The 72089-nt window shown below is 44.5% G+C and overlaps 2 protein-coding genes across 2 annotated transcripts in view; one reads left to right on the top strand and one right to left on the bottom strand.

Annotated features, from left to right (window-relative positions):
- The window catches only part of smox (spermine oxidase), a 25198-nt gene extending 9964 nt beyond the window's left edge, over positions 1-15234 (top strand). The window contains exons 2-7 of the mRNA XM_007898028.2: positions 1996-2230; positions 3438-3664; positions 4375-4548; positions 5675-6395; positions 11279-11439; positions 14789-15234. Of these exons, the coding sequence (XP_007896219.1) occupies positions 2023-2230; positions 3438-3664; positions 4375-4548; positions 5675-6395; positions 11279-11439; positions 14789-14959 (1662 nt within the window). The 5' untranslated portion in view covers positions 1996-2022 and the 3' untranslated portion in view covers positions 14960-15234. The remainder of the gene's footprint in view (positions 1-1995; positions 2231-3437; positions 3665-4374; positions 4549-5674; positions 6396-11278; positions 11440-14788) is intronic.
- Positions 15235-29219: 13985 nt separating this feature from the next.
- On the bottom strand, positions 29220-56099 carry LOC103181502 (alpha-1D adrenergic receptor). Its single transcript, XM_007898030.2, has 3 exons — positions 55701-56099; positions 54618-55126; positions 29220-30164 (listed from the first exon to the last, which is right to left on the bottom strand). The coding sequence occupies exons 1-3, from the start codon at positions 56069-56071 to the stop codon at positions 29566-29568; spliced, it is 1479 nt and encodes a 492-aa protein (XP_007896221.2). The 5' UTR covers positions 56072-56099; the 3' UTR covers positions 29220-29565.
- Positions 56100-72089: the final 15990 nt, after the last annotated feature.

Raw genomic sequence — 72089 nt, 5'->3', positions numbered from 1 at the left:
CTATTTGCTTCAACCACAACTTCCTGCAGTTGTTCCACATTTTCTGCATAAAGAAGTTCCATCTAAACTCCCTATTAGATCTACTACTGCCTAGCTTATATTTATACCCTCTAGTTTTGAACTTACCAAGTGGAAACATCAACATCCACCATATCAAATCCTTTCATAATTTTTAACCCCTCTAGTGGGTCCTTTCTCTATTGGAGTCCTGTAGCTCAGTGGTTAGAGCACTCGCCTTGCAATTGAGATACCGGGGTTCAGTTCCAGGCAGGGCGAAACCTTGGGCAAATTTCCTTACTCCTCGCCTTACTCTAATAATAATCCCTCCAAAAAAATAATAAATTGGTCATTTTCAATCCACGACTGTTTGTGGGACACTGCTGTGCGCAATTGGCTGCCGCGTTTCGCCCACAAATATACAGTCAATTCACCTTACCACATATTCTGTGAAGAATTTTGAGACATCTAGAAGACTTGAAAAGCACTATATCAAATGCAAGGATTATTATTATTATTATTGTCTCAATTGTCTCCTCTCCAGAGAGAAAGCTCTAACCTATGCAATAGTTCTTGACAGCTGTATTCCCTCATAAACTGGTACCATCCTTGTAAATCTAAGGTGCCCTTTCTCCAATGCTGCAATATCCTTCCTGTAACATAGTAACCAGAACTGCACGCGGTATTCCACATGTGATCTAACCAAAGTTCTATATAAATGTGACCTTACTTCCCTGCTCTTATATCCTGTGGCTCTGGACAAAAAGCCAAGGACTCTATTTGTGTTCCCAAGGCCTTTTTCATCTCTGCTGCTACTATTAGAGCCTGATAAATCTGAATGCCTAGTTCATTTTGTTACTGCTTACCTATTTCTGGAAAGTAGGTGCATGTTGTCTAAGGATTAGGTACCTCGGATTGTGCATTCCTGTAGTTTAATAATAATAACAATATTAATCCTTGCATTTAATATAGTGCTTTTTCATATTATTGAGACGTTTCAAAGAGCTTCACAGAATATACTGCAAAGTATATTTGTGGGCGAAATGTGTCAGCCAATTGCGCACAACAGGGTCCCACAAACGTTGTGGATTGAGTGATTAACCACCAAAGCTTGTCATTGTGAGCATTGTCAGGCAAACTTCCTGCTGCTTTAACTATCATCTAAGTCATGGTGATGAGACAGGCTGGCTGGGCTGTCATCTGCAGTGTCCTGGAGACTGCGGACCTGCCTGGTTCAGGAACTGGACTAGAGACTGTCACAGAGAGTTGACTCAATTCGTTGAGGGACATTGGCAAATAGTCAGGTTCATTGTGAAGCCGCCTCTGCCTCCAGGGTGCTTGGCAACAGGTCATTATTGGCCGAAGCCCTCCTTGTAAGCAGCCTCTTCCTCAGTTGTTTAGATCCACCTCCACCTCACTGCTTCGTCGTGGGGGGGGAGCGGAGTTAAAATCATTCTCTCTGTACAGTAGTTGAGCCGCTTTCCTGCCAGACAGTAAAATGATGCGTAAAATCTCTTGGTCGGATATCTTTGGTATAACTACTTCGTGGTGCAATATAATAATAATAATAATAATAATAATAATAATAATAATGATAATAATAATCCTTGCATTTGATATGGGGTTTATCATGTTATTAAGACTTCACAAAGCAATTCACAAACTATATACTGTAAAGTGAATTGACTGTGTATTTTGTGGGTGAAACATGGCAGCCAATTGCGCACAGAAGTGCCCCACAAACAGTCATGGAGTGAGTCACCAAATTATTTATTTATTTGTTTAGGAGGGATTGTTACCCTCGGAAAGCAATTCGCCAATCGACTAACAACTGGGCTCCTACTTACTGCTTGGTGAACAGATGCGTGTGGAGTAAGGAAACTTGCCTCAGGTTTTGTCCAGCTTGGGAATAAACCCGGGTCCTCTCGCTTGCAAGGCGAGGGCGCTAACCACTATGCTATTTTTACTGATAATTCTGCTCAATCCCTCGCTCTGCAGTTTCCTTAGAAGGAGAGCTTGGACGGTATGCAAAGTTGTGAAGTATCTTCAGACGGTGCAGATGATCCTCTCAGTTGTGGCTCACAGAGAAGACGACAACCTCGAATTGTGATTATCGGTGCTGGGCTCGCTGGCCTGTCTGCTGCTAAACAGCTTCTGGAGAATGGCTTTTCCCACGTCACGATTCTAGAAGCTTCTGAGCGAATTGGAGGAAGAGTGCAAAGCGTTAAACTTGGTCAGTTTTGACAGCACACATTGCCATCTCTGCCTTCTTTCCCTCCCCTTCAAGAGTCTCTGGGGTGTGAGGTGCCCTGACCACTGAAACGATAATAATAGCAATCTTGCACTTGATATAGTACCTTGTCAAGGCGTCGAGATGTCTCAAACACTGCACAGGATACACCGGATATCAAGTAGAGTGACTTTTCTTTGGTAAATGTTGCGGCCAATTTGCACACAATGTCTTAACAATAACCATGATTTCAATTGACCCAATTTTATTTTGGGGGATTGTTAGCCAGGACACCAGGAGAGAGAAACTCCTTTCTCTTTTCGAATAGTGCTGTGGAATCTTTAATGTCCACCTGAACAGGCAGATGGGACCTTGGTTTAAGGACGGGTATCTTTTGCATTAATTCCTGGATGGAGTTGGTTGCTTGCTCATCCCTGTTTGCGGGGCATTGACCTGAACTGATTTGCTGCCTTGCTCGCCTGCGGAGTGAACAGTCGCTGCACTTTCCAGTGAAAGTCCTGTGAAGTACTTTGAGATATCTCGACAATATGATAAGGTGCTGAATCAAGTGCAGGAATTATTATAGTAAACTCCTGAGATCTTAAGTTATCATGCTGGCATTCTCCTGGCCTCATTTATTTATGTATTCATACATATGCTTAACTTGCCACTCCAGATAACTCATCACTGAGCCCTTTCTCTTGGAGAGATGAGTTATCAAGAGTTTAGTGTATATAAATGCAACCATAAAATGTTTACAGCACAGAAGGAGATCATTTGGCCCATTGTGTCTGCACTGATGCTAATTCCCCTACCAGAGATATCTTCACTGATACCTTTTCCTTCTCATGTGCCTTCTCTGCACTTTTTACATTTATTTCCTTGGGGTTTCATCCCCATCCTCAGGTCACGCCTGTAGACCTTCCTCTTTGACCGTGCCTATGATCACCTCCCCCTCCCCCCTCACCCCGCTCCCCCCCCCCCCCCCCAACTCGGCGTCGTGCTCCACCACTGTCAAGCGCTCTGGGATGCTACCCTGCTTTAGGGACGCTATATAAATTGTTAAATAAATGTAAATTGTATTATAAATGTATTTTTCTCTCTCTTGCTCTTTCTCCTCTCTTTGCTCACTTGTCTTTTTTCTTTCTCTCTCTTTCTCCTCTATTCTTTTTCCTCTCTCTCTCTCTCTCGCTCTCTCTTGCTCTCTCAGGCTGTGCTACATTTGAGCTCGGGGCTACCTGGATACACGGTGCACATGGGAACCCGGTTTACCAGCTAGCAGAAGATCATGGTCTCCTTGAAGAAACTACAGATGGAGAAGGAAGTATTGGCCGCATCAGCCTCTACTCAAAGAATGGGGTGGCCCATTATTACACTAGCAGCGGCAAGAGAGTGCCCAAGGATTTTGTTGAAGAATTCAGAGATGTGTATAATGAGGTTAGATCATGTTACTACTTTGGTGGAGTGCACCAAACTACTTTTACTTTTTCAGAACCTAAATGTTTTAAAGATTTCATCTGTTCAAAAATACATCCTGGGGTTTCGAAAGGATGGAAATCGGGTGGGCCATCAGCCTCTCTGCTCCCACCCTTTGGAACTTCATCCCACAGTCCCTTTGCCTCACCCTCTCCCTTTTCTCCTTCAAGGCAGGTCTCAAGACGCACCTCTTTGACCGTGTCTTCAGTCACCCGCCTACCCCCACCCGCCCTGCCCTCCACCCCTCCTGATCCCAACCCCCAGCTTGGGTCCAAATCCCTGCCTACCTTGGGATGTGCTCCTGATGTGAAAGGTGCTTTACAAATGTAATTTGTTGTTGTTGTTGAAGTCACTCCAACTTCCCTCCCCTCTTTTGAGGCTCGTCTCGAGATGTACCTTTTTGACCATGCTTTCTGTCTCTTTTTCCCTTCATACCCACCACCCCAACTCCCACCCCCAGCTCAGGGGCTCAGCTGGCAGTGTCAAATTGCTTAGAGACATCCTCCTGGCATGGAAGGTGCTGTATAAATGTCAATTGTATTGTATTTCTTCAAGTTCTTTGTTTACTCTGCATTTGTAGTGCATCACCTCAATGGAACTTTTACAGTACTAACCGCCCAACCTCCTGCCTACACAGTCTTTAAGACTTCCCAACATTTTCTTCTCCATAGGTCTATGACCTGACACAGGAGTTCTTCCAACATGGCAAGCCGGTTGGTGCAGAAAGCCAAAACAGTGTTGGCGTATTCACACGGAATGTGGTGCGGAACCGCCTCAAGGCTGATCCTGATGACTCGGAGAGCACCAAGAGGCTGAAGCTGGCGATGCTCCAGCAGCACTTGAAGGTAAGAGAGTTACTTAGAAGGGCTTCATTTAGCTCTATCTCCAGTGGCTACATGGAGCTTTAGTAATAATAATAATAATCCTTACATTTGATATAGCGCTTTTCCCGTCGGGAGGACGTCCCAAAGCGCTTCACAGAATATACTGTAAGGTGAATTGACTGCATATTTGTGGGCGAACGCGGCAGCCAATTGCGCACAGCAATGTCCCACAAACAGTCGTAGATTGAAAATGACCAATTTTATTATTGTTTTTGGTTTTTGGAGGAATTATTATTAGGGTTGTGGCGTAAGGAAACTTGCCCAAGGTTTCGCCCTCTGCCTGGAATTGAACTCAGGTCTCTTGATTGCAAAGCGAGTACCCTAACCACTGAGCTACAGGACTCCGACTACAGGACTAGGAGCATTTATTTGGTCAGCTGGGTGTCTTGACACATGCGTCGGTTTAGTTTGCTTCAATAATAATAGTAATAATTATAATAATGTATTTGATACTGAGCCTTATCATGTAGGCAAGATATCTCAAAGCGTTTTGTAGGATTTTACTGTGAAGTGTAGTGACCGTGTGTTTGTAGGTGAACGCAGCAGCCAATTTGCACACAACAATGTTCGAAAACAGCCATGAAGTGTCTGATCGATTTTATTTGGGGGATTGTTGGCCAGGACACCAGGATAAACGTTCTTATCTTCAGTGCCTTTGTGTGTCACCCTGGCTCAGTGGTTGTGCTCTCATCTCTGAGTCAGAAGTTCAAGCCGCACATTGGGATTTGGAATCACATAGTCCTAAAATGACACTCCAATGCCTGGGAGGGTAGGGGGTGGTATTGTTGGAGGTGACGTCCTTCGGATGAAATGTTAAACTGAGGTCCCATCTGCCTGTTCAGATGAACGTTAAAGATCCCATGGCACTATTCGAAAAGAGAAGAAAGTTTCTTCCGGTGTCCTGGTCAACGATCCCTCAAACAGAATTGCTCACGCACTCCATGGCTATTTGTAGGACAATGCTGTGTGCAAATTGGCTGTTGAGTTTCACCCCCAAAATACACAGTCACTACACTTTCGGGTATGGGGGGATGCCCCCACCTCAGGTCTACGCCTTCTAACCCTGCCTCCCTTCCCACACCGGCAGGTGGAGAGCTGTGAGAGCAGTTGCCACAGTATGGACGAGGTGTCCCTGAGTGAGTTTGGCGAGTGGACCGAGATCCCCGGTGCCCACCACGTCATCCCCAGCGGCTTCGTGAACATCGTGGAGATCCTGGCTTGCGACATCCCCGAGTCTGTCATCCAGCTGCACAAGCCAGTCAAGTGCGTGCGCTGGAACCAGTCGGTCAGCAAGGAGATCCACTGTGTACGCAGCTCCTTCCCCGACCACAACCGCGATGGGCAGGAGGATGAGGAGGAAGAGGAAGGCTACCAGGTGTCAGTGGAGTGCGAGGACTGCGAGGTCATCTTAGCCGACCACGTTATCGTGACCATGTCTCTCGGGATGCTGAAGAAGTTTCATGAGACCATGTTTCGGCCAAGCCTGCCCCATGAGAAGGTCTCAGCCGTCCAGATGCTGGGGATCAACACCACCGACAAGATCTTCCTGGAGTTTGAGGAGCCCTTCTGGGGCCCCGAGTGCAACAGCATCCAGTTTGTCTGGGAGGACGACGCGGAGACCGAGAGCCTGACATACTCGGAGGAGCTGTGGTACAAGAAGATCTGCAGCTTCGACGTTCTCTACCCGCCTGAGCGGTATGGCCACGTGCTGAGTGGCTGGATCTGCGGCGAAGAGGCCATCATCATGGAGAGGTACGATGATGAGATAGTGGCCGAGACCTGCACCGATCTTCTGCGAAGATTCACAGGTTACTAAATTTTTGTGTTTCTTTTAAAGATTTTTTTTCTTTCCCCCACGTCTGCCCAATCTCCTTCTTGAGATTCCTGAAATTGGATTGATGGAAATTGGCGATCCACCCGATCCTAGCTTGTGATTATCCGGTTGTGGCTCCTTACCGCCCTTTCCCCCACCACCTCTTCCACTGGAGTTCCCGGTGCAGGAGTGAAATGCAGAGTGGAGTCCGGTAGCGCAGTGGTTAGAGCACTCGCCTCGCAAATGAGTGGACTTGGGTTTGCTTCCCGGGCAGGGTGAAACCTTAGGCAAGTTTCCTTGCTCCACACACCTCTGTTTACTTAGCAGTAAGTAGAAACCCGGTTGTTAGTTAATTGGCGGATTGTTTTCCGGAGCTAATAATCCCTTCAAAATAAATAAATTGGTCACTCAATCCACGACTGTTTGTGGGACACTCCCGGCGCAATTAGCTGCTGTGGTTCGCCCACAAAATATTCGGTCAATTCACTTTACAGTATATTCTGTGAAGCCCTTTGAGACATCTCAATGATGTAATACGGCATTATCAAATGCAAGGATTATTATTATTATAAAAGTTTCCTCTCTTTTGAATGGATTGCTCCTGCAAGTGATAATCTCATCGGCAAATATTGAGCCTTTGTACTGTGCTCGCCATGTTTTCTCTGGCCGCATTTTCTTCCCCATCTGCTCTCATCCCCTCGAATCCACCATCAATGAGTAAGCTTTCAGCTCCTTGGTGTCCTCTGGGAAATCTCTCCCAACATCTCGTAACTTGGCACCATTTCCCCTTGTCTTCAAAACTCATTTAAACCCCACCTCCTTGACTGTACCACCTTACTCTGAATTCCAGAAAGTATTAAGCACAGGTTGGTAAGAGCCAGCCTTGGGGACCCCTGAGTGTGTGTTGGAATACTGAAGAGTCTAACCAGCTTGTCCAGCGAGGACCACCCTACCCATCAGGGCTCTGGATTGTAGGGTTAATAGGAGCTGAGTTGGATGACTCCCTGCCCCTGTGTCTGGTCTGTCCTTCCAAGTCCTCCTGATGATCCAGTCTGGCTGTGTTGTCGTCAGCAGTGCCCTGGAGTACTGTGGACCCCCTGGCTCAGGAACTGGACTACCGAGACCGTCACAGAGAGTGGGCTTGATTCAGATATTCCGTTGCCAGTTCAGCTCCAAGAAGATCACGTTCCAGGCGAAAGTCCCGGAGGATGCCTGGCACATTGGACCCGTAGAAGGAAGAAATAAAAAGGAGTTATAACATACTCAAACGAGAAGGAGTGGAGGGGAAACATTGGTGGAAGAAATGATTCTTATAGGGCTTCCATCCACAATACTTGTGGATGTAGCACTGTGGACCATCCCATCCCCTAACTGATGCACTGCATATTGTCGGCATGTACATCATACAACGTTGGCTTGAGGGGGATGTGGAGGAGGGAGTGGGAAGAGAGAGTTCAAACTCTTCTGTTCACAATTCTATTCACCTACCACTTCCTTTGTATCTTGACCTGCTATTATATTATTTATAATAATAATAATCCTTGCATTTGATATTGCGCCTTATCACGCAATTGAGACGTCTCAAAGTGCTTCACAGGGTATACTGTAAAGTGGATTGATTGTGTATTTTGTAGGCAAACAAATTTCCCCATATACAACAACAACAAAATTACATTTGTAAAGCGCCTTTCACGTCGGGTGTATGTTTCAAGGCGCTGGACAGTCAGTGTTTCAGACCCGAGGTGTGGGTTGGGATTGGGGAGGGTGGAGGGCAAGGGGGGAAGGAGGGTGATTGAAAGCATGGTCGAAGAGGAGAGTCTTGAGATGGGTCTTGAAGGAGGCAACGGAGGGGGCGAGGTGGAAGGACTGCGGGATTGGGTTCCAGCGGTTGGGGCAGAGTGGCAGAAGGCCCGTCCGCAATGGTGGGGCAGGCGAGGTGGGGGATGTGAAACAGGCCGGAGCCCTCTGAGCAGAGGGAGTGCGGGGAGTGGTAGGGGGTTAGGATGCTGCACAGGTAGAGGGGATTGAGGCCATGGAGCGCTTTGAAGGTGAGGTCCAGGATCTTGAACTGTGTCCACTAAGTGATGGGGAGCCAGTGGAGTCGGGCGAGGATGGGGGTGATAGGGTCACAGAGTCTGGTGCGGGAGAGGTCATGGGCTGCAGAGTTCTGGATGTTCTGCAGTCTATGGAGCAAGGCGTTTGCATAGTCAAGCCTGAATGTTATGAATGCGCGTATGAGGGTTTTGGTGGCCTGCGGTGTGAGACAGGTGCGGAGCTGGGCGATGTTGTAGAGATGGGGGAAAGCAGAGCGTGTTATGGCACAGATGTGGGGTAGAAAGGATAGTTGAGGGTCAAACCAGACCCCAAGGTTCTGGACTGGCTTAGGGAGGTGGAGTGTGCAACCATAGATGGTGATGCTGTCAACGCCTGAGGCGAGGAGTCACTGACAGCCAATCAGGAGAGCCTCAGTTTTGTTGACGTTCAACTGAAGAAAGTTCGCTCTCATCCAGGACTTGATGTCTGACAGACATTCTGTCAGGACAGCAATGGTCCTGGAGTCAAGGGTGGAGGCAGAGAGTTACAATTGGGTGTCATCCGCATACATGTGGAAGTTGAACTCATGTCTGCGGATGATGTCACCAAGAGGGAGTATATAAATATTGAAGAGGAAGGGGCCAAGGACAGAGCCCTAGGAACACCATACAAGATGGTGCGGGGGATAGAGAAGAAACCGTTTGTGAAGATGAAGTGGAGGCGGTGTGAGAGGTACGATTTGAATCCTTCAAGGACAGAACCATGAAGGTTGAGGTGAGAGGAGAGACGGTGGATGCGGATTAACCATGGGTAATGGTGTCAAAGACAGCAGAGAGGTCAAGAAGGACAAGGAGGCAGAGGGAGCCCTGGTCGTAGAAGGAAAGAATGTCATTTGTCACTTTGACCGGGGCTGTTTCTGTGTTTTGGGCGGCATGGAGGGGAAGGGAGTGGTGGGAGAGGAAGGATCAAAGTTGGGAGCTCATTCCAGGTCCTTGGAGAGGAAAGGGAGGTTGGAGATGGGGCAGTAGTTTGAGAGCAGGAATGGGTCCAGGGAGGGTTTTTTTTAAGGATAGGAGTGATGACGGCCGTTTTTAAAGGGGTGGGAACAGTATCAGTGGACAGGGAGAGGTTTATGATGCTTGTGAGCAGAGAGGCAAGGAGGTGGAGCTGGGAGGTAAGGAGAGGGTAGGGATGGGGTCGAGGGAGCAGGTGGTCGATTTCATGTGGATTATAGTGGTGGTGAGAAAGGAGTGGGAGACAGGTTCGAAGGTGTGCTGGGAAGGATGGGTAGGGGCCGGGGTGAGAGAGGGAGATATGGGGAGGGCGTAGTAGATGGAAGGGCAGAGACAGCTTAGTGGATACCCTCGACTTTGGATTCGCCTTGCAGCTGGCTTTGGAGGTAAGGATGGGCGAGGCATGAGAGTGTGGATGGAGAAGCCGATTGGTGATGGAGAAGAAGAGCATGGGGTTGTCCTTGGTCTCCAAGATTGTCTGGGAGTAGAACAACGATTTAGCGGAGGTGAGGGCAGAGCGTTAAGATTTGATAAGGTCCAGCCAGATCTGCCGATGGACCGTTAAATTAGATTTAAGACATGGCGTTCAGCGCCATGCACCTGTGCTTTAAGGGAGTGGAGATGGCTGATGGATCATGGTTTACTTTTGTGATTAGGAGGTGGTTCGGGAAGTGAGGGGAGCAAGGGAATCGAGAGTGGAGGAGAGGGAACTGTGGAGGAGAGTGAGGAGGATAGGTCATTGCTGGAGGAAGCCCAGAGGGGGGAGGAGTTCAGATGACTCCCAAAGCAGTTGAGAGGGGTGGGGGGAGGGGGGGGAGTCCTTTTTTGCAGAATCCTGGCCAGTCCTCCAAATACAAATTGGTCACTCACTCCATAGCTGTTTGTGGGACAATGCTGTGCAAAACTGGCTGAGGAGGGGAGGGATGGGGCAAAGCGTGTACAAAATCACAGTCAATCAGATAGTTCTTCAGGTGGGTTTTGAAGGTGGAAGGGTGTAGCGATGGGAAAGGGGATTAGAGTTTGGTGTTGGAACCCTCTCCCATTGGATATGGAAGTTTAGTATTAAACTTGCTGCTTGAAGTCTGGTGATGCTGCCAATAAACTGATCCAAAAGGAAAAGGGTTTTGAAATATCAGAATGCAAAGGTTAAATGGGTGATTTTGCTGTATTTCTATGCCGTGGTATACATGTAGCATAGGCACGATGGGCTGAATGGCCTCCTTCTGTGCTAGAATCAGGAATATTCTATGAATACTTCATATTTGATACAATGCCTTTCATGTGGGATTAAGTCTCCAAGCACTTTGTAGGCTAACACAAAAAAGCCAATTTTGTGCTCTGAAATGTCCCACAAACAGTCAGGGGGATTGTTGGCCAGGACACCATGACAAACTCCTTTCTCTTTTCAAATAGTGCCATGGGATCTTTAAAGTCCAGTTGACTAGGCAGACTGGACCTCGGTTTAACGTCTCATCTGAAGGAAGGCCCACTCAAGTTCAGCACACCCCCAGGCTTCCATTAGAGCATCAGCCTAGACTATACGAGTTGAGCACCTGACATGGGGCTTGAATCCACAACAACAACGAATTGCATTTATATAGTGCCCTTCATGTAGGGTAGTGTCTTGGAGTACTTAACCATGGCAGAACTTAATGCTGAGCCGGGAAGAAAGGGGTGATGACTGTAGAGCAACCAGAAGTTCTCAGGTGTGGCCTGGACACAGCTCTGTGTGGAGAATGTGACATGACTTCTTGTTGTGATGATTTGTTGAGCTTTATAATCCGACTGGGGTTCTCTGTATTTTGAACGCACTTTACAATTCTCTTGGCAGGTAATCCAAACATTCCCAAACCTCGGAGGATGCTGAGATCCAGGTGGGGCAGCAACCCTTACATCCGGGGATCGTATTCCTACATTCGAGTTGGGTCGAGTGGAGCTGATGTGGAGGAGCTTGCAAAGCCATTGCCTTATCCAGAAAGCACAAAAGCCACTGTAAGTACATTTACAATAATGCTTGCATTTGATAAACAGTAGAGTAGGTTGTGAGTTCAAGAACTGCATTGTTGGAAGTTGCGTCTTTTATACCAGGGAGTTTTTCGCGGAGTCCTGGCCAATCCTCCTGATAAAAATTGGTCATCAACTATATGGCTGTTTGTGGGAGATCATTTTGTGCAAATTGGCTGTTGTGTTTGCCTATAAAATACAGTCATTACACTTCACAGTAATATCCTGTGTAAACATCTCAATGACGTGATAAGGCAATTAGATTAGCAGGCTAAAGCAGACAACATCCATACATATAAAACCAAAGAGGTAATGATAAACGTTAGTCCGACTTCAGTTAGAATATCGGATCCAGTATTTGATCTCTTTAGGAAAGACATCAAGGCTGAGAGGTTATAAAGGCAATTTACTAGGTTGATACCAGGGATGAGTGTTTTGGCCTATTCGTAGAGGGAGTTACTGCTGGAGTTTAAACATCTAAAACAGCTAGGATGTAGGATGTTTTAGATGGTTAACCAGTCATCCGTCAGTTGGTGTTGCAGGGTTAACAGGAGCTGAGTCGGAAAAATCCCAGGCCCCCATGACTGTTCTGAATGTAAAAAAGGAATGCCATTTTATTAAATCGTACAGGGCATTACTCTGGTCAACTTTGGACAATTTTAGTATATTCACAATTCGAGGAACATTGGAGAGTTTAGGCTGGTTGAGCTGAGTCTCAGTCAAACAATCAGTTTCTGGAACGAAGAGTGTTTATGGACTCAGTGAATTGTCCTTTGTTCCATTCTACTCCCACCCAAGGCACTGACTCATGCTGATATATAATGGGATATAATACTATGGTTCCGTGGTTGCCAACTATCATTCAATCCCTTGTTCCAATAGCTATTTGTGTGTACAAGACGATGCCATGGGAGTCTTCATTTACGCTTATTGCTTTTTTCGCCCACAAAACAGTTTTTTTTCCTTAAAAAAATACAGTCAACCCACTTTACAATATATTCTGTGAAGTGGTTTGAAACATCTCAACGTTGTGATGAGGAACGATATCAAATGCAAGGATTATTATTATTACACTTACTGCTTTGGATTTATAATGGCAAATCACAACAACTTGCATTTATGCAGCGCTTTTCACACAGAATTAGCACCTTGTAATGCTGCACATGGTGGGGGTGGGGTGTTTGATGCAAAGCAAGGGATAGAGGTTGGTGAGTATAGAGGTCAAAGTGGTAGGTCTTCAAGTGTGATTTATATGTCACAGTGGGATATCATAGTGAATACGTTTTAATAAGAACATAAGAAATGCGAGATGAAAAAAGACCAAGGCCCATCTAGTTCGCCTTCCACCTTCCTGGTGGTCGCATGCACATATGTCCTGAGCTACCTATGTACTATATCCCATAATGTTATTTCCTAAAAGAAAACTATCTAATCTGTGTTTGAAAGAATCAACACTTCCTGCTTCAACTGTCTCCCTAGGGAGCCAGTTCCACAGGTTCAGTATTTGCTCCCTGAAATGGTGTTTGTGTAGATTCGTTCTGAATTTACCCCAATCACAGGCCGTGTCCTCTGGTTTTACTATTCCGGACAAGTTGAAACAGCCTGTCATGATCTATATCATCTTACCCCTTTAGAATCTTAAAGACAGCAACCGTGTCGCCTCTCAATCTCTTTTCCAGCGTGTACATGCCTAATTTACTTAGTCGCTCCTCATAGTCTGGTCCTTCCATTCCCTCAATCATTTTGGTTGCCATCCTCTGTATCTTCTCGATTTCCCCAATATCCTTTTTGTACTCCGGCGACCAGAACTGTACACAGTGCTCTTAAGGGCCCTCCTGATTGGCTCGCCGCACCTCAGGCGCTGGCAACATCAGCATCCATGGCTGCACACTCACCTCACTAAGCAGTCAGGAACCTGGGTGTCTTGTTTGATCCTGAACTGTCCTTCTGTCCTTTCTCCCCCACATCCGCGCCATGACCGGCACTGCCTACCACCACCTCCGCAACATTGCCAGACTCCGCCACTGCCTCACCCCTCAGGCTGCCGAAACCCTTGTCCATACATCGGCCTTCCCCTCCTCATCGGCCTTCCCAACTCTTCCCTTCACAAGCTGCAGATCATCCAAAAATCTGCAGCCCATGTACTCTCACGCACCAGGCTCCGTGACCTCATCACTCCCACCTTTGCCCGACTCCACTGGCTCCCCATCCCTCAGAGGATTGAATTCAAGATCCTCATCCTCACTTTCAAGGCCATCCATGGCCTTGCCCCCTCCTGCCTCTCTGACCTGCTGACTCCCTAACAACCTGCCCACTCTCTCCGTTCAGCGGGCTCTGGCCTGCTCCATGTCTCCTGCCCGACCCACCCTACCATCGGTGGCCGGGCTTTCAGCCTCTCTGCCCCCACACTCTGGAACTCCATCCCACAGTCTCTTTGTCTTGCTTCCTCCCTTGCCTTCTTCAAGGTCGGTCTCAAGATCCTTCTCTTCGATTTTGCCTTTGGTCACCCTCCCATCTCTTGCCTCCCTCACCCCTACACCACCCCTCCCCCATGCTCGGGTCCTGACACCTGACTGTTCAGCGCTTTGGGACGTCCTCCTGACCTGAAAGGCGCTCTATAAATGTAATTTTGTCGTTGTTGTTGTACTTTACATTTCTTCAATTGAATTTCATCTGCCACCGATCTGCCCAATTCCCAAATATGTTCAAATCCTCTGGCAACCTATCTTGTTCAGCTTCACAATCTATCACCTTCATTAGCTTGGTGTCATCCGCAAACTTAGCCACTATGCTTGCAACTTCTAGTTCCAGATCATTTAATTAATTTAATGAATGATACTAGTAAATATGCAGTGTTTGTGTTCCGAAATTCCATTCATCGTATTCTTTCCCATTACATAGATGTGTCCTATTATATAGACTTTTCCCAGTATACTCACAAAGACAAGGTTACCAAGGCCAAAGGCGCTGATGAATGGAGCTCTCCATAGCTCAGCATCCAATCCCGGACTTGTAAAGCGCTCTGAGATGTTACCTTATGTGAATATAAATGCAGGTTGTTGTTGTTTTTATTCCAAGGGAGGCTAAGATCCTGAACTCATTGAAAATACAGTTCGACACTGCAGTGGTTAGTGAGGAAGGGATGAGATCAAATTATCCAACACCCTCTTATGATTTTCACACACAATGCACAGTCAATTCACTTTCCAATGGTTGCGTGAAGCGCTTTGAGACATCTCAACGACATGATAAGGTGCTATATCAGATGTACGGATTATTACATTATGATCTTTTTCTGCATCACTTTATCAATGACCGTCTTTGCCCCTCTTTGCAGCCTATGCAGATCCTATTTGCTGGAGAGGCGACACACAGGAAGTACTATTCAACTACTCATGGTGCTTTGCTTTCTGGCCAGCGAGAGGCTACGCGCCTCATAGAAATGTACCAAGACCTGTTGCGGGGGAAGGATGGACAAGATGGTCGCACCCAACAAACCACTTACTAGTGAAACGTTCTACTAACTGGACTCAGAGCGTGTGTTCATTGTACAATTTTTAAAACTAGAATATTTTAATTTGTTTAATAAGAGTTTTCTTCAATTCATCCCCCCGCTCCCCACCCCACCCCATGCAATCCATGTAAATCGTTATTTAACACTCTCTGCCTTGGTCATATTGACTGTCTTGGGCCTTGTTTAATTTTTAAATGATGGATGCACTTCTAATCTTATTTTGATTTTGTCCTCTGTCTCCCCACCTCTCTTTCTAATTATTTTACTTTCTCTTTCTTTTTCTCTCTCTCTCCTTCCCTTTCGCTCTCTCTTTATCGTTCTCTCTTTCGCTATCATTTCTTTTTCTCTTTCGCTCTCTTTCTCTTTCCCGCGCTTTCTCTCTCTCTCTCTCTCCCTGTAACGTTAAGTGCCTTCTTGTATTAAGTTATCATTCTAATAAAATGATGAGCATTATCGATATGTCGTTTGGAATCTGATGAACAAATGATGGTTGCGGGGAGACCTGAGCTTACCGGGGGAGTCCCGTAGTGTATTGGTTAGAGCACTCGAGAGACTTGGGTTCGATTCCTGGGTAGGGCGAAACTTTAGGCAAGTTGTCTTATTCAACACACCTCTGTTTACCTAGCAGTAAGCAGGAACCCAGTTATTAATTGATTTGTGGATTGCTTTCCAGGGTAATGATCCCTTCAAAATCATTACATAATAATTTGGTCACTCAATCCATGACTGTTTGTAGGACACTGCTGTGTGCAATTGGCTGCCACACATTGGCTACAAAACTAAAAAATTAAACAGTGATTAGGCACTATATCAAATGCAAGTATTATTACTATTATAATCCTCTGACCTTTCACACCCCAGGACCTCTGTGATCTTCTCCCACCCACTCTCCCGCTTGCCCTGAAACTCTGGAACTCTCTCCCTCAATCACTCCGCTTGCCCCCCTCTTTGTCCATTTTCAGATCGCACCTGAAAACTTTGCTCTTCGCCCTTTCCATGGTACCTTCCCTCTCTCCAGCTCGGCATCAAACAACGCCATTGTTCAACGCTCCAAAACCCTATTCAATGTAAAGTACGCTATATAAACACGCTCAACAGTTCTTGTGGGTTCATGTCACACGTTTGGGGAGAGCCCTGCATTATCAGAGCTGCCGACCTTCAGGTGAAATGTTAAACCGTCTGCCTGTTTGGGTGGATGTTAAAGATCCCATGGCACTGTTCGAAAAGAGAAGGGAGTTTATCCTCGTGTCCTGGCCAACAATCCCCCAAAATAAAATCAGTCACTCACTCCACGGCTGGACTAATAATGACTTTTGACTGAAATGCGGATTTGAAGACATTCTATTAAATACTCATGTAACCCACTCACTTAATTTCCTCCAAATGGATATCAGATTCTTTTCTGTGTTTAGAGATGTCCTCCTGACATGAAAGACGCCACATCACATGTTGCTAGCCCTACCTCATCTTTGTTTTCTATCAAAAAGATTACAACTTTTGCAATCAGACGGAACAATACAAAAAGCTGTACTCTTGATCTATGAGTGTAATTATCCTCTCATTCATACACACACATCCGCAAAGATAACAGTCAGTTTATCCGACAGTAGCTCTATTTTTGTCTTGTCGTTAGGGAGTGTTTCTCTGTAATGGCAGGTTTCATCTTCCATTAGCCACTGACGTAATTTATACCAAAGATTCTTGTGAATTTGTGGCTGGCAGCATCAAACAACAGGCTCAAAGCATATAATTAGTTTGGTCCTACAGTCATGTGACAATATAAAAAGTTCATCTTCTCTCCCACACACAGTGCCAACTGTTTTCTCTCACTCTCACTTGCTGTCTCAGCCTTTCTCATACACATAGCCACCTTTCTTTCTTGTCCTACTGCAGTTGTGCTGCATCGTGGAGTCCTGTAGCTCAGTGGTTAGAGCGCTCGCCTCGCAAAAGAGAGACCTGGGCTCAATTCCTGGGCAGGGTGAAATGTTAGGCAAGTTTCCTTACTCCACACGCCTCTGTTTACCTAGCAGTAAGTAGGGACCTGGTTGTTAGTCGATTCGCGGATCGCTTTTCCAGGGTAATAATCCCTCAAAAAAACAATAATAATTTGGTCACTCAATCCACGTATGTTTGTGGGACACTGCTGTGTGCAATTGGCTGCCGCGTTTCACCCCCAAATATAGTCAATTCACTTTACAGTACATCCTGGGAAGTGCTTCAAGACATCTAAAAGGCATGAAAAGCGCTAAAGCAAGTGCAAGGATTATTATATATATTGTCAGAGATGCCGTCCTTCAGATGACACGTTAAACCGGGGTTCCATCTGCCTGTCCGGATGGCCATTAAACGTCCCATTGCACTGTTCAAAAAAGAGAAAGAAGTTTCTTCTGGTGTCCTGGCCAATAATCACTCGATAGAAGTTGGTTATTCACTTCATGGCTGTTTGTGGGACAATGCTGGGTGCAAATTGGCTGCCATGTTCTCCCACAAAACACATAGGTTAATCCTTAATAACCTTAACAACATCCTTAATGCACTTTAAGGATCTGTAATAATAATAATCCTTGCATTTGATATAGCACCTTATCACACAGTTGAGAAGTCTCAAAGCATTCACAGAATATACTGTAAAGTAAATTGCCTGTGAAATATGGCAGCCAATTGCACACAGCAGTGCCCACGAACAGTTGTGGATTGAGTGAGCAAATTATAATTTTTTTTGAAGGGATTGTTACCCCTGGAAAACGATGTGCCAATCGACTAACAACCGTGTTTCTACTTACTGCTAGGTAAAGAGAGGTGTGTGGAGTAAGGAAAAGTTACATAAGGAATCAAACCCAGGTCCTCTCGCTTGCGAGGCAAGTTGCTAATGAATGCTCAACAAGAATCCACTCCATGTAAAAATCATTTAAGAATATTATTATACTCTGTGAAGCGCCTTGAGATGTGTCGACGACATGATAAGCTGCAGTATCAAGTGCAAGGATTAGTATAAAGATTGTTATATATCTACATGCCCAAAGCCTACAGGCAATGAGAACTCAAGCAGTTTGGTTAGTGTCAGGATATATAATAGAAAGTAATAGTCACTGAAGATCCTTAACTTCACTATGTGGAATAAATGCGTCAATGACTTTGACTAGATGTTACCCTTACAAGAGCTAACACAATCTAATTGAACAGCTCTTAATCTCCTGTGGGGATTTCCAGCTGGGGAAATGCATAGGTTCAAAAGCCACTGTTTCATCTTTGCTTCAAATCTTCCAGAAGTACATTGCGGGGTTTCAACATGTTCAAATCACTCAGCCATTCAAGTGTTAGAAAGTGGCAGAGGGACCCAGAGAGAAAAAGAAAGACTGTGAGAGAGAAAGAGAGAGAGCTATGACTCCAGTCATGATTAATTCATTGACGTTTTTCTCAATAAGAATTGCGAATTAAATTTACCAGAATGTCTAATAATATACATTGACTGAAATGTCAGATACGTCATTCTCACTGTGGCACTAAAAGTATTATCTCTAATCCACAGGGGGAAGTCGGGTCAGGTCAGGAAGCGGAACTCTCTGCCTCAAACCAATGTGGAGCATAAATTCATTGAAAAGGGAATTAGACAATAATAATAATAATAATCCTTGCATTTGACATTGTATCTTTCACATCAGGGGAACATCTCAAAGCATTTCCCAGGATTTACTGTGAAGTGTAGTGACTGTGTGGTTTGTGGATGAATACGCTCAATTTGCACACAGCAATGTTCTGGAAACAACATTAAATTATGTTTATATAACGCCTTTCACATCCCAAGCTGTTGGAAAGTCGAGGGTATGCACCTGAGTTGGCAAACATAAAGTGAATGAACAATTTTATTTGGGGGATTGTTGGTCAGGACTCCGGAAGAAACTCCTTCCTCTTTTTTGAATAGTGCCACAGGATCTTTCATGCCCACCTGAACAGGTAGACGAGGTCTCAATTTAACATCTCATCCAAAGAATGGCACCTCCGACAATGCAGCACACCCCTAGCAATGCAATGGACTGTCTAGCCTAGACTATCTGAGCTCTAAGTTCTGAAGTAGGGCTTGAACCCTTCTGAGAGGTGAGCGCTACCACTGAGTCAAGCTGACACATAATAGATTAGATAGAAGCATGAAGAACAGGAATATTAAGGGATCGTTGAGGGCGTTGGTCAAGTTAGGCCCATATTAGCTTTTAAGAGGGAACTATATACAGTAGATATGATACAGTATTAAGGACAGGTAACTATCTGAAATTGATGCCCACTAGTCACTGACTCACTGACCAGTGGAAATGATTTCTTCTTATGGATTCCATCAAAACCTCTCTTAATTGTAAAGACCTCCATCAGGTTTTCCTTCAACCTTCTCTGTTCCATTGAAAATAGTAGTTCAGTGGGAGGAATCCCTGTTCCTAGTGTCTGATCCGCCCTTTCAAGTCCAACAGGTGCATTAAGGCTGAGCTGGGGTGTCATCACCGACAAGAACAACAACAACTCCCATTTATATAGCACCCTTCACGCAGTGCAGCATCCCAGATCACTTAACAGTGGTGGAGCCTGATGCTGTGCTGGGGAGAGGGAGGTGACCATAAGCACAGTTGAAGAGTAAGGTTTTCATTTGTATTCTAAAAGAAGGGAAGCAGAGAGCAAGGTGGAGGGATTGAGGGAGAGAGTTCCAAAGCTTTACAGAGTAGTGACTGAAGGCACAGCCACAGATGGTAAAGGGGAAGAGGGTTGAGCAGTAGGCCAGAGCCAGCCGAGTGGAGGCAACGGATGGCAGAGTGCGAAGAAAGCAGTTTGGAAACGTAGGGAGATGCCAGACCGTGATGGGATTGGTAAACAAAATGTAGACATGAGCAGTGCCCTGGAATACTGAGGAGTCACCTGGTTTAGGAACCAGACGACTGAGACCACCACAGAGCTGATCCGACTTCTGACATACTGATATGAAATATGTTACTTTGGAGCTATCTGACCTCCCCCACGTCATCCTCCCCAAGAAAGATAAACAACGGTTGCTCATTGACATCTGAGAATCACAGCTTTGAGCTGTGATTCAGTGAATGGCAGGTAACAGGAACTCCCTGCAAGTTTCCTGGTGAGCATTGCAGCTCAGCATGACATCTGTCAGAGCTTTGATGACTACACAACAAAGTACAGTCCACGCACACACAGTGCTCTGGGCTCGGTGTGCCTTTCCGGTAGTTCAGTTTCCGTTCTCTGAATGGTAATTGCCTTCCCTTCCGCCCGCCTTTAAGACAAAGAGACAGATTTTCCGCCACCGAGGTCAATGGAGTGCAGTGAAGAGGCAGGGAGAGAAACACAAACAGGAAATACAAATTTTGTCATCTCACTTTACACTGATGGCTATAGATCACCAGTCTTTTGCTGGGTTTATGGAGAGGGATTTCCCCTGACATGTAATGAAAGCTCCTCGATCCCTGTCTCAATCCCTTCACCTTGCCCTTACAGTTGCGACGACGTGACAAGGTGCTTTATCAAATGCAAGGATTGTTATTAATATTTATATAGCAGGTAGCATCACAAAGAGCTACAGAGTGGCAGCGTCAGACATCAAGCAAAAGTAAGGGGGAGGGGGACGTGAGCGTAGATGCAGTTGAAGAGATAGGTGTTGCTGTGGTATTTAAAGATGATGAAGAGGGACTGGTCCACTTTGCACTTTCTGTCCATTGTTTTGTTTCTAAATGGGAAGGGCCTCCTCTGCTGGACACTATGTGGTATTACGCCACACTAATATGAGCAGGGAGAAATTCCACCTGGGTTCAACCTTACTCTTATTGATAGCTTGTGACATTTTATTGGAACGTCTAAAATTTGGCAAATTGGCGTATTCACTCTTAACTTTGAAGCTGTTTTGTCTGTAAGCCTTAAAAAAAGACTTGGGGAAATTTGGCTTCAAAGTAAACAGTTAATCCACTTTACAGTATATCCTGTGAAGCGCTTTGAGACGTCTCGATGATATGGTAAGGTGTGAGACCAAATGCAAGGATTATCATTATTATCATTTCTTACTTAAGAATTTGCCAAATTCTGAAAGGTTTCAAATGCTGCATAAATAGAATAAATCTAAATCCGAGTGGAATTTCTGCCAAGAAATGGAAGGGAAATGAAGAGACCACAACAAAGTTAATGTGCTTGCCCTGGCCTGGTGTTCACAGCTGTTTGTGGGACATTGTTGAGTGCAAATTGGCTGTTGCATTCACAATCTCTGCACTTTACAGTAAATTCTGTGAAGTTCTTTGAGATGTCCTCCTGATGCGAACAGCACTATAACAAACACAAGGATAATCATTGTTTTTGATCCAAGAGTCAGCAAGATGCTCCTCAAGCTGTCAGCACATTGATGGCGCCATTGAAGGTGTGAACTCTTGTTTCTGTTCTGCTCCATTCATAAACTGGCGTGAATCCATTGCCATGCCCTGGCCTACTCTACCCCGGTCATTGGATGCTTCAAGCAAAGTCTCTTGCTTCATGTGCTGCCGGTGAATGGATGGAGCAGGGTGTGTGTGCAGAGGTTGGTAGGGGCGGAGGGGGCAGAGGAAGGGATTGTCTGTGAAAGAATTTAGGTTGGATTTGAACAGTGGAAACTTGTAATGAGAGGAACTACTGTATTCCATGGGGTTTGGGAAAAGAGTTGGGGGAGAGATTTGGGGGTTTCTAATGGTTGAGCTGGCACCAATGTGACCCATCAGGATTGAGCTGCATGTCCCACAAACACCTGTGAAGTGAGTGACCGATTTTATTTGGGGAATTGTTGGCCAGGACACCAGGAGAGAGAAACTCCCTTCTCTTTTCAAATAGTGTCATGGGATCTTTAACACAGAAACTCAGTTTAATGTTGCATCCAAAAGACGGCACCTACTCTGCCATGTGTGTCAGTGGAGCGTCTTCATAATGTGATGATTGAGATCCCTACAATTCCAACATGCACTATAACAGGGCAACAATAACCAGTTGACCAACTCACTCTGTGCTCACTGGCCTGTTCCCTTGGGAAAAAAATGGTTGGCTTCCAGGTCATTGGGTCACTTTCTGTTTGCTTGCTCATGTGAAAAGCAGGAGGTGATGTCTGCTGTGACCTGACAACAACAACAACAACTTGCAACTTATTGGATGCAGAGCAAAGGAGAAGTGACCAAAGTGGTCAAAGAGGTTGGTTTTAAGTTATGATTTAAAGACAGACAGAGAGCAGGTGAGGTGGAAGAATAGAGGCAGGGAATTCCAGTGGTTAGGGGTGTAGTGACTGACCTGGAAGTCAATCTTTTTTTCACAGTGAGATTAAAATGTTATTTCACCGTGTGTGTTATTTTATCTAATTACATTATGTCATGGCAAGTTTTTCAGTGTAATGAAGAATCAATTTGATTTTAACCAATATAAAAGTCGGAACAGACTTATTCTGATCTATTATGACCCTCAGTGTTACGTGTCTTCTCGGTCACACAATGTCTATTTGTATATTCATTCTAATAGAATGGCAGAACAGGCTCGATGAGCTGACTGGCCTACATATATATATATGTGTAAATTGTGGTGTAAAGTGTGAATTAACTGTAACTTTTTTCATCTGTACATTTATACTTCAATGGAGACAAAGCCATCTTTCCTTGGAAATGTGTATTTTGTTACTTTGGGATAATAATAATAATAATCATCCTTGCATTTGATATAGCGCCTTATCATGTCTTCGAGACATCTCAAAACGCTTCACAGAATATACTGTAAAGTGAATTAATTGTATATTTTGTGGGTGAAATGTGGCAGCCAATTGCGCACAGCAGTGTCCCACAAGCAGTCGGATATAATTTGAGTTTGTGTGAGCATGAATGTGTGTGGCCCAATGCAACATATATGTGTTCAACACACATGTGTCTCATATACATACGTAGACATTCAAATTCCTTCTCTCAATTCCCTTGAGTTTAGAAGGATGAGGACTGATCTAATTGAGGTGTTTAAAATGATAAAGTGATTCGATAGGTAGCTACAGAGAAAATATTTCCTCTGATGGGGGAATCCAGAACAAGGAGCATCATCTTAAAACTAGAGCTTGGCCACTTAGGAGTGAAATCAAACAGCATTTTTTCACCCAAGGAGTAGCGGAATTCTGGAACGTTATTCCCCAGAAGGCTGTGGATGTTGGATCAATTTTCAAGACTGAGGTTGATATATATTTGTTAGGTAAGAGTATCAAGGGATATGGGGCAAAGGCCAATAATTGGAGTTGAGGTACAGATCAGCCATGATCATTCTAATAGAATGGCTGAACAGGCTTGATGGGCTGAATGGCCTACTCCTGTTCCTATGTTCTTATCCCTCCACAGCATTGTCCCACCCTACAGCTCTGACCTCCTATATATAACCTTATTGGCCGGACTGCTTCTTCTGCTTGGTGGGGGAGCTATCAGTCATTCAGTCACATTCTCTGATCCTCCATCCCAGAATCCCTCTGCCTCGCCCCCTCCGTCAAACCTTTACAGCTTGCCTCAAAACCTAACTTTTCGACTGAGCTTTCGATCAACTTCCCTCCCCCTAACCCCAGCTCAGGCTCAATCAGTTGTGTGAAGCTCTTTGATACGAATTGTTGTTGATGTTGATAAGTGCACATGCATGCTGATATGTCCACATGCATGTACTCGTGGGCGACGATAATTATGTTTGTGTGTGTGTGTATGTTGTTCATTTTGTTCTAGAAGTTATGATATAAGGTCATGTTGCCATTGCTCATGAATTTGGTTCTGCACTAATGTATATTACCCACCTTGGCATTTTATCCCTAATAAAAAAAGTGAGCCGTTGTATTTTCTCTGATACCCACCTACATTACTTTGTTTGGCAGTGACTCCTGTTCAGCAATTCATTCCACCAGACAATGGGATATTCCACAAGAGCCTTTTTACTAAATTATTTTGGGGTCAGCCGGGTGTGCAGAAACCCATCACATGCCAGACATGCCTGATGTGCAGAAACCCAATACATGCAGAAAACCATCACCATGCTTAAGAGCATCCAAACCAAGCTGAGATTTCCATGCATCCCACCTACACATAGAAATCCCAGAGATAGATTGTTGAAATGGAATGTGCGCTCTCTCCCTGGAAGGGCACATCCTGATTACATAATTCTGGAAAGTATTAGGCACAGGTTGGCAAGAGCCGAGGCTTGGGGACCCCAGAATGTGTGTTGGGGTAACTGATGGAGTCTAACCAGCTAAAAATGCAAAGCTTACCATTGATATTGCTGTCTGTCAAGCTTTCTTGCTGCTTGTCCAGTTAGGAACACCCTACCCATTAGGGCTTTGGCTTGCAGGGTTAAAACAGGGATAACACCCTGCCCTCAGCGACTGCACCATTGGTGGCCACACATTTTTACTCCAGAGGGCGAAAATATGTATGGTTGCCTTCAGAATAGCTTATTAACATACTTAAAAAGGCAGCCACAATGGTGTAGTGGGCAGAGCTGTAGCTTATTGACCAGGAGCTTTTTGGTTTGAATCCCAGTCTTTGCTGAGTTTCTGGTTTCAGCGTGGAGGGAAGGCTAAATTGTCCCCTTGACCTTCGCAATGTTAAGGAGGGCAACATCAGACAGGGTTTCTGCTTTGGTCCCTCTTCAATACCCTCTGCTGGTTGACCATGTGTGCGGCAGCTGGGCGATTCAGAACTTCACAGACCGTATTCTCACCCACACTAAACTCCGTACCCGCATCACACCAGTCCTCGCGAGGCTCCACTGGCTCCTTATCACAGAATGGATAGATTTCAAGATCCTCTCACTCATCTACAAATCCTTCAGTGTCCTGGCACGTCCCTACCTTTCTGACCTGTTTTCTCTCCCACTCCACTACCAACTGCTTCCGCTCTCTGGCCTCCTGCTTCCCCCTCGTCCCCTCCACTCCACCATTGGCAGCTGGGCTTCCAGCTACTAACCCCCGAAACTTTGGAATTCTCTCCCCCAATGTCTGCACCTTGCCCCCTCATTCCCCCTAGATCTGACTGAAGATCGAAGACCTTCCTCTTCGACCCTGCTAATGGGGCGAGGGGGTGTGAGCAAGTGGGGGGGGGGGGGCGAGGGGTTGGCGGTGAGGGGATGGGCGCGAGGGGATGGGGTGAAGGCATGAGGGTGAGGGTGTAGGGGTGAGGGTGCGGGGGCGAGGGGGTGGGCATGAGGGGGTGAGGTCGTGGGTGTGGGGGCGAGGGGTTTGGGGCGAGGCTGGAGGACGGGGGTGTAGGGGCGGGTGGGGCATAGGGGCAGAGAGGGATGAGTCAGTGGGGGGGTGGGTGGTTGAGGGGGGAAGAAAATAAGAATATAATTGGACCCACTGAAAATTAAAAGAGACCCTTAAAGTAAAATACGATAATTTAACATTGAAGATGGAGTTTAGTGACTTACAAAAGTAGCAATAATAGGACTGAATTTACAGAGGTGGAACAATAATTTACTAAGATACTGTACATAAACTGATTCTGGACGTCGTGGTTTGAGAAACAGAAACTCTCCTTCAGGCCGAGGCAGAACCAAGAGGTTGTAAACAGCATAAAGTTCATTGTGTGGCTTCACACACAACTTACATCAGGGGCCGCACCCCTCACTCCCCAAGAACGTCCCAGAAACTAAGTGCTTCTTTCCCACATCAGGCTATTACAAGACATTAAGCTTTGCATCTATTATCTTGGGACCGATTGTTTTAAACCTCAATACAGCAATGTCCAACTTGCACAGTGGTTTGCCAATGCCACCTCATTTATTGCCTCATGTCTCTCCACTGTTAACGTGGCTCCACCTCTGTGTGTCAGCCTGGCGCAGTGGTAGCACTCTCGCCTCTGAGGCAGTAGGTTGTGTGTTGAAGCCCCATGTCGGGATTTGGAATCACATAGTCTAAGCTGACACTCTGATGCAGTGCTGGGAGTGTGTTTCATTGTCAGAGATGCCATCCTTTGAATGAGATGTTTAACCAAAGTCTCATCTGCCTGGTCAGGTGGAGGTTAAAGATCCCATGGCACTATTCGAAAAGAGAAAGGAGTTTCTCCCAGTGTCCTGGCCAACAATCCTCCAAATAGAACAAATTGGTCACTCACTCCATGACTATTTGTGGGACACTGCTGTGTGCAACTGGCTGACACGTTTGCCCACAAAATGCAGTCAATCCACTTTACAGTATATTCTGTGAAACACTTTGAAACGTCTTGATGATGTGATAATGTCCTATATCAAATGCAAGGATTATTATTATTAGATTAGATGTTAAATCAAGGTCCCATTGAGTGCTCTGGGACGCCATGTAAATGCAAGTTGTTGTTGTTGCTTTTTTTCAGGTGGATGATAAAGATGCCACGGCACTGTTCGAAAAAAGAAGAGTTTCTTGCAGTGTTCTGGTCAACAATCCCACAAATAAAAAAATTGTCATTAACTTCATGGCTATATGTGGAACATTGCTGTGCACCTATAAATAAGCAGTGACTACACTTTACAGTATATTCTGTGAAGTGCTTTGAGGCATGCTCCAGACGTGAAAGGCACTATATCAAATGCAGAAACAGACAAACCTCATTGACTTCCCCATCATTACCATGTCAAATGTGTCAGATACAAGTACTCCAGTGAAAGGTTTCAACACAGTTTATGTTGTTCCATTGTGTTTATTGTGAATAAGTATCATTCATTTTGCCCAAACACACAGTCCCTGCTTTGGGACATGCTCCCGACGTGAAAGACACTGTTCCAAATGTAAGAATTATTATGATTAATAAATAATAAAGTTTTGACAAACTGAATGGATTCGTAAATTTTTAAGGTAATGGACAGTTTTGAGGCTAAGACCAGGTGAAACTTCAGACCACAGTAGCACAGTAAGTTACACTTTCATTGCCAGTGTTATGGAAAGCTTGGTGCAGTGTGGTGCGGTGTACTGGGAGAGAAGTGCGTACAGTTTAAGGCTCCCCTGGCATGTTTCATTCAGATACTGCACCCAGGCAGCCCTGAGATCCATTCAGATCATAAATGAAATGAAAGATCACAGCATTGCATTGGGAGCTTCCCTTTATCTCTGAATTCATTACAAATGTGGAAAACAGCACAGCTTCTGTTATTTCCTGGGATAGATGGTGGTGGGATGCATATAGGTTACCTGGTTTATACCCTAATGCTTTGACTTTTTGTGTTGAAACAAGATCCAGGCATTGTTATGTCTAACATGATCAGAAGAATGAAGCACATGCAATGCACATCCATTTGATACAGTGCTGAAGTAGCAAAATCACCAGCAGGTGGTGCTGCAGTGTCACAGTGCTTTGGCAGCTCAGTTCCAAAGCTCCCCCACAGGACTGCAGACAGACAACCTGTGGTGAGTGAGGAGATAGAGGAAAATAGAGGCATAGGGAAATGACAAAGGAGAAAGAAGCCACGATTTTGTTTTAATTAAAAACCTCTCGGGGCTTGAAGATTCTCATGCTCTCAGCCTAGATTTAAGATTAATAACAATAATCGTCCTTGCATTTGGTACATACAGTGCCGTTCACATTGGGAACACGTCACAAAGCCCATTTCAGGATATATTGTAAAGTGTAATGATTGCATGTTTAGTCAAACGCGACAGCTAATTTGCACACAGCAGTGTCCCACAAACAGCAATGAAGTGAGTGAACAATTTTATTTGGGGCATTGTCGGCCAGGACACCGGGAGAAACGTTCTTCTGTTTTCTGAATAGTGACACAGGAACTTAAAAATCCACTTGTAGGCAGACGGGAGCTTGGTTTAACGTCTCATCTGACGGCACCTCCGACAATGCAACACGCCCCCAGCACTGCACATGTGTGCCAGCCTGGACTGTGAGATCAAAGTACTGACATGAGGCTTGAACCCACAACTTTCTGATTCAGAGGCGAGAGTGCTACCAACTGAGCCTGTCTGACACCTTTTAAACTCTTAAAAGAAATTTATAGAAAATTGGCTTCAAAATGCAGGGTGCATTTAAGAACTTACTAAATTCTGGATGCCCTGAAATGCCATATAGAGTAGATCCATACCCAGGTGGAATTTCTCCCCTGTGAATGGCTTATCGAACAGTACTGACATATTTGACTGGAATCTTGCACGTTGAGACGTCTCAACGACGTGGTAAGGCACTGTATCAAATGCAAGAATTATTATTAATAATAACAAATAAAAATCCTTGCATTTAGTATAGTACCTTATCACATTGTCGAGATTTTCAAAGTGTTTCACAGGGTATACTGTAAAGTGCAGTGAATATATATTTTGTGGCCGAAACGCTGCAGCCAGTTTGCTCGGAGCAGTGTCCCACAAACAGTCATGAAGTGAGCAACCAATTTTATTTGGAGGATTGTTGGCCAGAACAAAGGGTGAAACCTCTTTTCTCTTTTCGAATGTTCACACAACACACAGATTTCTGTCTTGAGATGTGGATAAATAGCTCCACCCTGGGAGGAAAGTATCCCTCTTAATAGGGGCAGCCGGTTTGTTAAGTGAAGCATTATGCTTGTCACAGTGGTGGGATGCACCTACTATGGGGAATGGGACACTCCTGACTGATTCTCCGATCCTCAGTGATGTACTGTTCCGGCCTTGGAACACTCCTGCTCTAAACTCCTCTGCCAAGAGTCTGAAAGTTTTGTACTCATAATAATCTTTGCATTTAATTTTGCATCTTTCACCTTAAGATGGGCCAAATGTCCTTCTTCTGTGCCATAAATTTCTCTGGTAAATTTCTATGGGAGGATATCTCAAAGCACTTCGAAGGATAAGCCGTAAAGCCCAATGACTGTATATTTGTGGGTGAACGAGATAGCCAATTTGCGCCCAGCCATGCCCCACAATCAGCCACGGAGTAAGTGAACAATTTTATCTGTTGAAACTCCCTTCTCTTTCCCAATTGTGAAGTAGGATCTTTAACGTCTGTCCATAACCTGGGTTTAATGTCACACTTATAATCATTTACTGCTGACGATTGTGAAATTTGGGGCATTTTATTCTATTGACCTGGCCACAGACAGCAGGCTTTGGGCTGAGTCCCAGTATTGTCACTTCACACTGGAGCCTCACAGCAATGTTTATGTGTGTGTGTGAGGGGAGGGCTCTCATGCTCATCAAGCCAGGTACAATTAAAACCGTTCCTTTAGTCAGCCAGTGTCTGACACACATGAAGAAAACACTGCTGTGCTTAAGAGTATCTGACATACTGGTAGCTGTGCTCAGACACTGGGAGTTCCACATTACATATACTACTTACACATGGACATTTTTTGGAATGGAACGCACACTCTCTCCCTGGAGGGCTGCACTCTGCTACTCAACTCCGGAGAGTGTTAGGCACAGGTTGCTGAGAGCCAAGGCTTTGGATGATGACATAACTCCCTCACTCTCCCCTTCCCTTTCCTGCCTCTGACTTCTGCCTTACACATAGTCAGATATTGGACATTGCCTTCAACATACCTTGTGATGGCATTAAAATCCTGGCAACGCAAACACAACACTAACCATTGACAAATTACACCACAGAACAGTATGTTTCATTGAAGCAGATTCCCGGCCCTGTCTTGTGCTGCTTCTAAATATCTGTTTCCTTCAGTCCGAAGCAGTCTTTCTCCTCGTAGATCTGGTAGCCAGTTTGCTCCTGGCATACGCTGATGGAAATAGACTCCACGGTGGCGTTGCCATCCGCCCTCCTGCTGGGGCAAGCGTGCCGTGGGCCTGTCCTGAGTTTGTTGGAGAGGCTGCTCATAAAACCCAGCTGAGATTTCCGCAAGGAGCTGAAAAGCTTCCAAGAGCCAGGAATGCCGATGGCACTCGTGCCGTTGGTGTCCGTGCTCTCGTTCCCCCCACCCACAACGGCTTGGTGTTCATGGTTAAATATGAAGGAGTTGTTCATCGACAGCATCTCATGGCTCACACCAGCTTGGGACATGATATCCCCCTCAGAGCCCCTCTCGGAGCTGTAGATGGACGAGCGCCAGTGATGGTCGTAGACTCTCCAGACCGGCCGTCTCCGTCTACGACACTGACACTTGAGCAGCCGGATGAAGGCTCTCTTAAACTCCTTGCTGGAGCAGGGGTAGATGATGGGGTTGATGCAGCTGTTGAAGTAGCCCAGCCAGAAGATCACCTTGAAAACTATGTCGGAGGGTTTGAGGAGAGGGAAGAAAGCACCTGAAACACAAAGAGACAACAATGTCACATGGTCACCTGCCACCTCCCTATGCCGGGCATCAGGATTCCTCAATTAAATGCATTCATTTCTTCCTGCATGACTTTGAGCTGATGCTTCAGCACAGTGCCAGGGCACCAGTTGACACTCCAATACAGTGCTTGGGCAGCGCTGCATTGTCAGAGGAGCTATCCTTCGAATGCAATGTAACCCCGGGGTCCAGCTTACTTGTCCTGGTGGATGTTAAAGATCCCATGGCACTATTCGCAAAGAAAAAGGAGTTTCTCCCGGTGTTCTGGCCAACAATTACGCCCCCCCACCACCACCCTGCACAACATGAAAGTGGCCATTCATCCATTGCATAGCTATTTGTGGGACATTGGCAGTGGGGAAATTGGCTGCTGAGCTTGCCCACAAATTACACAATGTAATGTGTAAAGCGCTTTGAGATCTGATGCAAAAAGCGCAATATCAAATCTAAGGATTTATTTATTTGTCATAAAAAGTCGCCGTAATGTCGAGAGGGGCAACTGTAGTCAAGTGTAGTGAAGGAATGCTGATGAGACATCTCATACCGCTTGAAAGAATATACTGTAAAAAGTGAATGACTTTGTATTTTGTGGGTGAAATGCCAATTGCGCACAGCAGTGTCCCACAAACAATCGGGGATCGAATGACAAAATTATTATTATCATTATTTTTGTTTGCAGGGATTATTACTCCCGGAAAGCTATCCTCTAATCGATTAACAATCGGGTTCCTCGTTACTGCTACGTAAACAGAAGCATGTGCAGTAAGGAAACTTGCCTAAGGTTTCGCCCTGCCCGGAAATCAAACCCGGGTCCTCTCATTTGCGAGGCGAGTGTTCTAAGCAATTTGCTATAGGACTCCCTGATACTCACAGGAGGTTATCACCCAATACATTGACCCATTCATTACAAGCACCTGCCTATAACCACATCAAGTCTCTGCTACCGACATCTTACAGGCACTCCCCATTCTCTGACCTAAATCCCCTGCCCAGGTTGGGTGGGCTGCATCAGAGAGGAGTTAGCCCTGTTACTGGCTGGCATTCTTGAAGGAAGAGATCAAAAGGGATGAAGGACTGTGAGCCGAATCTCTCTTGTGATCACTTGGGTAGTACAAATAAACGTCCACCTATAAAACACAGTCACTGCACTTTACTGTATATCTGTAAAGTGCTTTGAGATGTCCTGATGTGAAAAGTGCTTCGTCAAATGTAAGGATTATTCTAACTGACCAACTTTACTATTCTTGTTAATGCCATTTGATGATGATATGAATATTGATATTATATTATTAATAATATTAATATATTGTGTTGATATTATACGAATAATATTTTACGATTATATGAACAATGACATGTTAATATATACTATATTAATATTATATTGTCATATGCAGCAATGTATAACACAGTTCCTATATTTGTGGAGTCCTGTAGCTCAGTGGTTAGAGCACTCGCTTTGCAAGTGAGAGACCTAAGTTCAATTCCAGGCAGAGGGCGAAACCTTGGGCAAGTTTCCTTACTCCACACGCCTAATAATAATCCCTTCAAAAATCAAAAACAATAATAAATTGGTCATTTTCAATCTACGACTGTTTGTGGGACATTGCTGTGCGCAATTGGCTGCCGCGTTCACCCACAAATATACAGTCAATTCACTTTGCAGTATGTTCTGTGAAGCGCTTTGGGACGTCCTCCCGACGTGAAAAGCGCTATATCAAATGCAAGGATTATTATTATTATTATTATTATTATAATCATTGGTGCAACTGGAACTGTTAATAGGACTATTCTAAAATGGCTTGACAACATTCCCGGTGAACAACATTTCAACCTCCTGCAAAAAGTAACTATTTTAGAAAGCTAAGATGTACTAAGAAAAGTAACATCGATTCATATTTAATGTGGCAGTGTTATTGGTCTGACTGCCCACCACTGAAAACCACTCAGAAACTACTTCTACAAAATGATTTAGACTGGAATAGCATAATAATAAATCGGGGTGGTCCATCAGTTTAACATCTCATCTGAAGGACGGCACCTCCGACAATGCAGCGCCCCCCAGCACTGCATTGGCATCTCGTCTTAACGTGCGCACCTTGGCTGCCGCCCCCAGCCCTCCCTCAAAATTCTCCCCTCCCTGCAACTCTCCCGCTCTGTCGTGCTCTCTCCGCCCTCCCCGCCTCTTATCTCTGCTTGAACCCCCCCCCCCCCACCACTGCCTCCCTCTGCTCGAGCCTGGGAATCCTCCGCTGGGCTCATTGCACCACTCAGCGTTGGCCGTCCAGCAGCAGCCACACCGACTGCCCCATTCCCCACTACCGCCGCAAGCCACCCCGGACCCAGAGTGCGGGGGCTAACCTCTCCTCCCTCATCCGCTCCCCCACCCTCCCTGCCAACCAATCCACTAACGCCTCTCATCCCATACATCCCCCTGCCAACTGTCCCTTTTGCATTGGCCTTCAAAACGTCCGCTCCATTGCAATAAGACCCTGGCCGTCAATGTTCTCATCCTCGATGAGAACGTTGATATTGTGGCCCTCACGGAAACCTGGATCACCCCAGGTGACATCTTCCCCCTCACTGAGGCCACACCACCTGGCTACATCTACCACCATGGACCACGCCCCAACCGTCGTGGCGGTGGGGTGGCCCTCATCTTCAGGGCATCATTGGCCCTATCCCCCTACTCTACTGGCTCATTCCCCTCCTTTGAACACCTTACCCTCTGCCATCCCTCCATCTCTTACTAAAAATCCTCTAATATACTGCCCCCCAAATCCTCCCCCACCTTCACCTCTGACATCTCCGCCCTTCTAGCTTCCCTCTGCCTCTGCTCCGACCGCCTCATCATTCTAGGCGACTTCAACCTCCACTTCACCCCGTCTTGCTCCACCTCCTCAGACTTCTCCTCTCTCTTCTCCTCTCTCAACCTCTCCCTCCACATCCACTCTGCTACCCATGTTCATGGTCATCCACTCGACCTGGTGATCACCCGGGGCCTCAGGGTCTCAGATGTCACCATCACCGAAAAGGCCATCTCTGACCACCATTTCATCTCCCTCAACTCCTATATCCCTCTCCCCACTGCCTCCAAACCTACCACCATCTCCTACTGCCCCTGGAAGAAGATCTCCCCACAATCCCTCTCTGCTGCTCTGGAGTCCTCTGAGCTCCTGCCCCTCTGGCCCACCTCCCGCACCAACCCATCCTCTGCATTTACTCTTCTCCACAGCACCACACAGCACAGCTCTACACCACACTCGATGCCCTTGCCCCCCTCACCTCCCGAAGGCCTCCTATTCCCGATCCTCACCCTGGTTCACCAGCTCCTCCGCTCGCTCAAGGGCCCGGTGTGGGCTGCCGAACACACTTGGCTCAAATCCGGCCTAACGGTCCACCAGCACATCTGGCTGGACCACATCAAAACCTACGGTTCTGCTCTCACAGCTGCCAAATCGTCCTTCTATTCCAGGTTAATCCTGGAGGCGAAGGGAGATCCGAGGCTTCTGTTCTCCACCACCAATCGGCTCCTCTGCCCTCCCTGCCATGCCTTACAGATTCTTGCCTCTGACTCCCACTGCGAGGAAATGCTGGACTTCCTCGAGTCCAAAATCAAGGGAATCTGCTCAGCTGCCACTGCCCTCCCAACTTTCACCCCCTTCCTACACCTCCCTCATACTCCGACCACTACCCATCCCTCCTTCCAAACCTTTGAACCTGTCACCCCCTTCCCTGTCATCATCACCATATCCTCCATGAAGCTCACCAGCTGCTCCCTGCACCCCATCCCCACCCCTCTCCTTAAATCCCAGCTCCACCTCCTTGCCCCACTACTCGCCGCCATCATCAACCTCTCCCTGTCCTCTGGCACTGTTCCTACACGCCTCAAAACAGCCACTATCACCCCCACCCTAAAGACACCTTCCCTTGACCCATCACAGCTATCCAGCTACCGGCCGATCTCTCACCTCCCTTTTCTGTCTAAGGTCCTTGAGAGATCCGTTGCCTCCCAGCTTTGCTCTTTCCTCTCTTTTCTCTCCTACTACTGAGCAAGACTGACACACAAATGGCTAGATTTGAACACCACGCATCTCCAGGAGAATTGCTACACTTTCCTGTTTTACAGAAAGGTATTTAAAAACATGCACCTGCTGAGTTAGCAGGTCGCCTGCATTTAATTTAATGGGTCACAAGGCGCGGTTTAATTTCTTCATTTCACGTTCATTTTTTTAATAATAAAGGGGGTGTTTTACGGCCTCTGTCAAACAATCCGATGAGAATCAGAATCACTCACAAAGTCGTGCCTGCTAGTTGCGCTCTGACTGCATCCATTTACAGTGCAGGGAATTGGTGTGAGTTACAGCCCAATCTGCTTGTTTAATTCACACAGTCTTGGAGCTCAGTGCTGTCCTCGATTTGTATCACCAACAGATCTGCGGCGTTAAGTGTTCGACCGTTTGGGATTTGCGTCACAAAGAAAATTCAATGTATCTGCTCGACTCCAATAAATAGCGGGATTGTTGTTATTGAAACCACCATCACAAAAGATTTACCATTGAGTCAAACCAAAGGAATTGGTTGACTTAATAATAATGCCTAAAGCAATGTTGCTCAACGGCTGGTCTGTGGGTCAGTGATAACCTAATTGACTTTTTTTGTGGTTCGACTGATTTCTGAAACATACGGGGCCAAATCTCTGTAATTAAGAGTATTCAATCTAGACTGAGACTTCAACGTATGTATGCCACCTGCACAGGAATGCTCACTTCTGAAGAACGCATCCTGTTCATGTAATTCTGGAAAGTATTCGGCACAGGTTGGCAAGAGCTAAGGTTTGGGGACTCTAGAGTGTGCGTTGGGGTAACTGCTGGAGTCTAATCTACTAAAACTGAATAGTTTGCCATTGAGAGTGCTGTCTGGCAAGCTTTCCCCCTGCTTTTCCAGCTAGGACCACCCTACCCATTAGGGCTTTGGCTTGCAGGGTTAATGGGAGCTGAGTGGGATAACTCCCTGCCTCCAGTGACTGGTCTGCCCTTCCAGATCCCTACCGATGAGCCAGGCTGGGCTGGGCTGGTCTGCCATCAGCAATGTCCTGGAGTACTTCAGACCCGTTTGGCTCAGAAATTAGATTACTGAGATCACCACAGGACCTATTGCCAAGCATGTCACCTTGGATGCCATTTAATAATAACACAAGCCATTGGAAAATAACATAAGCTACTCTATTGGGAAATAATTTAACTACTTCACCCGTCAGACTAGTGATACTTACTGTTGTCTTTTGGTCAGCCGGATGTCTGACACAAGCAGAAACCCATTCACCATGCTTAAGAGTATCTAAACTCTTAAGTTTGGAGTTTCACATATGCCTGGAGATTATCCTGTAGCTGGAATGGAGTGTGCAATTGCCTACAGTATAATAATAATTCTTACATTTGGTTTAGTGCCTTTCGCGTTGGGGGGAATGTCTCAAAGTGTTTTACAGAATTTATTGAAAGTGGAGTAACTGTATGTTTGGATGTGAACTGCGGCAACTACAACAACACAATAGTGTTCAGAGGGATTTGGGTGTCCTTGTACACCAGTCTCAAAAAGTTAGCTTGCAGTTGCAGCAAGCAACTAAGAAGGCGAACGTTATGTTAGCGTTCATTGCAAAAGGTTTAGAATACAAGAGTAGGGAAGTCTTGCTGCAACTGTACAGGGCCTTGGTGAGACCGCACCTAGAGTATTGTGTGCAGTTTTGGTCTCCTTATTTAAAAAGGACATACTTGTCCTAGAGGGGGTGCAGCGTAGATTCACTCGGTTAGTTCCTGGGATGAGGGGACTGACCTATGAGGATAGGCTGAATAAACTAGGGCTATATTCTCTAGAGTACAGAAGAATTAGGGGAGATCTTATTGAAACATATATGATTCTTAAAGGGCTGGATAAAGTAGACACTGAGGGTCTGTTTCCCCTGGTAGGAGAATCTATAACCAGGGGTCACAGTCTTAAAATTAAAGGTCAGCCTTTTAGAACAGAGTTGAGGAACAGAAAGCTGTAGATGTTCAGTCCTTGAACATCTTCAAGGCTGAGACTAATAGATTTTTAAAAAATAGAGGGATTAGGGGATATGGGGATAGGGCAGGTAATTAGAGTTGGATCTGACGATCAGCCATGGTCTTATCGAAAGGGGGGCAGGCTCGATGGGCCGAATGGCCTACTCTTGCTCCTAATTCATTCTTATGTTCTTATGTTCTTAACACCTTGCATTTATATAGCGCCCTTCACTCGGGGTAGAGTCCTGGAACACTTTAATCCCACGTTTGTCCACAGATCGCTTGCACTGGTCAGCAATTCACTGTGAAGTGTTTTGAGATGTTCAATGCTGTGGGTGCCTTGTCAAATCCAAGTATTGTTGTTGATTTATCTCACTTACACAATACACAGTTGCTGCACTTTACAGTAAAATCTTTGGAATGTCCTCTCGACATAAGCAGCGCTGTATCTAAAGCAAGGATTATCATCATCTGAGTTGATCAGTTTTTGGGTTCTAACTGCACTTGTCAGCAATATGCCCTGTAAGACTTTAATAAGTGTTCATGTAATACCATAAATATGGTCATTTGTACCATCATTGTAAATTTGGGCAAGACTCTGCAATTATTATGAAGTGGTTAAGTATGCTAACAGGTTGATATATGGTGGGGTGTAAAAATTAATGACCTATTTAGCTTAGCGCAGTATTTCAGTCTGTTGCAGTCAACGAGAGAGCAAGACTATAAAATAAATCAATTCACATTATGTCTTCAGCTGCACTGTTGTGTGGTAAACTTTGTCGTTTCTTTGTTGGAACTCGGGTGCTCAGTGAACCCCACAGAGTCTCAAAACTTCTTCATGAGGAATTAATGTCAAATTTATTGACGGTGATCTTATAGGCAAACATGGAAGCCTGGCTTATGTAGTCCTGGGGGAGCACTGCATTGTCAGAGACACTGTCCTTCGGGATGAGACATTAAAACAAGTTCCAGTCTGTGTCTGTTTTGGTGGATGATAAAGAACCGGTGGCTCTATTCAAAATGTGAAGGGAGTTTCTCTCTCCCGGTGTCCTGGCCAACAATCCCCTAAATAAAATTAGTCTCTCACTCCATGGCTGTTTGAGAGGTATTGCTGTGTGCAAATTGGCTGCCTCATTTGGCCACAAAATTATGTGAAGACATCTTTATTTGCAAGGCACATTATCAAATGTAAGAAATATTACTATTAATATGTTTAACAAGGTCTCACACACAACTGTGAGATAAATGGCCAATTTTTGGGGAGGATTGTTGGCATGGTCATCAGGAGAAACTCCTCTCTCCTTTCGCATAGTGCCATGGGACCTTTAACATGATATAGTACATAATGGCTCTGAAGGACGGCACCTCAGACAATCCAGGTGCTAAGCATTGCTTTTTAAAAATATTAATGGGTGATTTACTGTGAAGTGTAGTGACTGTTTTTGTAAGAATATTAATGGGTGGTTTACTGTGAAGTGTAGTGACTGTCTGTTTTGTGGTCGAACAGGGACATCTATTTTGCACGCAGCAATGTCCCACACACAATCGCAAAGTGAATGGCCTATTTGAAGCAAAAGACTAAATTTCACCTCACAAAGTTCCACAAGTGCTTGAAAGGCATAGAATATACTGGGCCTCAGTTTACCTTTAGTGACACATATTTAAGAAGCCAAGCGATCATGGAAAGATGGCACAGGCTGTTTTGCTTTGAGCAAGCCTTTTGCTCTCTGCAGATGTAATACATAATTCTAAATCTTTGTACTTGACACCCTGCTTCAGAAGGATGTTGATATATTGGCCGGGGTACAGAAGAACAGCAAAGAGCATAAAAATATAAGTTTAATTTTATATGAGAAAGGAACAAGCATTACTGTAATCTCAGAGATTAGATCTCATCTGTAAAACATTGAATCCCTTGAGCACACTGCGTATCCAGGGATCACATTACCGCTGTGTAATTACTCCCAGGCACTCAGCGTTTCTCTCATTTACATGGTATCTGCATTTTAATTCAGTCGGTGTTTTAATTGTGTCCTTGCCAAATGTTTGCTGAATGTGACAGCTGTGCTAAATGGCTCTGCAATCAAATTTAAGCAACCAATTCCAAATTCATCTGATATCCGAGGTTTGGGCTATAGACCCAATTTAGCTTAAAATGGGAATAAGTGTGTCGGGGGATGGGGTTTGAAAAAGAAGGTGAATTCAAAGGAGAGGGATGTATATAGGGTAATTAGGATAATTAACCCTAAGCCTAAATAAATAGGAATATAGGGACAGGAGTAGGCCATTCAGCCCTTCGAGCCTGTTCCGCCATTCTGTTAGATCAGGGCTGATCTGTACCTCAACAAAAATTACCCGCCTTTGCCCCATATCCATCAATACGCTTACGTAACAAAAATCTATCAACCTCAGTCTTCATAATTTCAATTGATCCAACATCCACAACCTTTTGGGCGAGACAGGGAGGGATGTTGAATGGATATAGAAGGGTCGTGGTTGCTGAGTATCAGCCAGTAACATTGAAAGATTTCATACTGTGAACTGAATAATGATCATCCTTGCTTTTGATACAGAACCTTTCATGTTAGGAGCACGTCTCGAAGAACTTTTCAGGATAGACCATAAAGTGTCGTTACTGTGTGTGATGTTAAAGTCTCATCTGAAGGATGGCACCTTTGACAATACAACATATTTATTAGAGTGTCAGTCGAGACTGTGTTAGTTGAGAGCACCAATGTGGGGCTCAAACCCACAATTTATCTTACTCGAGAGACGAGAGTGCTACCAATTGTGCCTGGCTGAAGCTGGCAGGTATATGTACACACATGTGTAAAGCAGTGTGCAAAAGCTGAAAAAAAGGCACCCTGCATGCTTTAGTGCTAATTGAGAGTGGAGTCCTGCACCGTAGCAGTTTCGCCCACAAAATGTACAGTCAATTCATTTTACAGTATATTCTGTGAAGCTCTTTGAGACATCTCAAAGACGGGACAAGGTGATATACAAATATAATTTTGTTGTTGTTATATTCCCAGGTGCGATAAGGCTTCCCAATTGCACAATTGCCCCTTTTGGCTTAATGCTCACTGCTGTCTGTATCTCAATTTTACCCATCATTCAGCATGGTTCCACCCCCCACAACCCCTCCCTTACAAAACCACTGTCATCACCCCCTTTCTCAAAAGACGCATTGTTTTGAGGTGCCAGGCCAGCTCACTTGGTTGGACTCTTACCTCTGAGTCAGAAGATTGTGGGTTCAAGCCCCATGCTGGGATTCTGAGCTCACAGGCTAAGATAACGAAACAGTGCTGGGGGAGCGACACATTGTCAGACATGTGGTTGTTTGGTAAAGAGGTGAAACCAAGGGACCATATGCATCCATTTGGGTGGATGTTAAAAACCCCATGACACTATTCTAAAAGAGAAGGGAGCTTCTCCCTTCAGGTGTCCTGGCCAACAATCCTCCAGATACAATTGGTCACTCACTTTGTGGCTGTTTGTAGGACACTGCTGTGTGCAAATTAGCTGCTACGTTCACTCACAAAATACGCAGTCACTACCATTTTACAGTATATCCCGTGAAGTGCTTTCAGATGTCCTCCTGACGTAAAAGGCGCTATATCAAATGCACGGATGATTATTCTGTTCACAATGTGTGAAATCACTTGTAAATACATTTACACAACAACAACAACAACAACAACAAGATTCCATTTATAAAGCGCCTTTCACGTCAGGAGGACGTCCCAAGGCGCTGCACAGTTGGGTCATGACCCGAGCAGGGGGGAAATGGTCAGGGTGAGGGAAGGGAGGGAGCAAGGAGGGGGGAAATGGTCAGGGTGAGGGGAGGGAAGGGAGGGAGCGAGGAGGGGGAAGAGAGTCGAGAGGGGAGCTGAAGGCACGGTCAAAGAGAAAGGTTTTGAGACCGGCCTTGAAGGAGGAAAGGGAGGAAGCAAGGCGAAGGCACTGGGGGATGGAGTTCCAGAGCCTGGGGGCTGAGAGGCTGAAGGCCCGACCACCGATGGTAGGGCGGTTGGGGCGGGGGACGTGGAGCAGATACAGCACACGTCTTCCTTCAGATTCACCTGCCTCCCGTGTGGACTCAACAATCCTTCAGCTAAACATTGATCTTTCAAACATTGTTGTTTGTTGCACATTGCAGTGCTCAAAAGTGGCTGCTGCATTTTTCTACAAAATATATCTTGTTTCATTGAAGTCTGGTAAGCTTATATTGGAGACAATATTCTCCCTTAAAATTTTCACTACATTCATTGCTTCATTAATACTTAATCCCACTATTGAGAACTGCACCTCAGGCTCCTTCACAGAGAACATTTACAAGGGTGTTAACCGGGATGAGTGGAGAGATTGGACAGGTCAAAGTTTTTCTCTCTGGAGTAGAGAGGATTGAGAGCAGACTTGATTTAGGCATTTAAGGTTATGAAAGGATTTGATAAAATGGATGTTGATGGGTTGTTTCCACTTCTTGGTCAGTCTGACTTAGAGAGTAGCAAATCTAGTAAGGAGGGTGGTGACAATGTGGAACTCATTGCCTAAAACTGTGGTTGAAGCAAAAAACATGTTTAAGATGAAATGTAAAGCTTTCATGAGGGAGGGGGGAATAGAGAAGTATAGGAGAGGGGTTAGGATGGGTGAGGGCTCGTGTGAAGTACACATATGAGCACAGACTAATTGGGTCAAATGGCCTGTTCTGTGCTGTATCACTCTACGTAATAATTTTTCAGGCAAATAATTTAAAGTCTGCATTGACTTTGCTCATCAGCGAGGTAATCTATCCCTTTACAAGCTGTGACAGAGAGGATGTGTTTACGGCTGTCCTCTCTGGCTCCCTGGTTGTCGGTGTCCATATCATGATGTAATGCTGGGACTGTCAATCCTGACCGACTTAACCAATAAAACCTGCATTTTTCAAGGCCCATAAAAGGCAAAAGATGAGAGCTCTATCCAATTGTGTGTTATGATCTGGAATGCACTGCCTGAAAGGCTGGTGGAAACAGATTCAATAATAAATTTCAAAAGGGAATTGGATAGATACTTAAAAATGAAACATTTGCAAGGCTATGGGATACGAGGGGGGAGCGGGACTAGTTGAGAAGCTCTTTCAAAGAGCCGGCACAGGCACGATGGGCCGAATGGTCTCCTTTTGTGCTGTACGATTCTATGAATGGGTGCGGTGTTATCGAGGTTCTGTGTAACGCACAATGGGAGACAGCTCTGGTCACACTATGCCTTTTATGATTCATTCAAATGCAAATGAGATAGATTTATTTTTGAAAATAATATTTTAGATACAGTATCGGAGGAACATAGGAACAGGAGGAGGCTGTTCAGCCTTTTGAGCTTGTTCTGCCATTTAACTAGATCATGGCTGATCTGTACCTCAACTAATCCTTTCAATTCCAATTTCTCTCTTTCTCCCCATATCCCTTAATACCCTGACCTACCAAAAATCTATCAACCTCACTCTTGAAGGTGTGGATGGATCCAGTATCCACGGCTTTTGGGGGAGAAAATTTCAGATTTCTACCACCCTTTGAGTGAAAAAATGCTTCCTGATTTCACTCTTAAATGGCCTGGTTCTAATTTTAAGACTATGCCCCTTGTTTTGGATTCTCCCACCAGAGGAAATAGCTTCTCTGTATCTACCCTATCAAATCCCTTAAACACCTCAATCAAATCACCCCTCAACCTTCTAAACTCAAGGGAATACAATCCAAGTTTACACAGCCTTTCCTCGTAACTTAACCCTTTAAGGCCTGGTAATATTCTGGTGAAGCTGCACTGCACCTCCTTTTCTTTATTTATATATAGATCTTTTCTGAGGTGTGGTGTCCTAAACTGAACACAGTACTCCAGATGGGATCTGACCATTTCCTCTATACAGCTGAAGCTTCATTTCTTCCCCTTTGTATTCCAGACCTCTTGAGATAAAAGCCAACATTCCATTTGCCTTTCTGTTACTTTTTGCACCTGGGAACTCGTTTTTAGTGATTGGTGGATCCTGACACCCAAATCCCTTTGCTCCTCCACAGTTCTTCATTTCTCCCTGTTAAGAAAATATTCAGCTTGATCTTTTTTTGGTCCATAGTGGATGACTTCACGCTTCCCTATATTGAACTCCATCTGCCACAGCTTTCCCCATTCACTTAATCTATCTAAGTTCCTTTGTAACTTCCTACTCCTATCTGCACAACTTACTGAGCCTCCTAGCTTAGTGTTGTCTGCACACTTGGATATAAAACTTTCTATTCCTTCATCCAAGTCATTTATATATATGGCAAATAGCTGGGGTCTCAGTACAGACACCTGGGGAACACCACTTTTGTCACGTCCCGCCAATTAGAGAACATTCCCTTTATCCCTACTCTCTGTTTCCTGTCTTCTAACCAATTACTAAGCCACGTCACAAGGTTACCTCTGACTCCAAGTACTTCCACTTTCCCTAATAATCCTTTGTGTGGAAACTTATCAAATGCCTTCTAAAAGTCCATATAAGCAACATCCAAAGACACTCTCCAATCCACCATTTTAGTGACCTCCTCAAAAAATTCAACTAGATTAGTCAGACATGACCTACCCTATACAAACCCATACTGACTCTCTTTGACTAGCTCATACCTGTCCAAGTGTTCAATCACTCTGTCCCTGATGATGGATTCCAGTACTTTCCCTACAACTGACGTTAAGCTGACAGGTCTGTAGTTACCTGGTTTCTCCCTCCCTCCCTTCTTAAATAAACAGGTGCCATTCGCAATTTTCCAATCTAAGGGCACAATTCACGAATCTAGTGAGCTTTGGAAAATTATGATGAATGCAATTTCTGCAATTTCCTCTCCTATTTCCTTTAACACCCTGGGGTGGAAACTATCAGGTCCTGGAGATTTATCTATCTTGAATTTCATTATTTTATCCATTACCATTTTTTAATTTATATTAATTTTATTAAACATTTCACTTTGATTTATTTTTAGGTTCCCCTGTATGCCTGGTATTTTGTCCTCATCCTCTACAGTAAAAATGGCAGCGAAGTATTTGTATAACAAGTCAGCCATTTCCTTATTTTCCGGTATAGTCTCACCTACGTCTGTCTTTAACAGGCCCACATTGACCATTCACTTTCTTTTAATATATTTATAAGAGCTTTTACTATTGGTTTTAATATCCCTTGCAAGTTTTTTTTCATACTCCCTTGTTGCTCCTCGTATTACTCTTTGTATCCCTTTGTAGTTCTCTCAGTCCTCTGCATTCCCACTGTTTCTTGCATTTGAGCAAACCTTTTCTTTTAGCTTGATAACCGTACCTCTTTTGTCCACCATGGCTGCTTAACTACACGATTAGAACTTTTGCATTTTAGGGGTACGTACTTGTTCTGTATTGTATCAAATACTTTTTTGAATACTTCCCATTGTTCGTCTGCAGATTTACCCACTAACATTTCAGCCCAGTTTACTGTGGTCAGTTTATTTCTCATCCCATTGAAGTTTGCTTTACTTAAATTTAAAATCTTGGTTTGGGACTTTCCCTTCTCTCTCTCTCAAATCCAATGTCAAATTCCATCATATTATGATCACTATTTGCAAGATGTTCCCTTACTGTCAGATTGCTAACTAGTTCTGGCTCATTACTCATCACAAAATCCAGTATCGTCTTCTAAAACATATTGTTCCAGAAAACTGACCTGAATACGTTCTAGAAATGTGTTGCCTTTACTATCTGAGATGTCCTGCTTCTCCCAGTCTATGTGAAAATTTAAATCTCCCATTATAGCCACATTGCTTTTGCTACATGCTTCCCTGATCTCCATATTTATACATTTCCCCACTACATTACAACTCTCTGGAGGTCTGTAAACTACTCCCAACAGTGTCTTACGTCCTTTGTTGTTCCTTAATTATACCCAGTGTTTCCACGACCTGATCGCCCTTACTGAAATCTTTCCTTTCCACTGCTGTAATTGTGTCTTTTATCAAAATTGCTACTCCTCCTCCTTCCCCAATTTCCCTGTCTTTTCTAAAGATCGTATAGCCTGGAATATTTAGCTCCCAGTCCTGTCTAGCTTGTAAGCAGGTCTCTGTAATGGCTACTACATTATATCGTTTAAACTGAATTTGTGCTTCTGACTCACTTGTTTTATTTCTTATGCTACGTGCATTTGTATACATAACTCTTATTTGGTTAACTGTCCCCAACATGCCTATACTTGCCTGTGTTTAGGACCACTTCCTTCCTCCCCCCAGCTCGGAGTCAGGCTCCACCACTGTTAAGCGCTCTGAGATGCTACCTGCATGGAGGGCGTTATATAAGTGCAAGTTGTTGTTGTTGTATATGCCTTGACGATGTTCTTCTCACACATTTTGACTTGTTACACCTTTTGTCCCTTGCTCACACTCCTAAATATTTAACACCTACTTCCTCAGGAATGTCACCATTGGTCTAGTCGCCCCTGTGTCTAGACCAACCGAAACACCCGTCTTCTACACCTGACTTCACTCTCCGATCTCTCACATGCCCCGAAAAGGCTCCTGCACTGAGCTCTCTCGTGTAGTTCTGTTTCTCCTTTACAAGGAGATCAAAATAAATTCTCACCTGCACCTCCTTCTCCCTCTGCACCAAATTCCCACTCTCACCAAATTCCTCAACAGAAATCTCACTCTGTTCCACCTCACTCAGTTCCCTCCTCACGCTGCTGGCTCTCTGCTCACGATCAGTCAGCCCAGGGAGGTGGGAATTTCCCTGCATTTCCCAGATCCTCACACATGTTTTTAAATCCCTTCATGCCCTGGCTCCTCCCCACCTCTCCAATCTGCTTACTCCTCAATCCACTACCCAGTGCCTCCACTCGACTGGCTTCAGCCTCCTGCTTGTCCCTCATGCTCTCCATTCTACCATTAGCGGGTGCACTTTCAGCTATTATGCCGCCAAACTCTGAAATACCCTCCCTCAGCCCCTCCACCTTGTCCCCTCCTTCCTCATCATCAGGTTGTACCTGAAGACCTTACTTTTCCACCGTGCTTAAGGTCACCTCCTTCCTCCCTCCAGCTTGGTGTCGTGATCCACCACTGTCAAGCGCTCTAGGACGCTACCCTGTGTGAGGGACTCTATATAAAGGCAAGTTGTTGTTGTCGAACGTAACGGTGTGCAAAGAGTTAATGTCTTCAAACCACTAATTGTAAAATTGCTTCAAGGAAACTAATGCTTCCTTCACTCCCCACTGTGATATTTTCCTCTCCTAAACAAACAGTTTCTGTGATTTTGTCAAACATACGGACAATAGGAAAGCAAAAGGCGAGTGCAATCCAAAACAACTGTGCCGATTTATATTTCCACCAGCTTGTAAGCTGGTACGAACTAGTGAAATATTTTCATTGCTTCCCTCACGTATTTTACCTTGGTCGCAGCCCAAGCAACACACAGGCATTTTCTACATCCTGCTCTAAATATTATTAATATTGAGGAAAAATTTAAAAAAGACACACTACAGTCTGCCTTCTGGATAGCTTCTGGAGATAAACATTCCCTCATCAGTTTACACGATAGTGTATTCTGGGCATCTGTTCAAATAAGGACAATTTAATTTAAGCGTAGGCTTTATTAAGTTTTTTAAAAAAATTCCAATCTATTTCCATCCACGCAGTAAAACTGTCACGATTTAACACTAACTTGCCCTATTATTCTGAATACTAAAACAATCATTCCTGAAAATTAACCTATTGTTCTTGTGGGCAGGCAATCATCCCACTCAGCTTCTATTAACATTGCAAGACAAAACTCTAACAGGGAGGGTGGTCTTAGCTGGCCAAGCAGCGGGGAACACTTGCCAGACAGCGAAATCAATGGCAAGCTTGCGTTTTTAGTTGGTTAGACTCTGGCAGTATCCCAATGCACACTCTGGGGTCCCCAAGCCTTGGCTCTTGCCATCCTGTGCCTAATACTTTCCGGAATTAGGTAATCAAGATGTGTCCCTCCAGGGAGAGAGTGCGCATTCCATAGCAGCAATCTATATCTGTGATTTCCATGTGTAGGTGAATGCATGGAATTCTCAGTTTGGTTTGGATACTCTTAAACATGGTGATGGGTTTCCGCGAGTGTTGGAGACCTGGCTGACCAAAAACAATCTTGGGTGTACGTTGTGGTCAGGTGTGCTGTTATCAATGAGAGCAAGATCTTAGGCAAACTTCTAACCATGAGATTCTGTATTTGATAATTTGGATCCGAAATTCCACCTAGCCTTAGACTGCGAGACCATTTGTCATAAATTTTAAGCTTATGTGGAATTGTGGAAAATTTTAAAATTCTATCTTAATCTAAAAGTCTGTTTCTTTAAGAACCGCATTAAATAAAATTTCTAATTAAGACTGACCAACAATCCCCCAAATAAAATTGGTCACTCACTTGCTTCATGGTTGTTTGTTGGACAATACTGGGAGCAAATTGACTGTGGCATTTTCCTACAAAAACAGAGTCACTGCACTTTACAGTTGAATCCTGTGAAGCACTTTGAGACATCTCGATGACATGACAGTGAGTGACCAATTTTATTTGGGGGATTGTTGGCCAGGGCACCGGGAGACATTACCTTCTATTTTTGAATAATGCCATTGGATCATTAACGTCCACCTGAAAAGTCAGTTGGGACCTTGGGTCAATGATTCTTCTGAAGTACAGCACTTCCCACAATGCAGCAATCCCCCCTCCCCCACGACCCCCAAAAACTGCATTGGAATATCACCCTCGTTTAAAGTCATGATATGGGGCTTGAAGCCACAACCTCTGACACAGGGGCGAGAATGCTATTGAATGAGCCAGGCTGAATAAACATATATCAACAAGAAGCATTTATATAGTTGCCCTTCTCATTTATTATTCTAGTCTTTTTTAGACCATCCTCTTTGACTGTGCCTTTGAACATCCTCCCACCCCCATCCCCCTTGCCCTCCACCTCTCTTGATTCCAACTTCCAGTTCAGGAAACCCTTGACTGTCCAGCGCCTTGGGATGTCCCACTGATGTGATATGCGCCATACAAACGTAATGTTATTGATGTTGTTGCAGTCCAATATGTTCAGCCCCAGAATCTGTGCCAACTGGGAATGTGAAATGCTCAGCTTCTTCCCCAAACACCAGAAGGCTGTTTCACAACCAGCTGATCTCAACCGGGGTAGGAGTGTGCCACTGTGACTAAGCCGGTACCTCAGCTGGTTCGGCACTTCAATTCCACATTTATTCTATTTGCTTAGTGCTTTAGAGCAAAATTAAGCCTGCATTTAAGAATTTCTTAATTAAGTTCTTCAATACAGATTTAATTTTGATGCCAGTTTTCTGAAGTGCGTGCAAATCAAACCCGGGTTTGATTCCCGGGCAGGGAAAAACCTTATTAAGGAAGTTTCCTTACTCCACACGCCTCTGCTTATCTAGCAGTAAGTTGGAACACGGTTGTTAGTCAATTGGCGGATCGCTTTCCAGGGGTAATAATACCTCACCATCTTAACCATTGGTCACTTGCTGTTCGTGTGATGTTGTTGTGCGTAAAAATTAACTACCTTGTTCGTCTAAAAAATAACAGTTGCATATTGGTGAAAGTATTGGTTAGAGCAATCGTCTCGCAAACGGTTCGATTCCCGGGCAGGGTGAAACATTAGGCAAGTTTCCTTACTCCACATTCCTCTAGTAAGTAGAAACCTAGCAATAAATAGAAACCCGGTTGTTATTCGATTGGCAGATGGCTTTTCCGAGCGTAATAATCCCTTCAAAAATACATAAAAAATAATAATAATTTCGTCATTCAATCTACGACTGTTTGTGGGACATTGCTGTGTGCAATTGGCTGCTGCGTTTACAACATGCACAGTCAATCCACTTCACAATATATACTGTGAAATGTTTTGAGACGTGATAAGGCGCTATGTCAAATGCAATGGATTATTACGATTATTATTTATTTTAAGAACTACAGAAAAACGACTTCTGGACAACCTAAAGTGTTGACCATAAATAGAATAAATCTAGACAGAATTTCTCCCCACTGTTCAACCTTCACTGACTCCACTCAGTGCTTTACCATTTGATACAATAATAATAATCACAATATTCTTTGCAATTGATATAGCACCTTATCACGTCTTCTAGACGTCTCAAAGTGCTTCATAGAATATACTGTAAAGTGAATTGACTGTATAGTTTGTGGGTAAAATGCGGCAGCCAATTGCACACAGTAGTGTCCAACAAACAGCTGTGGATTGAGTAACAAAATTATTATTTTTTTTTGAGGGGATTATCACCGTCGAAAAGCGATCCGCCAATTGACTAATTACAGGGTTCCTACTAACTGCTAGGTAAACAGAGGTATGTGGAGCAAGGAAACTTGCTTAATGTTTCGCCCTGCCGGGAATCGAAACCAGGTCCTCTTGCTTGCGAGGCAAGTGCTCTAACCACTGAGCTACAGGTCTACAGGTACCAGATCCATGTCCATAAAAGTATCAGTGGGAGGGAAAGGCGTGAAGTAAGGTTAGTGTTAAGGGTCTCACTGATGCTGAACAGGCTGTTCATCCTACATGAGCTACTGTGCACTTCTGACGAGTCGTTAAACTGAGTTCTCCTCTGCCTGTTCAGGTGAATATAAAGATCCCATGGCACTTTTCGAGAAGAGAAAGGAGTTTCTTCCGGTGTCCTGGCCAACAATCCCCCAAATAAAATTGGTCACTCACTCCATGGCTGTTTGTGGGACATTGCTGTGCACAACTGGCTGCCACGTTTTGCCCACAGTATGCACAGTCACTACACTTTGCAGTACATCATGTGAAGCGCTTTAAGACGTCTTGCCAATGTGATAAGGGACTATATCAAATGCAAGGGTTATTATTATTATAAGTACAAGTTGGGGTTCTTGAGGAGACATGCTTAGAAAAGCTCAATCAGGTTTGCATTAATCTAAGGTTAATGTAATCCAGCCCTATATGGTTCATTGATGTCACAGGGAAAGGGAAACCTTTCCTTGAGCCTATCTCCTAGTAGACAAGTACCAGTGGCCTGAAATTCTTCATGGTCTGAGCTTTAAGGCCATTGTCGTTATAAGTTCACACAGAAATCAGGAAAATCCCTAAACTTCGATTTGATTTGGAGTTGTGAGAAAAAAACAGCTTCCAAATTAAGATTCATATTTAATAACTTTCCAAAATTCTGTCGCAATCTTAATGTAATAACATTACATTTGATATAATGCCTTTCACTTCGGGAGGACATTTTAAAGGGCTTTGTGAGATTTGTCGCCCACAATATGTACAGTCAATTCACTTTACAGTATATTCTGTGAAGCGCTTTGAGAAGTCCAGAAGACATGATAGGGCGTTATATCAAATGCAAGGAATATTATTTATTATTATTTACTGTAAAGTGCAGTTAATATGTAAAGTACAGTGACTCTTTATTTTGTAGGCGAACACCGTAGCCAACTTTGTGCACTGCATTTTTATTATGTGATTGACATTTAAGTTGAACAGAAAGCTAGCTCCACTACCATTCCCTCCAGTGTCCTGGGCAACATCTTCACAGATAAAACAGGTCATTCACTTCATGGCTGTTTATAGAACTTTGCTGTGGCTTAAATGCAAGGATTATTATTTTGTATGTGCGCATGGAGAAAATCTATCGAGGGCAGAGAAACAGGTTAATACTGTTACCTTCCAGAGCAGAGAACATGAAAGGAGCGAGAGTATCAGGGGGGGGGGCTCAAACAACAAAAAGTTTTGATGTTGTTTGTCAACATTCAAAACAAATCTACAGAAACACTATTTCAGTGAGCGAGTAGCAAATGTATCGAACAGGCTCCCTAGGGAGATGATGGAAGCAGAAAGTGGCGAAAGTGGTGAATTGGACAGACCATGTTCTTTTGGACAGCAATTCTTATATTCTTATGTTCTTAAAAATAAGTTTGTCTTTAAGAGACAAATAGCGTAGGATTAATTTATTACCAGATGTTTGGTTCTGATCAATGCCAAGAGGGTGGGGGTGGGGGGTGGGGGGAGGGAATGTCAATTTCTGTGCCCAGCAAATCCTCTTAAGAGGAATGGATTGTATCTATAATGAAATAAAGATCTGAACTCTGCCATTTATTTATCAAGAGCTGACTGATGGCTGGCATTTGACGGGAGGGTTTTTCTGCACTTAGAACAAAAAAGAGTGTAGGAGGAATAACACAAAAGGTAGCACGACTTAACCCCGAGAGACGTTCGTCACAAAATTTATTTTATATTCCAAATGCCGAACATTGTAGTGTCACGTTGGCGCCAGGAAGAGGATAAATTGGCTCTGGCCTCCTGTTTGTCCCTCGTTCCCTCCGCTCCACCATTGGCAGCTGCACTTTCAGTCACTACTGCCCGAAGCTGTGGAACTCGCTCAAACAACAACAACAACTTGCACTTAAATAGCGCCCTCCACGTAGCGTCTCAGAGCACTTAACAGTGGCGGAGCCTACTTCCGAGCCGGGGGGATGGGGGAGGTGGCTATAAGCACAGACGAACTGGAAAGTTTTCAGGCAGCACTTGAAAGAGGGGAGAGAGGGGTAAGGGGAGGGATTGAGGGAGAGTGTTCCAGAGTTTGGGGGCTTAATGGCTGAAAGCACGACCACCGGTGGATTGGAGAGTGAGGAGGTCGCAGAGGTAGGGAGGTGCCAGGGAATGAATGGATTTGAACACGAGAGTGAGGATCTTGAGGTTGATACGTTCGGAGATGGGGAGCCAGTGCAGCCTGGCCAGAACTGGTAAGATGTGGGTACGGAGTTTGGTCCGGGTAAGTATGCAAGCAGCAGAGTTTTGAATGAGCTGAATCTTGTGAATGGTGGAGCTAGGGAGACTGGCGAGAAGTGTGTTGGGGTGATCCAAGCAGGAGGTGACAGGCGCATGCACAAGGGGTTTGGCTGCATTTGAGTTAAGGTATGGTTGGAGGAGGGCAATGTAGTGGAGGTGGAAGAAAGCGATCCTGGTCAGGGACTGGACGTGGGGGAGGAAGGACAGCTGGGGGTCGAACCGAACACCTAGGTTGCACACTGGTTCGATGAGTCTGAGAGAGAACCAAGTGTTGGGATCCACAGGAGTGAAGACGTTGACGGGAGCCAAGGAGTATGGCTTCCGTCTTGTCCATATTCAATTGCAGGAAGTTTACACTCATCCAGGCCTTGATGTCTGCCAGACAAGCTGATAGAACCTCGGTGGACCCGGAGTTGGTACTGGAGGACACAAAGTAGATTTGTGTGTCATCCGCATACATGTGGAAGTTTACCCTGTGTCTGCGGATGAGATTGCCAAGAGGGAGCACATAGATAAGGGAAAGAAGAGGGTCAAGGATGGAGCCCTGGGGTACCCTGCAGGAGGCTGGGCAGGGGCAGGAGGAGAAACCATTTGCCGAAATGGAGGCGGTTGGTTAAGTAGGACTCGAGCCATGTGAGTGCGGTCCTACTAAGGTAGATGAGGGAGGAGAGCCAATGGAGGAGGATGGTGTGGTCGAATGTGTCGACTGCGGTAGAGAGATCCAGGAGGACAAGGAGGCAGAGGGAGCCCTGGTCACAGATAGAGAGAATGTCGCTTGTGACTTTGACAAGCGCTGTCTCTGTGCTGTGGGCAGGCGAAAACCAGACTGCAGGGGCTCGAGGAGGGAGTGGAAGGAGAGGTATGACCAAAGTTGACCTGCAACAATGTGTTCCAGGACTTTGGCAAGGAAGGGTAGGTTGGAGTTGGCATTGTAGTGTGCGAGATTAGAGGGATTGAGGGTGGGTTTTGTGAGGAGGGATGTGATTCCAGCGGTTTCTGCTGTCAGAACCACTGGCTCTCCCACAATCTCTCCAGCTCGACCTCTCTTTTAGATCACAATGGAAGACCTTCCTCTTCGACTGTGGTTACAGTCACCTCCTCCATCCCCCGGCTTGGCGTCAGGCGCTTGGAGATGCTGCCTCGCGTGAAGGGCACTATGTAAATGCAAGTTTTTGTTGAACAGAAATCCAACTATATTACTATTTGCTACATAATAATGTTTTCAGAAATACTTGTGACATGAAAGGCAATATATAAATGCAAATTGTATTCCATTGCATATACATGAGAGCTGGGTTTGGTGGGGGGTGGTGGGGTGAGTGGGGTGGGGTGGGGAGAGTTGCACACAGGTTTAGATGTACTCTATTTACATTTCACTACAAAATATCCAAAATTTGGCAGATTGTTGAATTCAGTCTTAATTCTGAAGCCTTGTTTTTGTAATTCTTAAATGGGGAACATACAGAAAAAGAAATTAAGACGATATTCAACAATTTGCCCTATTCTGAAATGCAAACAAACCAGAGTTATTCCAGACTTGGGTGGAATCTCTACCTGATTCAGTTAGGTTAGTGAACTGGACCTTTCTCTCTCTCCAAAAATATGCAGCCACTTTTAGTGTGGTCTTATTAATAATAATCAATGCATTTGATGTACAACAACAACAACAAGATTCCATTTATAAAGCGCCTTTCACGTCAGGAGGACGTCCCAAGGCGCTGCGATGTAGCGCCTTATCACATCGGTGAGACTTCTCAAAGCGCTTCACAAAATGTAATAATAATAACAGTGCTCCTCAGAATATACTGTAAATAATAATAATCCTTGCATTTGATATCGCACCTCATCACGTTGTCGAGACATGTCAAAGTGCTTCACAGAATATACTGTAAAGTGAATTGACTGTATATTTTGTGGGTGAAATATATTGTAAAGTGGATTGTCAGTGTATTTGTGGGTGAAACACAACAACCAATGGCACAGCCGTGGATTGAGTGACCAAATTACATTCTGCAAAAGGAAGCAAACACTTTCATTGTGAATTTATACCACAGGACTTGAGATCACTGCATACCTGATTGAGAAGGGAATACAACAACAACAACATTACATTTGTAAAGCACCTTTCACATTGGGAGGACGTCCCAAGGTGCTGGACAATGAATGTTTTGGACCCAAACTGGGGGTTGGGATCGCGGAAGGTGGAGGGTAGGGAGGGAAGGAGAGTGATCGAAGGCATGGCCGAAGAAGAGGGTCTTGAGACGGGACTTGAATGAGGCAGGGATAAAGTGCGGATAAAGTGTTAAAGGTGTTGAAGGCAGCAGAGAGGTCAAGGAGGACGAGGAGGCAGAGGGAGCCCTTGACCAAAGCTGTTTCTGTGTTGTGGGCACACGGAAACCTGATTACAGGGGTTCGTGAAGGGTGTGGAGGGAGAGGAAGGATCGAATCTGGGAAGCAACGACTAATTCTAGGACCTTGGAAAGTACAGGGAGGTTGGAGATGGGGCGGTAAATTGAAAGCAGAGTATGAAGATATGAATAAAGGGTATGAAGAGAGAGTATGAGTGAAGTGAGGTGGAGAAAATTGTGGAAGTATAGACCCAAGTGGAAATCACTTAACTTTGTCATTCACTTCATGGCTGTTTGTGGGACATTGCTGTGTGCAGGTGAGCTGCTGAGTGTACCTACAAATACACAGTCACTACACTTTACAGTGAATTCTGTGAAGTGCATTGAGACATCCACCCAATGTGAAAGGTACTATACAGAATGCAAAGGTTATTGCTATTCAGTTTACCTAGCTGGTAGATTGGTTACTAAACAGGTTAATCACGGACATCATAGTAATGCATTAATTTCAAGAGAATTCTTACTGAATTTGGGAAGCATTCATCTGTCTCTTCCTCAATCACTTCAACTTCCAACTGAGGCTCAAGTATTTAAGCTTTGTGACTCTTATCACCCCACCCATGCCCGGCTTCACTGGCTCCCCATCCCTCATAGGAAAGAGTTAAAAATCCTTGTCCACACCATCAAAGCACTCCACGGCCTTGCTCCTCCCTACATCGGTGACCCGCTAACCCCTTATCAACCTGTCTGTTCACTCTGCCTAGTGGGCTCTGTTCAGCCTGCTCCGTGTCTACCGCCTGGCCCGTCCCATGATTGCCAGTCCGGCCTTCAGCCTCTCTGCCCCCATCCTTTTGATCTCCATTCCACAGTCCCTTTGCTTCGCTCCTCCCTTGCCTCCTTCAAGCCCATCACAAGACGCATCACATCACATCCTCTTCGACCAAGCCTTCAGTCACCCTCCTACCCCTACCATCCCTGCCCTCCACCCCTCCTGATCCCAACCCCCAGCTCGGGTCCAAATCCCTGACTGTCAAGCACCTTGGGGTGTCCTCCCAACATGAAAGGCGTTACACAAATATAATTTGTTGTTGTTAAGGAAACTTTAACTGAGCCTTAACTTGACCACACGAGGATCAAAGCAGAGGGGCTGCAAACGCACCATGACAACACATTCAGGTAAGCAGGGCCCCACCGCGAGAGCATTGTAATGTACGTACCAAGCGGTAAGACGATGAAAAAGGGAAGCCAGCAGAGAATGAAAACACCGACCACAATCCCCAGAGTCTTGGCGGCTTTCTTCTCCCTGGAGAACTTGAGGAGGCGCATGGACAGGGAGCTGCGGAACTGCTGCCCTTTGTTCTTGGGCTCGTCAATCGCGCTCTTGCAGTGAATCCTCAGGACCACCTTCATGGTCTTGCTGCGCTCTTTCTTCACCCCGGCCTCAAGGCTCTTGGTGGTCCGCCTGGCCACCACGTAGATCCGAAAGTACATGACCAGAATGACCATAAGGGGGAGGTAGAAGGACAGGAGTGAGGAGAAGAGAGCGTAACCGGGCTCCTCCGTGATACTGCAGACCGTCTCATCGTCTGGTGCGGGTTCCTTCCAGCCCAGAAGGGGTCCAATGGAAATGACCATTGAGGACAACCAGAGGACTATGAGAATCCACACCGCCTTCTTCTCAGTCATGATGGTTGGGTATCGCAAGGAATAGCGCACACCTATATACCTGGTAAATAAATAATAATTTGGTTAATCGATTCATGACTGTTTGTAGAATACTGCTGTGCGCAATTAGCTGCCGAAGTTCACCCACAAAATACACAGTTAATTTACTTTTCAGTAAGAGAGAGGACGCGGGTTCGATTCCTTGGCAGGCAAAACCTTAAGCAAGTTTCTTTATTCCACATCTCTCTGTTTACCTGGTAGTAAGTAGGAACCCAGTTGTTAGTCGATTGGGATCATTTTCCAGGGGTAATAATACCTCAAAGAAATATCCACGACTGTTTATGGGACACTATGCTAATTGGCTGCTGCATTTCGCCCACAAAATACAATGTCAATCCACTTTACAATATATTCCGTGAAGTGCTTTTAAACATCTCAATGATGTGATTAAGGCACTATATCAATTGCAAGCATTATTATCATTAAATAGTATCATATCACTGTCAGAACACTTTGCAGGATTTACTGTGCAATGGGTTCAGATCCCCAGACATCAAACACAAGTCATCATATCTCAATGATGCGATAAGGTGTTATATCAAATGCAAGGATTATTAATATATTATTATTATTACCTGTCGATGGATATGATACACAGGCTCATGATGGAAGCCGTGCAACACAGGACGTCGACAGCTGCCCAGATGTCACAGAAGATCCTCCCAAAGCACCAGTAGTCCAGGACCTCCAGAGTAGCTGAGAAAGGCAGGACGATGGAGGCTAGGAGCAGGTCAGCCACAGCCAGGTTAATGATAAAGTAGTTGGTGACGGTTTGCAGTTGCCTGTTACAAGCCACCGAGAGGATGACCATGATATTGCCCACGATGGCGAAGAGGATGAAGAGGGCTAGAGTGAGCCCCAGGACCACCGCCTGGTTCACGTCCAAGTCCGGCTCCTCCGTCCAGTTCCCTGCGCTCACGTTGAGCTGAATGCTGAGGTTCACCATGGGCTCGTTCTCCTCGGAAGCATTTAACCCGAAGCCCTCGTTGGAAAACTCGTAAAAAGTCATCTCAGCAATGTTCCCGCTCCATGCGGGGTGGGGCAGAGGGGATGGGGTTCTCCGTTCTGGTACCACTTCTGCCCTCAAAACACACGGTCACAAACCAAACAGTTTACAGTGTATTCTGCGAAGCACTTGAGACGTCTCAACAACACGATATGGTGAAAGGATGGTGCCGTATACGACTTCACGGCCGTTTTTTGCTGCAAATGTTGAGCTGTGTGCATTCGTGTCACACCACGTGTTCCGTCACACGCACTTTATCAAAGAGGTTTTCCACGAGTTGCGTTTTGAGGTCCTGGAGAGAGCCAATCGCTTGCTTCTGACCCCATCCCATCCAATGGCCAACCTTGTGGCCAAAGCTCCTACGTGTTTGAGTGTGAGTGTGTGTGTGTGTGTATGTATGTGTGTGAGTGTGTGTATGAGTGTGTGTATGTGTGAATGTGCGTGTGTATGTATGTGTGTGAGTGTGTATGAGTGTGTGTGTATGTGTGTGAGTATGTGTGTGTGTATGTGCGTGAGTGTGTGTCTGTATGTGTGTGAGTGTGTGTATGAGTGTGTGTGTATGTGTGAGTGTGTGTGTGTGTGTGTGTGAGTGTGTGTATGTGCGTGAATGTGTGTGTGTATGAGTGTGTGTATGTATGTGTGTGAGTGTGTGAGTATATGTGTGAGTGTGTGTGCTCCTCTGCCTGGGCTCAGCAAAAAGCGTAATTTGTCAAGTCCCATTCGCATTTGCTGAAATCTCTTTAAATCGGTGGAATGGTGGGGAAAGGACTTTCCAATGGCTTTCAGGTTGAAAGCTCCAGTCTCTCTCCCCCTCCCCACATAGCCTCATCAGCTGCAGTGAAAGTGACCTCAGGAGGGCAGCAACCACCAGTCTGTGGAGGCAGAAAGTTTGTTAACAGTGAAATAACGGACACAAAACTCCCTTTTTTTTAACCCCAAAATCTTAAGATAAAACACTGTACCTGTTGCATCAACATCTCAATGACCTGAGTTCTGATCTGCAAACCCTTCGTGATCTGAACTGTATGTAAAATGGGCTTGTTCTCCCGTCTAACATGCGCTTGTTGGTTTCGCTCTTACCGAAGGCAGAGACAGACTGAGCCAGGCTGGGGCTGGCCACAGCTGATCTCCAGACACCCTCTCCCCCAAAGAGATAGACCCTGAGCGATCAGTACCTTTTTCCTCAACGTATAAAGTGACACATGGCTTTAAAGTGATCACGATTTTAATGCAATGAGATTTGTTTCTTGCTTGAGAAGAGCGATCTCCTCTGCAATCTGCAACCAAATATATATCTCCAAGCTCTGGGTCAGCTTGAACATGGTCACTGAGGATGGGGAGGAGGGGTGTGTGTGGGTCGGTGGGGGGGGTTGTTGGTGGGGGGTAGGGGAGGAGACAGAGACAGGGAGGGGTGGAGAAAAGAGAGAGGTAGAAGAGAGAGAAGGGTAGAGAGGAGAGAGGTGGTAAAAGAGAGAGAGGTAGGGAGAAAGGGGGGAGAGGAGAGATAGAGAGAGGGATGAGGGAAAAGGAGATGAGGGAGAGAGGGAGGGAGGGAGAAGAGGAGAAGAAGTTTCCCTGCAAAACTTACTAATTTAGTTAGTTAATTTTAGCAGGATTTCTGAAAGTGCGGATGGAAAACCAGACGGTTTGTGAGGACAGAATGGGGTGTTTGCAGCAAACCCAAAGCACATTGAAGGGGGCGCTTTTTCTCAGTGGAGGGGGGGCATTTAAAACCATATTCCTTCTTGCAAAAAAAACAAATGGCTTTGAATGTAGGCAGGGCTGAGGGTTACTCAGACATTGGAGACTTTAGATTTGTGTCCAGACCATAGTGCCGTGTGGACTTCTGACTCATTTTTAAATAATAATAATCTTTGCATTTGATATAGTGACTTATTACGTCGTTGACGAGTCTCAAAGCGCTTCACAGAATATATTGTAAAGTGTAGTGACTGTGTATTTTGTGGCTGTAACCAATCACACATTGTCACACTGTTTGGAAACTGAATGGTGGTTTAGCAATCATTTCAGCATAATCTGCTCTCGCCTGTATTTTAATGAGAATCGTTCTATACGTGAAAAGATATGCTGAGCAAATGTTGTTGCACATTATTTGGGATTGAAGTGTTGCAGTTTGACAGAGAGTTAGAAATCGAGGCTGTATTTGAGGAGACAACTTTTTTTGAAATCAATTTGTAAAATGTTGAATCCAATAGAGGAATTTCGACATCATAAAATCAAGATAAAATCAAGTTTCCCTCAAACCCTTCTTTAGTTCTGAGTTCCTTTTGCGCATTTCTCTCTGTCTCTCTTTCCATCCCTCTGTTTCGACTTGTTTTACATCTCTTTCTCTCTCTTACTCACTCTCTCTCTCTCCCCTATACCATATTCCCACCGGAGGCGTTGATGCATTTCAGTTTATTACAGTTTGCAAAGATCATTCCAAAGTTAGGGGGATTGACGTTCTAATAAACAGAAGGAAAGTTAATATTATATGTCATATTCTGATCTATATATTGAGTGCTTGCGAGTGCCTGAACTGCTCTCCCAAGCACTTTGGTACTGAACAGACACAGCCTGAATGCAAACACGTTCATCTCTTTGCAAAATAATAAAAAAAATGAAGCAACAAAAATAACTAAACCTGTTGCTGCGTAAAGAAAACAGTCTGGAAAAGCACTGAATCGCCCCAGAGCAAAAGATGCAACAGAAAGATAACTTATTAAGCAATCCAAGGAACCAATTTGCAGGAATGTAGCAAGAGAAATGGGATTCCTCAGGAATTATCACTGAGAAGAGTTGGTTCATTGCACCCCATCTCCCTTCCCCGATGATGTGAAAGGCTTCTTACCTCAATCTCTGAAGAATCGAGCCCTGAGATCAGGGGAGGATGAGAAAAGGACATTTCAATGAAACGTTAGACCTCCACCCTCCTCACCCCTGTCACACCAGAGCATCCCCTCACTCTGCACTCAGTAGAAAAGCGACACTTGGCTTGAAACATCTTTTTTGCTTTCCTCTTCTCTCCACACACAAAAAAAAATGATCTTCCTCTCTTCTGTATGTATCTGTGCAGTAAATTCCAAACGGAGTGTCCTTTCTCTCTCTCTCTCTCTCTCTCCCCACCACCTCCCCCCTCAACACACACAGCGCCCCCTCCCTCCCCAATCTATTTGTCAAATTTCTCAAAGACAAATTCCTCACTGGACCAGTTTAAAGTCAGTCAGTCAGCACAGCACAGCACAGGATGGCAGTGTGGACGTTTAAAAATAACTTTCTGTCAAGATTGAAAACTGAGTGAGGGAAATACTGAGCCAAATAAGAACAGCCAGTTATTTATCCTTTTTGCACTTCACTGACAAAGCAAATCACTGCATGTGGCAGACTTGAACTGATTCACTCCTGGGATAGACATGGGCAGCTTCTCCTTTTCAATCAATCCACTGTTTATTTCTAAGAGAAAGCCAGTACAATTGGGGACTTGGACCCATTTTTCTAATTAGTGCGAGTGCTCTTTAATGTATTAAAAGAAAATTTTCCGTAGTGAAAGTGCTGTCTTCGTAAAGGACAGTACGAGCGAATGCATCAGATGGGAGATTTTCCAAATGCTTTAACCCTCAGTGTTACTTAAACATTCTTACGCTGTGTGTGATCTATAAATGCCAGCCTTAAAATAGAATCAGATCCACCAAGCACACAGCTTCAATAATTATTTACAAGTTATTCTTTACCAATAATTTTACAGTTATTGGGAATATAAGACAGGAGATTTAACGCATCAGAGCTTGTTGTTGGGGCAATTTGTCAAATCATGATACATCCTATTTTCCCATCCTTTACTTCCAGGATGAGCATATATTAAATAATAATCCTTGTATTTGATATAGCGCCTTATCATGTCTCAAAGTTTTTCACAGAATATACTGTAAAGTGGATTGACTGTATACTTTGTCGGCAAAACTCGGCACCCAATTGTGCACTAATGTCCTGCAAACAGTCGTGGAGCGAATCACAACATTTATTTTTGGAGATTATTGCTTCCGGAAAGTGCTCCACCAATCGACAAACAAAAAGGTTCTACTTAATGCTAGGTAAATAGAGGTATGTGGAGCAAGGTAACGTGCCTAAGGTTTTGCCCTACCTGGGAATCATACCCGGGTCCTCTCGCTTGCAAGGCGAGTGCGCTAACCACTACACTACAGGAGTCTGCGTAGGGTCAGTTTAGCTCAGTCAGTAGCCTCTGAGTCAAAAGCTTGTGCGTGCAAGCCCCCACATCAGGACTTTAAGTTCAGAGTTTAAGTTGACGCTCCAACAGAATACTGAGGAACATTGTATTAGAGGTACTGTCCTTCGAATGAGGTGTTAAATCGAGGTCCTGTCTGCCTGTTTAGGGGGTCGTTAAAGATTGCACGGTACAACTTGAAAAGAAAAGGAAGTTTCTTCCAGTGTCCTGGTCAACAATCCCCCAAATGCATATTGGTCATTCACTTCATAGCTGATTGTGGGACATTGGGTATCTAAATTGACTGCACACACAATTATAAGCTGTGAAGCACTTTAAAACGTCCTCCTGACGTAAAAGGCACTGTATCGAATGCAGGGATTATTATACCTTGCAAGTACAGACCCATTAGTCTGACCTCCATGAATGGAAAAATGATGGAGCCAGTCAGCAGAAAGAATATGATAGAATGGTTACTTGTACAGAAATAATCTAATATATGGCAGCCAATCTTTTGCCCTTCAGAAAGGACAGAAGAAATAAGCCATTTGAATACCAAAGTGAATTTTAAAGGTAACAAGATTCATTCTGACGGCTGTATCAAGCGCTTTGGACATTACCCTGCATGAAGGACGCTATATAAATGCAAGTTGCTGTTGCATGGGGATGCATTCAGTCTCTGCACGTATACTTCCCTCTGATTTTGCTAATACAGAATCATTAGAAATAATAATAATAATCCTTGCACTTGATATAACGCCTTTTCACATCATTGAGACATCTCAAAGTGCTTCACTATAAAGTGGATTGCTGTATTTTGTGGGCGAAACACATCGCACTTCAGTCCCACAGACAGTCATGGAGTAAGTGATCAATTTTATTTCGGGGATTGTTGGCCAGGACTCTTTTTGAATAGTGCCATGGGATCTTTAACGTCCACCTGAGCAGGCAGCTGGGACCTCGGTTTGATGTCTCATCCAAAGGATGGCACCTCCGACAATGCAACAGTACCCCACAACTGCATTGGCGAGTCAGCTTGGACTGCGTGATTCCAATTCCATGGGGTTTGAACCTACCATCTTCTGACTCAGAGGTGAGAGTGCTGCAACTGAGTCAGGCTGATACACACTCTCTATACTATGGTGCAGGTCAGCTACCGCAGGTCAGTGAACACAGGGTTCACTGATGGAAAAGTATTCATGATTGAATAATTGTGGATGTGACTGAAGAGTTAATTCACTTAGCCTGTGAAAGTCTTCAGAAACAAGAGAAGCTCTATTGTTAAATTGAGCAGCTCTAACAGTGGTCTCATCTAATGGCATGTACAGCAAGATCAAAGTCACTGCACTTTGACGGTGATTACTTACAAATGCCACGGCTGCATTGGCTGCAAAATTCATCTACAAGATACACAGTTGCTACACTTTGCAGTATATTCCATGAAGCGTGTTGAGACGTCCTCCTGATGTGAACGGTGTTGATTCAATGCAAAGATTATTTTATTTATTTGATATCATCACAAAATTTTAAGTGGAAATGCTTTTTAAAAAAAACTTTGACTGTGAATTTTTTTGGGGCCAGCCGGGTGACTGACACATGCAAAAACCTATCACTATTCTTAAGCATATCCAAAACAAAATGAGAATTCCATACATTCCACCTTCACATGGAAATCCCAGAGATATACCTTTGATACTCAGCAAACAGTAGTTTTGCCAGCAGTGCGAAACCTAGGGCAAGTTTCTTTGCTCCACACGCCTGATAATAATCCCTAAAAAAATTTGGTCACTTCAATCCACGACTGTTTGTGGGACACTGCTGTGTGCAACTGGCTGCTACGTTTCACCCACAGATATACAGTCAATTCACTTTACAGTATATTCTGTGGCTTTGAGATGTCCACAAAACGTGAAAAGCGCTATATCAAATGCAAGAATTATTATCATTTTATTATTATTATATATTGTTGGAATGGAATGTGCACTCTCTCCCCGGAGGGACACATCCTGTTTATCTAATTCTGGAAAGTATTACATTTTTAATAATTTAAAAATCAGAGTTAAATTTTTAAAAACATTTAAATGGAATGTTTTGAATTTGGTCAATGTCCTTCATTCTTCTCCCTCTCCTCCCTGCCTTCTATTGTAGCTGTGTAGCACTGAGGGATGCTCCTCTTATATGAAAGGCTTTATAAGTCTATGTTGTCTTTGAATTCCAAAAGAGAGTGAATTAGTGAAATGGTAATGTACGCTAGAACACAGGGGTGGTGGACTGTGAATGTCAGTGGATGTTAAGATATCTTCCATTAAATATTTTGAAGGTAATATATATTGATCAGGAACTATTTGCTGAGTATTAAAGGTATAAACAGGGTGACCACTGTGTTAAGCATCTCTTGAGGAGACCTGTAACTTACTGGTTAAAGTACTGGCCTCACAAGCGAGAGTTTGATTCCCAAGCAGGGCGAAATATTAGGCAAGTTTCCTTACTCCACATCCTCTGTGACCTAATCACCCAGGAATTTGGGAATTTTTTCATGTTTTGTTTTAACCTCTTTGACTGTGCCATTGGTCATCTCCCCTCTTCCCCCAGCTCGGCATGAAGCTCTGCCACTTTTAAGCAATAGGTTATTCACAGCGTGAAAGGTAATCATTAGCTCAGCAGTATTCTTAACTCCTATGAGGTCAGTTTGCAGAACCCACTGTGAAGGAACGGGCTCCAAATCTCCTGGACCAGAATTAGTGCAGCTGATGTGAAAGGGCGATAATGGACCTTAACTGAGTAGTCCGTAGCCGCCAACTCTACAACTGCAAGCACAGCACTTCCAGAGGAGAAATGGGTAACGCTCCATTGAGATTGAGATATGATAAGGCGCTATATCAAATGCAAGGGTTATTATTATTTTACGATGAGGGTGAAAGCTAACTGAGTTCCAACTGCTGATTTTACTTTTCGTACTGAGCTTCTGGTTGTGAGAGTCTGGGTGGGTGTTTAGAATTAGATTTACAACAACAACAGTTTGCATTTATATAGTGTCCTTGCCTACAAAGCACAGTCAATTCTCTTCACGGTATTTGCTGTGAAGTCCTTTGAGACATCCTTTCAACGTGAAAGGAACTTAATACATGTAACTTGTATTGTATATGCAGAAAAAACTCTGAAGAGCTTTAGGATATCTCAATGATGTCATAATAATAATAATCCTTTCATTTAATATGGCGCTTTATGAGATCAGAAGGATGTCTCAAAGCGCTTCACAGAATATACTGTGAAATGCAGTGACTGTGTATTTGTAGGCAAATGGATCAGCAAAATTGCACACAGCAATGACCCACAAATAGCCATGGAATGAATGATCAATTTTATTTTGGGGATTGTTGGCCAGGAAGGGAGAGAAACTCTCTTCTCTTTTCAAATAGTGCCATGGTATCTTTAACGTCCACCTGAACAGGCAGTTTAAAGCTGCATCAATGCATCAAGCTGCTTTTTAAATAAGTCCTGTGTTCTGACCTCAACCACCATTCCTACCAACCTGTTCCAGTCGCTGTTTAATAGTTAGAAGCAAAATAAGAAATGAAATGACAGCTATCACTGCTTCTGAAGGGGCAGTATCTTATCTTCACAGTGTAGTGAGAGGTTGAAATCCCAGTTTGACAGTGGGAAACCATATGATGTTGTGTAGCAACAGATCACTCACAGGAGGCTCCTTCCTATATTTTTGGGTATCACTGGTAAGATGCTAGCTAAAAGATGGGCAGCAGAGAGCAGTAAGGGGAGCTGGCTCAAAAAGGGATGAAGGTTTAGATAGTTGGTGAACTGGATATTGTTTCTAGTACACACAAACAACATTTATTTTAGACTCAGTGCAAGGTAATATAGTGCACCCTTATATAGCACCTTTCAAATCAGGAGGTTACCTAAATGTGATGGAAGATAATGATAATAATCCTTGCATTTGATATAGTTCCTTGTCCTATCATTGAGACGTCTCAAAGCGCTTCACAGAATATACTGTAAAGTCAATTGATTGTATATTTTGTGGGCAAGACGCGGCAGCCAATTGCGCACAGCAGTGTCCCACAAGCAGTCATGGATTGAGTCATCAATTTTTTTTAAGCATTATGCTACAGGACTCCACAGGTAACCAACTACTTTGTACAGCCTCTTGAAGATGGATAATATTCACCAGTGGTTCTCGATGTGCACTACCCACAGGCAGGTGGCGGGCATGACAAAACTCAAATGAACCTAAAGGAATTTAGCAATGTGCTCCAGCAGTTTCTATATTAATAATAATAATCCTTACATTTGGTACAGTGCCTTTCAGATCAGGAGGACGTATAGGATACACTGTAAAGTGCATTAACTGTGTATTTTGTGGGTGAACGAGAGTCAGGGAAGGTGTTACGTTTCCATCACAGCAAGTCTGCACAATCAACAACAACCTTGTATATAAGGAATAGGAGACACATTCTACATGATGCCACATCTAAAACCACCATATTCTGTATCTCCTTTGCATACCCTTGTGATTGAGTTTCACTCTCAGAGCCTTGTAGCTTAGCGGTTAGAGCACTCGCCTCGCAAGCGAGCGGACCTTGGTTTGATTCCAGGCAGAACGAAACGCTGGGCAAGTTTTCTTACTCGACACGCCTCTGGTTACCCAGCAGTAAGTAGGAACCCGGTTATTAGTTGATTGGCAGATCGCTTTCCATGAGTAATAACAGCCCCCAGGAAATTTGGTCACTCAGTCCACGTCTGTTTGTGGAGCACTGCTGTGAGCAATTGACTGCTGCATTTCACCCACAAATATACAGTAAATCTACTTTACAATATATTCTGTGAAGCGCTTTGAGTGTCTCAGTGATGTGACTGATTAGGCACTATATCAAATGCAAGGATTAATATTATTTGCAGTGGTCTGATGTGTGTAAAGCAAATGGGTTATTGCTTGAGGATTGCACTTGCGCTCAGACCAATCAATTGACTTCCTTTTTTCCTGCCTTTCTCAGCCAAACTGAGTTGGTAGCACTCTCACACCGGAGTCATAAGTCTCAGGGTTCAAGCTCCACATAGGGACTTTGAACTTCATAGTCAATGCTGACCCTCCAGGTTCCAATCCTTTGGATGAAACATTAAACCAAGGTCCCTTCTTGGTTTAACCCTTCTCCTCTTCCTCGTCTCCCTGTGCTGGATACTGTGGGGGGTGTCAACCCACAATTTCCTGCTTGAAAACCCAATAATAATAGTATAAATCCTTTGAAATGTCTCAAACACTTCTCAGAATATACTGTAAAATGAATTGACTGTATATTTTGTGGGCAATACATGGCAGGAAATTGGCACAGCAACGTCCCACAAACAGCCGTGGATTGAGCGTCCAAATTAATTTTTTTTAAGGGATTATTACTCCCGGAAAAGCGATCTGCCAATCGACTAACAGCAACAACAGCAGCAAATTACATTTGAAAAGTGCTTTTCACGTCAGGAGGATGTCCCAAGATGCTGGACAGTCAGGGATTTGGACCCAAGCAGGGGATTGGGATCAGGAGGGGTGGAGGGCAGGGAGGGTAGGGTAGGAGGGTAGCCAAAGATGTGGGTCGAAGAGGAGAATCTTGAGATTGGCCTTGAAGGAGGAAAAGGAGGGAGCAAGACAAAGGGACTGTGGGATGAAGTTACAAAGGGTGGGGGCAGAGAGGCTGAACGGGAAGTTGCAGGAGAGGCCATGAGCTGCAGAGTGCTGGATGATCTGCAGCTTGTGAATGGAAGAATTGGGAAGGCCGAAAAGTAGGGAGTTGGCGTAGTCTAGCCTACATATAATAAATATGAGGCTGAGGGTTTTGGCAGCCTGAGGGGAGAGGAAGTGGCGAACCGGGCGATGCTGCGAAGGTGGGGGAAGGCAGAACAGGTCATGGCATGGCTGTGGGGTAGAAAGGATAGTTGAGGGTCAAACAAATTCCCAAGGTTCTGGAATGGCTTAGTAAGGTGGAGTGTGCAACCATGGATGGTGCTGCTGTCTGTGCCTGAGGTGAGGAGGCGCTGACGGGAGCCAATCAGGAGAGCCTCGGTCTTGTTGACATTCAACTGAAGAAAGTTCGCTCTCATCCAGGACTTGATGTCTGACAGACATTCTGTCAGGACAGCAGTGGTCTTGGAGTCGAGGGTGGAGGCAGAGAGATAGAGTTGGGTGTCATCCGAATACCCGTGGAAGTTGACTCCATGTCTGTGGATGATGTCACCAAGATGAGCATGTATATGTTGAAGAGGAGGGGACCGAAGACAGAGCCCTGAGGAACACCGCACAAGACGGTGCAGGGGCTGGAGGAAAAGCCCTTAGAGAAGACAAATTGGAGATGCTGTGAAAGGTAGGATGTGAACCATTCAAAGACAGGACCATGAAGGTTGAGGTGAATGGAGAGGCGATGGAGGAGGATAGTGTGGTCAACGAGGTCAAAGAGTAGGTTCCTACTCGCTGCTGGTGAACAGAGGTGTGTGGAGTAAGGTGATTTGACTAAGGTTTGTCCTGCCTGGGATTTGAAACCAGGTCCTCTCGCTTGTGAGGCGAGTGCTCTAACCATTTTGCTACAGAACTCCATGACCTGCAATGATTATTAATATCATTATTATTATTCTCTATGCCATCGAACTTCCAACTGATGCTCAGTTCATTGTGGAGTTCAGTGTCCAAATCCAGTGACCCTTCTCCTCCTGTGCTGTTTTGTGGGAGTCACCTAAGGACAGCTCATAACTGGTGAAAACAACAACAGCAGCAGCTTACATTTATATAGCTCTTCGTGCCAGATGGTGTTTTGAAGAGCTTAACAGTAGCGGAGCCTGATGCCGAGCCAGGTGGAGGGCAAAGGTGACCGTAGGCATGGTCGGGTTTAAGCCCAACCTGAAAATGGGGAGAGTGGGGGACAAGGCGAAGGGATTGAGGGAGAGAGTTTCACAGCTTTGGGGCGTAGTGGCTGAAAGGATTCAGTGAAATTGCAATCGTGCAGGGAAACATGTGGGAGCTGAAGTCCAGCGTAATGATGAACCTGCATTTATATTTAGCAAAGCCAAAGGAAAGAGGTTCGAACAAATTTAGCTTGTATGGCAAAATAGAAACATGTTTCAGACAGCAAACCTACTTGAAATCCATTTTTGAAAGATTAGGTAATATTCTGCACCACTTTGCATGTGTCAGTGAAACGTCACCTCCGCCAGTAAAAAATTACTTTTGTGTGCGCATACATTTATCTTGTCGGTGTTGGCAATATCCATCATTTCCCTGCATTCACACATAAAGAATGAACCTTTGAAAAGGATTGGCAGTGCACACAGCCACGATCCAGCATGAGTCACCAGTTTTCAGGAGAGGACAAGAGAAGATGTTAACACCTCAACAACTGTGGAAAGGTGAAATTACTTTACACAGATAGCTGTGAATATATGGAATGGATACCGCGCAAAGTGCCAGAGGCAGATTATGTCTGCACATAGGAGTCCTGCGGCATATTGGTTAGAGCGTTTGCCTCACAAATGAGAGGACCCAGGTTTGGTTCCTTAAGCAAGTTTCCTTACCCCACACGCCTCTGGTTACCTAGCAGTAAGTAGGTAACTCAGTTGTTAGTCAATTGGCAGATTACTTTTTCGGGGGTAATAATCCCTTTAAAGAAAATATATTATAACAATAATTTGGTCACTCAATCCACGACCGTTTTTGTGGGATGCTGCTGTGTGCAATTGGTTGCCGCATTTTGCCTACAAAATGTACAGTCAATTCACTTTACAGTATATTCTGTGAAGCGCTTTGAGACGTCTCAACAATGTGATAAGGCGCGATGTCAAATACAAAGATTAATAAAGGATCAATTAATTCAATAGTGAATAGGATAGTTGTTTTAGGGTGAGGAAGGAAGGAGGTAAGGATGGGAGAAAAGAATGACAACAACAACTATGCATACATATGTACAGGATTTTCATGAACCCAATGAAATGAAATTTCTAAGAAATTTAAAAAAGAACATAATTAATAATTAAAAACTCGATGCTTAAGGACGTTTGATTCACCCTGTACAATACCTTTTACGTAGAAAAATGTCTCAACACACTTCAATCACAGGGTTGAAGTGGTTGCTGTTAGGGAGATGAAATGATTAATAATAATCCTTGCATTTTATACAGAGCCTTTCATCGTCTCAAAATGCTTCATAGGATATGCTGTAAAGGACGCCATCTCTGACAATGCAGCATACCTTCAGCACTGCATTGGTGTGTCATCTTAGATTGTGAGCTCAAATTCCTGATGTGGTTCTTAAATCTTCTGACTCAGGGGCAAGATTGCTGCACTCTTCCACTCAGACTTGAAGATCGAGAGAAAAAATACACCCTCTTCAATAAAATGATTAAATAGTGTGCTGTTACTCTCCAGTAAAATCATGAAGGGGATTAAATATTGGGTTCCTGATGTTTTCCGTCCATTCCACTTGAGTGACTATTTATTCAAGAAAATGGAACTTTATAAAAAGAACAACCGAGATCCAATCCATTGGTCTCGTTCCTTTTAAGGGAAATACTTTCAGCTGAAAATTCCTGCTAAGTGAATCCGTGTTTGGTTTTGTTTGTGAGGGTTACACATTCTTCATAGTTATAATCTCAGTTACAAACTCCTATTCCATCTGCCAAGTACTGATGAGGATACTGCTCTTATGTTTGGGACACATTTCACAGCAATTGAAGCTAACAGCACAAAAGTCTTGTTACATGTGCTACACAGTGATACAGCACTGAAGCATGCCAATCGGCCCAATAGTCTGTGCCGGTGTTTGTACTCCTATTGCTCTTTCCTAATCCTCTTCTATTCCCTTCTCCCTCATCAAGTTTTCTCTTAAATACTGTACGTACTTAAGATTCAATCCCAGCCTCTGGCAGTAAATTCCACATTCTCAGTACCCTCTGCTTGAAGAAGTTCCTCCTAAACTACTGACCATATCTGCTATGCGATATCTTGTTTCTATGTCTCCAGTTTTGGACTCACCATGTTTGTTCGTTACTGTATGTGACATGTGTTCAAGGTTAGATCCTGACTGAGTGGAGAGTGCATTAGGTGTTAGCCTGGCTTAATTGCCAGCACTCTTGTCTCTGAGCCAGAATTGATGTGTGCTCACATCAGAGACTATGAGCTCACTATCTAGCCTAACACTCCAGTACAATACTGAGGGGTTTCTGCATTATATCTGGCGGATTGTTGGCCAGGACACTCAGAGAATCTCCGTTATTATTTCAATGGATCATACCAGTGGGTTTAGTTTAACCCTCTAACAGCGTTGTCTATTGTTTGGGTGGATGAAGAAATGCTGAGATCCTTTGGGAGACTATTCCCTTCCAAACAAATAACCTCTTTCAAAGTAAAAGGAAAATCCCTAAAGTGGTGACTTTTCCTGGATCGTTTTATGCTGGCATCTCAATGCTTCTGTACTGGTATGCATCAACCACTTCAGTTGCTATAGAAATGGGTCGAAAGAACAAACCAAGATGCATCTGCATCATTCATTGAAAAGGATTATTTCGGTGCAGTGGTTCCTGCACTGTGGAGGCTGCTTCTTATCCAGAGGCATTGTCACTTGTTTTTGGACCACATCCGCTATTTCTGCACCTGTCCCCTTGCTTTCTGTGTACAAATGAATACACAGTATTCATACCTATTCGCCGCCTGTGCAACTTTACATCAACTCACCACTTCTTGGCAAGGATTTTGTACTTTAAAATTCCACTTTATAATTTATAGTTTAATAATAATAATAGTCCTTGCATTTGATATATTTGCTGCCTGAATTATGTTTTCTGATGCCAAAACCAGACTTAATTGGGTGGTGGTGGGGGGAATATTCAAAATCTTTTTGTGCTAAGTGCTTGAATGTGATCTGTGTTATTGTGTAGATTAGCATTGGCTAAAAACAATTAATATAATGATAATACCAATAATAATAAAACCCTTGCATTTGACGTAGCACCTTTCACATCAGGAGGGCGTCTCAAAACGCTTCACAGAATATACTGTTAAAGTGCAGGGACTGTGTATTTGTAAGTAAATGTGGCAACCCATTTGCACATCGCAAAAGCCCACAAATACTCATGAAGTGAGTGACCAATTTTATTTGGGGGATTGTTGGCCAGAACACTGGGAGAGAGAAATCCCTTTCACTTTTTAAACAGTGTCATAGGATCATTAACATCCACCTGAACAGTTTAAAGTCTCATCTGATGGCACCTCTGACAATTCAGTGCACCCCAGCATTGCATTGGAGTGTCACCTCAGTCAACGTGAGTTCAAAATCCTGATTTGGGGCTGGAACCCACAACCTTATGACTCAGAGGCAAGAGCGCTACCAATTAAGCCAGGCTGACACAGGCTGACAATTGTATTTTAACTGAGTGATTATATCTCAGGAAAATTTGCCTACAAAATGCAGGCACTACAGAGTATTGTAAGACCTGTGAAGTTCGTTGAAATGCTGCTTAGAGAATAATAATAATCCTTGCATTTGATACAGCGCCTTATCACAATGTTAAGACGTCTCAAAGTGCTTCACACAATATATTGTAAAGTGTGTACTTTGTGGGCAAAACACAACAGTCAATTGTGCACAGCAGTGTCCCACTAGCAGTCGTGGATTGAGTGACCAAATTTGTTTTGGTCACCAAATCTGCCAATTGACTAACAACCTGGTTCCTACTTACTGCTGGATAAACAGAAGTGTGTGTAAGGAAACTTGCCTAAGGTTTCGTCCTGCCCGGGAATCAAACCTGGGTTCCTCTTGCTTGTGAGGTAAGCGCGCTAACCACTACACTACGGGACTCCACTGCGGCCCACATCCTTAAAGCTTCCTTTTCCCTTGATTAGCGCCCTCTGTTGTATGTGTAAAAGGGCCTAAAGAGGTGTTTATCTTGTGTGAAAGACAAAATATGAGTGTAAGTTCGTATCTACTTAAGGAGCACTCAAGAAAAATCATTTAAAACACCAAGACATTTCACAGAGACAAGTAATTGGAGTAAACAGGAACTCTTTAATTCATCTGCCTAACACAGGAGCCATTTATTCTGCAAGCCATTAGGAGAGAAATGGAAGTGAACAGGAGTGTGTCTGTGTGAAAGGTAAAATGGACAATCTGTAACAAGCCTTTAAAATTAGTTGTCAAATAATGGGTAATACTTCTTCGCAAATGACAGAAAATAAATGAGATAACACATTGCACCAAAGGCAGTTAAGTTGTTGAATATGTGTCTCTAGCATGCAGGTTGCAATAGATTAGTTTTATCAATCCATAAGAGTTTCATTAACACGGAGCGTCAAATTATGTTTAAGGGCTGAGTTTACAGAAGTAAACAGGAACAGGACGTGGTCATTCAGCCCATACAATACAATTACAACCCAATTTACAATAATTTACATCCGCAGGGCGTCCCCCAGGGCTCTGTCCTTGGTCCTCTCACTTTAATATCTTCATGCTGCCCCTTGGTGACATCATCCGCAGACATGGGGTCAACTGCCACATGTATGCGGATGACACCCAACTCTATCTTTCTGCCTCTACCCTCAACTCCAGGACCACTGCTGCTCTGACAGACTGTCTGTCGGACATCAAGTCCTGGATGAGGGCAAATTTCCTACAGTTGAATGTGAACAAGACTGAGGCCCTCCTGATTGGCTCACGCCAGCGCCTCAGCACCTCAGGCTCTGGCAGCTTCAAC

Source organism: Callorhinchus milii, unplaced genomic scaffold (genome assembly GCF_018977255.1).
Source record: "Callorhinchus milii isolate IMCB2004 unplaced genomic scaffold, IMCB_Cmil_1.0 Scaffold34, whole genome shotgun sequence".
NCBI classification, from domain to species: domain Eukaryota; kingdom Metazoa; phylum Chordata; class Chondrichthyes; order Chimaeriformes; family Callorhinchidae; genus Callorhinchus; species Callorhinchus milii.
This window is presented reverse-complemented; position numbering and strand designations above follow the sequence as displayed.

Bases quoted from the DNA above. Each gene is read 5' to 3' on its own strand.
- LOC103181502 (XM_007898030.2), bottom strand. From the start codon at position 56,071: ATGGTGAACCTCAGCATTCAGCTCAACGTGAGCGCAGGGAACTGGACG. The intron at 55,127-55,700 runs GTAATAATAATA...TTTATTTACCAG, and splicing joins TGTATCATATCCATCGACAG to GTATATAGGTGTGCGCTATT. The intron at 30,165-54,617 runs GTACGTACATTA...TTTGTGTTTCAG, and splicing joins TTTCATCGTCTTACCGCTTG to GTGCTTTCTTCCCTCTCCTC.